Source organism: Dipodomys ordii, unplaced genomic scaffold, assembly GCF_000151885.1.
Source record: "Dipodomys ordii isolate 6190 unplaced genomic scaffold, Dord_2.0 Scaffold6, whole genome shotgun sequence".
NCBI classification, from domain to species: domain Eukaryota; kingdom Metazoa; phylum Chordata; class Mammalia; order Rodentia; family Heteromyidae; genus Dipodomys; species Dipodomys ordii.
In genome coordinates this window covers 1,616,280-1,682,343 of record NW_012267222.1, presented here as the reverse complement: position 1 = coordinate 1,682,343, position 66,064 = coordinate 1,616,280, and the positions used below count along the sequence as shown (strand labels likewise).

General features: G+C 58.8%; 1 protein-coding gene across 4 annotated transcripts; it reads right to left on the bottom strand.

Moving 5' to 3' along the window:
* Positions 1-9,208: 9,208 nt before the first annotated feature.
* Tp73 (tumor protein p73) lies at positions 9,209-51,367 on the bottom strand. Of its 4 annotated transcripts, none has more exons than XM_013033010.1 (13): positions 51,303-51,367; positions 50,794-50,914; positions 29,743-29,985; positions 17,702-17,888; positions 17,159-17,274; positions 14,927-15,036; positions 14,407-14,549; positions 13,945-14,033; positions 12,872-13,002; positions 12,245-12,393; positions 11,234-11,372; positions 10,839-10,932; positions 9,209-9,677 (listed from the first exon to the last, which is right to left on the bottom strand). In XM_013033010.1, the coding sequence occupies exons 1-13, from the start codon at positions 51,365-51,367 to the stop codon at positions 9,342-9,344; spliced, it is 1,923 nt and encodes a 640-aa protein (XP_012888464.1). In that variant the 3' UTR covers positions 9,209-9,341. The 4 variants fall into 4 exon arrangements, with proteins under 4 accessions (XP_012888464.1, XP_012888469.1, XP_012888475.1 ...); XM_013033015.1 differs by having other exon boundaries at positions 50,800-50,914; XM_013033021.1 differs by lacking the exons at positions 50,794-50,914; positions 51,303-51,367 and adding an exon at positions 45,574-45,724.
* Positions 51,368-66,064: the final 14,697 nt, after the last annotated feature.

The window sequence follows — 66,064 nt, the reverse complement described above, 5'->3', positions numbered from 1 at the left end:
ATTTCTTATCAAGCATTGCAGCCTCCTCCTTTGTTTACCCTTCACATCCCTTCCCAGCCTTCCCCCCTACCCCCCCACCCAATCCTCCCCGCCTCCCCCCCAAAAAGATGTTTTTCTAAAACAAAAAGAAAACCTGATTAGGTGGAGGCATAGCTCAGGTGGTAGAACTCCAGCCTTGAGTATAAAAGCCAAGTGAGAGCTGGAAGCCCTGAGTTCAAGTCCCAGTACTGAAACAAATAAACAACAACAACAAAAAGTAGATTGGCAAAATGATTCAAGGGTAGAATGCCTGCTTAGCACTTGTCAGGCCTTGAGTTCAAGCTCCACTATTACAAAAAAAAAAAAAACAAAAGCAAAGCAAAAGTCTGGGACTGAGAATGTGGCTTAGCAATAGAGTGCCGGCCTAGCATGCACGAAACCCTGGGTTCAATGCCTCAGCACCACATACACAGAAAAGGCCAGAAGTGGCGCTGTGGCTCAAGTGGTAGAACGCTAGCCTTGAGCATAGAGAGGCTCAGGGACAGAGCCCAGGCCCTGAGTTCAAGACCCAGGATTGATAGATTAAAAAAAACAAAAGTCTGAAAAAAATCTGTTTAAAACTTTTTAAAAGTGGGTAACAACTCAGTGAAGTTAGTTATTGGGCTCAAACTACTGTGCACTTAAATATCTATTACAGTTATACCCTCACCCTGGCAGGTGAAGGCTATCTCCACGGGGGAAATTCTGCTGGGCTCCCTCTGGGACCAGGCTCCTGAGGTCTGATGGCACTAGAATTCATGGGACACCTTCCCCCCGCCCCCCTGCCAGCCTCAGAGGGCTCTGACCTGGGTTCTTCCACTTGCTGGGCTGTGAGCTCCCCTGCCTCTCCCCCTCCTCCTCCCTTTCCCTCTCCCGGTGCAGCATCACTTCCTGCCTGGGGAAAGACTTCGCAGGACCATGCAGCTGTGTTCACAGACTCTATAGCCTGGCAAATCTGGGAACCCCTCTGGGACAGACCCTTACATAGATTTTCAGAATTCCATGGGTTGGCTCTGGGTTCTGATCGTTGCTTTCATTTGTGTGGTTGGGTTTTGCTATGTGGAGACTTTTTAATTGGATAGTCTTGTTTGTCAGTTCTTGTTCTTGTTTTCTGGGCAACTGGAGTCCTATTCAAACTATACTGACCAGTTCTTACGGCAGGTCCAACCCTGGAGCAGCAGCATTTCTACTGTGTTCTGAGGGTTGGGACTCTACCCAGTCTGGCCCCAGCCCTGATCAAGAACTGCAGGGGGGACAGAGGATGAGCTGTCTGAATGACCGGGTCCGCAGTGGGCCAGGCGAGCACAGGAAGAGCTGCTTGGACCGAGGGAGGCAGGAAGGGGACCTGGGAAGGCAGCCCCTGAGCAGTGTGATGGCGGGGGCCCTTACTCAGAGGAACAGGAAGGCTGGCCGGCTAAAGTCCTAGAACTAAGTTAAGTGAGCAGACTCTGCAGGCTGGGGTACAGGGCGGACATTTGGGACAAGGAGTGGACAGGCATGTGCAGCTCCTTGGCCTGGCTGGGCAGGAGGGACAGTGGTGGGAGGGGAACTTGCTGTAGGAGGGGAAAACTTCATGGAACTGGCTGCCAGTGCGGCTGGGAGTGTGGAGGGATTTGTATCAATGCCTCATGCTCTGGCCTCGGCTGCCCACACCGAAGCTGAGTTTTTCTTCCTCTGGGGCAGAACTGCTTGGACTATGGGTCTCTGGGTTTCTCTCCCCTCCAGTTCCTGCTCTGGCTTTCCCTTTCCTGTCCCTGGACCACCAGCAGGCATTGCTGGCTTCCTCTTCCCATGGGAGGAGGAAGGGACATTTGGTACAAGCCAGTCCTGGACTTTACAAAGAAAGGACTCCGAGGCCAGAACTGCTGCACATGTGAAGTGCCTGGGCAGCTGCTGCTATGGGAAGACTTCATTACCTGTCAGAGGAAGTGTCTCACTGAGGGCCTTGGATGCAGGTGCTGCTTCCCTGGGGGGGATGGGCCCCTGGTCCCAAGGCCTCACTGTTGCAAGTCTGCAAAAGTCTTTCCTGTATTTATCACTGTGTGATGTTCTTGCTGATTCTGGGGTGCAGATGTAGGAAACTGCCCAGAGCTCTGTAGTTCTTATGACTTAGAGACTTCTGTCTGGCTCCCTGGTTCTTACACTCCCTAGCAGTGACTGTGTTTTTCTCTGTTTTGCTGTTTGCTCTAAAGTCTATGTGAAAGGTTAGAGTATTCGAGGCAGTGACCATCTGTTGCTTGTTTCAGAGCAGAGCAACACTTGGTGCTAAACCACCTGGTTGATTGTGTGCCTTTGTAAGACCTACAAATCCTTAGCTCGGGGCTCTCCTCCTGGGCTCCTCTGTGTCAGAGTGCAGGACGAGGCCCAAGCTGCAGCCTGTTTAAATAAAACAGCTGTAGAGTCTGACTCTCGGTGGTCTTTTTGGTGGGGGTCCTGCAACCTTGGCATAACATATTAGTGGGGGCTCATCCGGGATCCCCCTAAAGACCTCCTAGACCTCAGACTCCAAAGGTAAAACAGCACTGTCTTTGTTAATTTGTCTTGTCCTGTCGTTTGTCTGTTTTACTTTCATTTTCCCTTGTGAGGACGGCCGCTCTGATTCATAAAAGGTTGTCAAAGCAGACACGCTTGCACGACATCCCTGGAGGAACTGGGAGATGTCCCAGATCCTCTTGTGGGGCAGGGGTAACCCTGCCGTGTGGAGCGGGGGTCCTTGGAATCCCACCGTGTGGGGCGGGAAGACCCCCGCTGTGTGAATTGTGGGGTGGGGGTCAGTTCGGTGTTGGGCCGGAACTGACCAAGAGGGCCTCCTAACCAAGGCCCAACTCGCCCACTGTGGGTCTGCTCCTTCTGCTGTGGGGCGTGGGTGTCCATGAACCAATATGGGAGATCTCCACTTCGTAAGCTTTTTTTTGGTAACTGTCAGGCCTGTGTGTGTCTTGTTTGTACTGGTTATTGTTTTTTGGACTGAATGACTGACGGGACTGGAAACCACGGGCACCACTCCATCTAGCCCCCAGACTTACAAAAAGAAGCTGAGAAAGAGGAAAAGAAAAGGTACCCCCGGGTTTTTCAGGGAGATAACTTGGAATAAGAAATGTTTCCTCCCCCATACTCCCCTTCCCAGGTTCCTTTTGCAGAACCTGAGAATGATCAAGAGGAGGAGGGAGCTATAGATCCCTCGGCACCTGCCCTTAACATTTCTGAGGGACCAGTCACTCGACGACGCCGTGGTATCAACCCCCCTTCTAATGCGGCTGTTTTTCCCTTATGCGCCATAGGTCCTGTGGATGCAGATGGTCAACAGCAACTCCAATATTGGCCATTTTCTACCAGTGATCTATACAATTGGGGCACCCAAAATGACCCTTTTCTGAGAAACCCCAGGATTATTTAACTTGTTTGCTTGAAACTATTCTCTTTACTCATCAGCCCACTTGGGATGATTGCAGTCAGCTTTTACAAGTCCTTTTTACCACCGAAGAGAGAGACCATATCCAAGAGGCGGCCCTGAAACATATCCCTGGCCCCACAGGAGCACCCATCACGGACCCTGCCCTTATCGCTGCCTATTTTCCTGAGATCTAACCAACATGAGACTACAATACGGTTGAAGGTAGGGAGCGACTCCTCGTCTACCACCAGGCTCTGTTGGCAGGTCTCAAGGCAGCAGCTTGCCGACCTACTAATATGGCCAAGGTTTATGATGTAAGACAGGGAGGAAGTGAAAGTCCGGCAGCAGATCTTGAGCAGCTCATGGAAGCTTTTAGTCAATATACCCCATATGATCTTGAGACTCAGAAGTCAGCTCAGATGATTATGTTTGCCTATATAAATCAAGCTGCACCAGACATAAAGTGAAAGTTGCAGGCTCTAGACAAACTTGGTGAAAAGTCTATTAGGGATCTAGTAGCCACGGCAGAAAAGGCTTATAATAAGAGAGAGAGACAGAGGAGCAAAAACAGGAAAGGAAGGACAGAGAACGTGAAATTGAGCGTGAAAAGAGAGACCGGGCCAAGGAAAAGAGGCCAGACTTGTTGGACTCGCCACTATCGCATGCTGAGCATACCTGGTTTACAGACCGCAGCAGTTTCATTCGAGATGGAAAAAGGTACAGTACACAGGCGCAGCAGTCACCACGGACACTGAGATAGTGTGGGCAGAAGCACTTCCCCAGGGAACATCTGCACAAAGAGCAGAGCTAGTGGCACTAACAAAAGCCCTACAGATGAGAAAAGGGAAGGGACTAAACATTTACACGGACAGTCGGTATGCATTTGCCACTGTGCATGTCCATGGAGCCATTTACCAAGAGAGGGGGCTGCTGACAGCTGAGGGAAACACTATTAAAAACAAATGAGAAATTTTAAGCCTCATCTGGGCCTTATGGGAACCAGCAAATATTGCCATTATGCACAGTCGTGGCCATTAAAAGGGAACTGATTCAATAACCAAAGGAAATAACTTGGCCGATCAGGCAGCTAAGGAGGCGGTCCTCCAGCCCAGAGCGGAAGTACTGACTCTAGTAGACCCAGGGCCACGAGCTTTGCCTCCTGAGCCTCAGTACTCCCAAGAAGACTTGGAGTGGATAAAGAAAATTCCCATGGCCTATAAACCCCCCAGACAGAGAAGAAAATAAAGACTGGTGGAAAATGGTGAGGGGAAACTTATCTTGCCACAAAGATTGGGCAAGGGGATTCTTAAGAGAATCCATTGGGTCTCTCACATGGGAACCCGAAGAATGCAGGACTTGCTCCGACACTCAGAAGTAAAAATTAGGTGAGGAAATCAACTCATTGAGGACATTGTTAAAAATTGTAAAGCCTGTCAGCTCACCAATGCCCCCAATCAACCAGTTACAAAAGGAGCTCGCCTCCGTGGAGATAGACTTCACAGAAATTAAAACTGGAAAATTTTGATATAAATATTTGCTAGTTTTTGTAGACACCTTTTCAGGATGGGTTGAAGCCTACCCAACAAAGCATGAGACTGCAAACATCGTGGCTAAGAAGATCCTGGAAGAAATCCTACCCAGGTATGGCTTCCCATCCACCATTGGGTCGGATAATGGACCGGCCTTCATCTCAAAAGTAAGTCAGGGAATAGCCGTGGCACTGGGAACGGATTGGAAATTGCACTGTGCTTATAGACCCCAGAGTTCAGGGCAGGTAGAAAGAATGAATCGGACTCTAAAAGAGACCTTAACTTTGGAGACTGGCGCACACTGGGTATCGCTTCTTCCTTTTGCCCTGTTTAGAGTAAGAAATTCACCCTATCAGCTTGGCTTTACTCCTTTTGAAATAATGTAAGGACATCCACCACCCATTATCCCTAGCCTTCAGACTGAATTGTTTGCTGATTTGGATGATACTGAATTTCTGTGTAAGCTTGACTATTTACAGCTGGTACATAAGAGTATGTGGCCCCAGTTTAGAGCATTATATGATTCAGCTTTTATTTCTACCCCCCATTTGTTTAAATCAGGGGACTGGGTGTTTGTTCAAAGGCACAACTTGATCTCTGGAACCACAGTAGAAGGGACCTTACATGGTGCTACTGGCTACACTTACTGCCCTTAAGGTGGACGGCATTGCTGCTTGGATCCACTGCTCCCACGCCAGACTGGCTGACCCCTTTGCCCTGGACAACCATGGGGAAACATGGGAAGCCTCCAAGCATCCTACCCAACCATTCCACATATGCCTCAAGAAAAGAAAAATGAATTGATTGTTACTGGTATTGTTGTTTAATAGTATGGCTAAGGTCAGAAAGGGACTAAGCTGTTGGAGTTTAGTTTTGGACCAGAGCCACAAGATTGAGTCTCAGGACCATAAGTCAAGGTGGGAAATGAAAGGTTAGAGTACTTGAGGCAGTGACCATCTGTTGCTTGTTTCAGAGCAGAGCAACACTTGGTGCTAAACCACCTGGTTGTGTGCCTTTATAAGACCTGCAAATCCTTAGCTCAGGGCTCTCCTCCTGGGCTCCGCTGTGTTGGAGTGTAGGACGAGGCCCAAGCTGCAGCCTGTTTAAATAAAACAGCTGTAGAGTCTGATTCTCGGTGGTCTTCTTGGTGGGGGTCCTTCGACCTTGGCATAACACTATGTACCATGGATTTTCTTTTCCTGCCCGTCTTGGCACTTGAACTCAGGGCCTAGGTTCTGTCCCCGAGCTCTTTTGCTCCAAGCTAGCACTCTACCACTTGAGCCATAGTTCTACTTCCAGCTTTTTTGGTGATTACCTGGGAACAAGTAGCTCATGGTCTTTTCCATCTGGACTGGCTTTGAATTATGATCTTCATATCTCAGCTTCCTGAATAGCTAGGATCAGATGTGCTCAAGTCTAGCATTCTACCATTTTTGCCATAGTTCTACATCTGGCTTTTTGGATAAGAGTCTTATAGACTTTCCGGCCGAAGCTGGCTTCAAACTGTGATCCTCAGATCTCAGCCTCCTGAGTAGCTAGGATTATAGACAAGAGCCACTGGTGCCCATTGCTTCTGCCTTTCTAACTGTACCCAAGCTCTGTTTGTCCCTTGTCCTTGCATCTGAGCAAGGGACAATCCTAGGGTCGGCTCAGTCATGAGATCCAGTCATCGGAAAGGGTGCTTTATTATATTACAAAAACAACATTTCCCACCAAAACACAGCTAAAAAAATAACACATTTTTTCTAGGATTACATTACCAAAAAGAATTAATAATATAGTTGGAATAAATCCATTAATACTGCTCAACAAAGCATGATATTGTATTGGAAACATGGACTTGTGTGTTGTTTTTTTGTTAAAGCATTCAAGTGCTTTTCCAGGCTGAAAGGCTCATGTGTTCTAAAGGATGCATTTTGCTCCGTTCCAGATTCCCGCACAATTGTGCTGGTGGTGCTGAGTGTGGTGGCCCCCTCAATGGCCCAGGACTGGAGGAAGCATCTAGACACAGCCACCACTTGTAGAAAGTAGCATGGGGGCCGCCGGTTGGACACAGGGTATGCAGTAGCTTTTGGGAGCCCCACAGGCCAAGGTGGAGCCACACATGGGCACACAGGGTCCTCTGGCCCCATCTTCTGTCAGCAGGTGGCTTCTTCTCCACCACTGACCGCTTCCGGCTACTGCCCTGGTGCTGCTGGACACCTGGTGCCTGAAAGGTTTGTTTTCTCTTGGGTTTTGAGTTTTGTAAATGAAGGGCTTAAACCAGTCAGCATGCTTGTTCTATCTGTGCATCCTCTCCACAGCAGTGGCTCCTTCTCTCCTGTGGTGCCCTCCAGCCATGGCACCAGCACTGGGGGCTCATCCCGGATCTGAAGAGACAGGGGGTCTGGCTGCCCCTTACTGCCCCTCTCCCCCAAATATGCTCTTCCTTCCTTGGAGGTCTGACTGGGGTTCTGGTGACAGCTGCAGATCCCAGCTCTCCCAGGAGCACTCTCTGGAAGCCCCATGACAGCCCCTCTGTGATGCGATCTGACAGGGAATGGGTCTAAGAGCACAACGTGTGTGACTCCACATGTGTCTCAGCCTGGCCCTAAAGGCCAGGGGAGGGACCTGCCTGGCCTTTGAGGTATCCCTGGAGAACTAGGCTGCAGCTGTATCTTCAAGAGCAAGTGAACACTTAAGGCCTGGATCCCAACCCATCTGGCCTTGGTTTCCCCATCTGTCAGGACAGATGTGTGACGTGAGTTGGGGCTGCCACATCCAAGCCCGGGAAGCACCAAGGCTGCTGTCCCACTGGGGCACAGGTGTGCATTTCCCCAGAGATCCCTGGAGGCCAAGCTGTGAACGCTGCCCTGTAGCTGGAAAGTCTACCAGGTAGTCAGCCCTAGCCTCCAACGTGGAGCCTCCTGGCCCCTTGAGCTAGTGTCCTCAGTCTCTGGACTGTGGGGCAGCACAGCCTGTGCAGATGGGGACAGCGTGCTAGCCAGCTCCCAGGAGGAAGCCCCAGAGTGAAGCCGTCTTGGTGGGCTGTGTCAGTACCACCCTCTGCCTGAGGGCTCCACCTCCTCTGTCAGGGGTCTCTGGTGAGAGGAGGGTGAGCGGAAGGAGAGAATGCCACCACATGTGCTCTGGCAAAGGGCAGAGGCCCACACCTGAGGCCCTGCTGTCCTACTGTGGATGGAGGCCCAGCTTCTCGCAGGCTCCCTGCCCTAAAGGTGGAGGTGCAAAGGCACCCATCACAGGGTGTGTGCAGTAGGTCTCCAACCCACTCATTGGGGTGATTCATAAAGGCCTGAACCCTCCCCCCGCACCCATCCTCTTGTCCCAGTGCTGTCCTGGGATAGGACAGCATAGCCCTGGCCTCTGAGCCCTGGCATTGGCTTTCTGACCCCTGCCTACATCATCCCCACCCCACCCCCCCACCAGAAAGGGCTTCAAGGAGAAGCGCAGGCCCCTTCCCCAGCCACACTCTTTCTGGGTTTCTTTACCATCCAACCATCCTTGGGTACAAGTGACTGCCTTGTCTGCCTGCCTCAGGGTTTGTTTTTGATTTTGTTTTTAGCTTTGTTTATGGTTACAACATGAATAATCCAGGAATGTGCTAAGTTGGTTTTTGAAGGAAATGTGGGAAAGTTTAAAAAAAAAACTGACCCACCATGTAGAAAGCATCGTTTTATCAAACATGGACAATTTCCAGCAGTCTGAGCAGCACGCCACCCCCACTGTGCTTGGAGAGAGAAGGCTGTGCTTTGGGGCCAGCGTGAGCGTGCTCTTAGGACAAGGGCAGGCGGTCTGGTACCAGAAGCTCCCTCACTTCCAGGGAGAGGCCTGGCCCACCACCGCCATCTTCTCCAGGTCAGATACACTGACTATTCCAAGCGGCAGCAATGGGCACGTGTTAGGGACAGAGCCGTCCTTGCGTCCCGCGGAGGAGGCCCAGCCCCACCGTGAGTGAAGACATGGTTTGGAATGAACTCACAAGTACATGTGTTTGGGGTAGCTCCCCCTGCTATTCCCGGCCATGCGGAAGCAGAAGACTTCAGAGAATACTTTTTGGCAGTCCATCAGCATCCGATAGAAGTATCTTGTTCACTCCCCAGTGGCATGGAGGCAACAGAGGCTGGCGTCCCGCCCACAGAGACAGCCCCTGCCTTGGCGACCAGCACACCTGGGCCTTGCCCTCCACCAGGTAGGAAAGCTCCAGAAGTCCCCTCCGAGCCATTCAGGTCCAGTTCAACTGGGCCTCTCTGGGGGCCAGCGAAGTCTTGCAATGTCCCCTTGGGAATGGCGCCTGGCGGTAGGTCCTGGCTTTTTCTGTGGACACAGCCCACAGGTCCAGGCTCAGGAGCGCCGGTGGAGGAGGACAGGGAGGCTGGACAGGCTCCCAGGAGGTGGGGCCCTCAGTGGCTCTCGCTCTCGGTGAACTCCTCTTTGATGGATTGCTTCCGGGACTTGCAGTCAGGCAGGTCAAAGCCGAAGTCTGCCCACTCCTCGGGGCCGGCCACGCCACCCGGGCCCCCACGGTTGGGGATGGTGATGGTGTGGCGCACACGGAAGTGCACGGCTTCCATGACGCGCTGGCGCTGCAGCTCACCCGAGCCCCCGATGGAGATGGTGGCCGCGTTGCTGCTGGAGCGCAGCAGCTGCTGGCCACAGTCATGGCCCTGTTTCAAGTCCTGCAGGCCTCTCCAGATGGTCATGCGGTACTGGTCGGGGATCTTCAGGGCCCCGAGGTCCTGCGAGAACAGCCATGGGCTTAGAGGGAAGAAGCAGGTGCAGCCCTGGGCCAGGCTCCCCTCCCCCAGCCAGAGCTAGGCTCCCCTCCCCCAGCCAGGGATGCCCCACCTGCATCGGTTGTCCATCCACCACCCACTACTTCTTGTGTGCTGAGAGGCAGTGTGCGTGTGGGGGTCTTAGAAGGGAGAATGCACAGGGCTGCTCCTGGTGCTGCGACCAAGTCAGAGCAGAGATGGAGGCAGGAAGGACCACCTGCCTTCTGGCCTTGGGGCTGGTCCTCCTGTTAGCTCATCCCAGGCCATCCCTGAGCTCCCGGCTTAGCCACAAGCACATGAATCACAGTAGTAAGGACAGGGTTAGTGCGTGGCCTCGGGGTTGCCAAGCAGGGACCACTGAGGCCTGGGACCCGGGGCAGGTGGGGGCAGTTAGCAACACACAGAAAGGTTGTTAGGCACTAACTCCAGTTGATTGACAAGTCACACCTGGCCACCTATAGCTCTGGCCTGGGCCCAGGGCTGGGGATGGACTCGGGTAGGCCTCCGGCCCAGGCTGATCCAACTGGCTGGAGAACAGAGGCTGTACAAGGCACAAAACGGAGGCCCAGGACACGAGGCCAGCTGTTGTGCCCATGGACTTCTCATGCCACCTTCAGGACATATCTCCTGGGTCTACCTGCCAGTCCCATTGAGCCCAAAGACAAGCCCTGGCTATCTGGTCAACCCCGAATGTTTGGTAGCCACAGGTGTCAGAGGAGATGTGTGACTTTGGACCAGCTAATTGCCTTCTCTGGGCCTCAGTTTCTCCATGGATACACAGCTCTGAACTACCACCAGCTTCCTCTGGCTCTTGCATTGTTCAACTTTTTATGTCTTGGAAATGGCCCATCCCTAGACATCAAAGGGAGATTGTCCGGGTCATGGGAGATTCAAACAAGAACACCCCCTGGAGCACAGCTCCCAGAAGCAGGGATCATGTCCACTGGGCTTCCTTCAGTGTCAGCCAACCTTGCCTATGGGTCCAGACTTTGGGGTTCACTGACTTTGGGGTACAGTCTGTGGAGAGTGCATCTCTTCTGCTTGACTGTGGGAAAAGTTTGCAAATTTCCCAGCCAAGAGAAAGAGCATCTCTGCCTACAGCTGTGCAGGTGGGCAGCCGTTTACCTCTATGGTTAGGTTCTGCAGGTGATAAATGTTCTGTAACCCTTGGGACGTGAAATACTCGATGCAGTTTGGACAGCCCAGTCCTGTTAAGAAGCTGCAGACAGAATTGGAGAAATAAAGCAGCGTTAACTCCAAGCACCCAGGCTGTGCTTCACTCTTCATGCGGGGAGCGGGGGAGGGAGTGGACAGCTGGAGTGAGGAGGACCTCCTGAAGGGCAGCTCCCGACTGCCCACTGCCCACAGGACGGGACGGGACAGGATGGGACGGGATGGGCCAGGCCAGGCCAGGACGGGACCGTGTGTGAGTATGACCGCTCCCTCCCTGCAGCAGGAGCCATGCGTGGTTAGTGGACAGGGAAACCGCAGGAGCCCGGAGCCAGTGGAAGCCCACTCACCTGACAAGGCTGGGGTCAGCATGGTAGGGGGGTGGTGGGGTGCAGTGGGACCCTGAGACCATGGACTGGGAGCTGTGACCACCGTTCATCTCCCCGTTGGCTGGCATGCTGTGGTTGTGGCTGTTGAGCATGCCAGGGCCTGGGAGAAGGCAGGGCAGGCTGTCAGAGGGACCTGGGCGTGGCTCCTGGGAACTAGCCCTGCCCGGGCTGTGGACCCTGGGCTGTGGACACCCAGACTGCTCCCAAGGCAATGACAGCATCTCCAGGAGAACCTGAGCAGGATGGAACTCACTGGGCCCAGTCTCCTGTCCCCGTGAGGTGGGGACAGAGGGCAGAGGGCAGCTGTGTGCAAGATGCTCTGTTTGTCAGTGAAGTGATGGACTAAGCACTTGTCACTGGGTCCCAAAGGCTTTACGCCAAGTGTCACAGCACCAGGAGCGCACCACGGTGCCCACATCAGGGCACCTGCTCTGACTTCCTGTAAGGTCCAGGCCCTGATGAGGCCTTGCATTAAATCCATGGAGCAAGGGAACGTAGTGCTTATGTTTTGTTCTTTGTTTTTTGCTTTTTTGTCAGTCGTGGGGCTTGAACTCTGGGCCTGGGCGCTGTCCCTCAGCTCTTCAGCTCAAGGTGAGCGCTCTACCACTTGAGCCACAGCACCACTTCCATGGGCTTTCCTGCCCAGGCTGGCTTTGAGCCGTGATCCTCAGATCTCAACCTCCTTAGTAGCTAGGATGCCAGGCGTGAGCCACCGGCACCCTGCTTCTGCTGTTTTGCTGATGGGGAAGTTGAGGCTCTGGGCTCAGCTGCCAGACTCATGGTTGTGCCTAGGTCCTATCACCTCTGCCTCCCACCAGACACAGCCCTCCCTTCCCCCGTCAGGAGCGAGCACAGCAAACCACCTGTGTGCCAGCAGGCCAGAGCCGCTGGGGGAAGACAGCCAGCAAGACGCTCCCGAGTCTCCAGCCGGCCCTGCCCCTGGGTCTCCCAACCCGCTGCCCGGGGACTCACCCATGGGCCCCAGGTTGGCCCCAGCTGTGGCGCTGTGTGGGGGAGGCTGGCCCACCAGCTGGTTGACGGAGGGCAGCTTGCTGACCCCGCCGTGGACCTTGTTCATGGGGGACAGGACTGGCCCGTAGGACGGAGGCTGCAGGTGGCTCCTGCTTGGGAAGCAACAGCGCACGTTCATGGGAGGCAAGGGCAGCTCTGCCCCCCCCGATCTGGCACCTACAAGATGTCCCTGGGGGGTGATGGAGACCCTGACCCTAGTGAACCCTCAGAACATCTTCATGCAGCTCCTCCAGCTGCCCCCACCCATCTGCATCTCCAGCACAGTGCTCAGCCCGTTGGGAGCGGATGTGTGCCGCCGCCACCGGTATCCGTCTCCCACTGTCCCACTGCCCTCCCTGCCTCTCCTCTCTCTTGAGCTTCGGAGGGGGACGTGGTTAGGGAAGGCTGTGACCCAGGACTCCAGGGCAGCCCACAATTCCAGCAGGCTCCCTGGAGGAGACAGTGCAGTAGAGGCCTGGCCCCACTGCCTGTCCGGTGGCCCCTACCATCAGGGCTCCTGAGAGTCCCACTTTCCCTACCCAGGTGGTGCGGCTGGGCCCAGGGCCAGGGTGAATGCGGCTCACTCACGGCCTCTGCAGGAGCTGCTGCTGCTGCTGCTGCTGCCGATAGGAGTCTACCAGGGGCTGCGGCACGAGCTCCATCAGCTCCAGACTCTCCTTGACCTTCATCAGGATCTCAAAGTTCTCCCGGCCTCGCACCTGAGCGCAGAGAGGCGGACCCTGTGCCCAAGTGCAGACAGGACTTCTCCAGCCCGACCCTGGTGGGAGGGGCCGGCTGCAGCCCTGGTGGGGGGCGGCTGGTGCAGCCCTGGTGGGGGGGCTGGTGGGATGAGCCAGCTGCAGCCCTGGTGGGGGGCTGGTGGGAGGAGCCAGCTGCAGCCCTGGTGGTGGCCTGGTGGGAGGGGCCAGCTGCAGCCCTGGTGTGGGGGGCTGGTGGGAGGGGCCAGCTGCAGCCCTGATGGGGGGGGCTGGTGGGAGGGGCCAGCTGCAGCCCTGGTGGGGGGGCTGGTGGGAGGGGCCAGCTGCAGCTTCAGGGGAAGCCTGGTGCAGGATGAAGCATTGCTCTTCTGGAGGCTCCCAGCACCCTAAAGACTGGCTCCTCTGGCCCTTTCTCTTTCCAGGAGCATGTCTGCCCTGAGCCCTGGACCGTGGCGAAGCCCTGTCCGGAGGAACTGTGTCCACTCCTCCCAGCCCCAGGCCCTGGTCCTCTTCTTCCCACCCTTGACTGCTCTTGACTGCTCAGGAGAAAACATTCCCCATCACTGGGGACAAGTCCTGTCAGAGGCCAGGGTGACTTAGTTCACCAGCCAAGTGGTCACAGACAGCCGTGAACACAGCTGTACCACGCCAAGTGCCAGGCTTTGGGAACACCAGGTTCCCACCTCAGTTTCCACACTAGTGGGCAGGGCAGCTTGACCAAGGAATTACAGGAGGCATCTGTTGTCCAGGCGCTCTTGGGGCTTTGAGTCCCACTGCTGTCCTGGTCATCCCTCCGGTCCTCGCTGTGGTCTCCCCGGGTTGAGTCTGACTTTTCAGCTCCACCTCCCTCAGGGCCGGGGTGTCGGCTCTCCCAGGCCCCCTCTGGGGCTCCCCAGACACAGCCCAGGAAGGCCCGCTCTCCCGGGCGCGGCCCCCACTCACGTGCATGCAGTACATGTCCTCATCCCCGGCCCGTCGCTTCTTCACATTGGCGCCCAGCGAAGGCACGGTGGGTGGGCTCTGCTTAAAGGCTGGAGGGGGGAGGAGCGGGGAGGCAGGAAAGAGCAGTGAGCCAGGCCCAACGCAGAAGGCAAAGCCTGGGACCCAGGTAACAGACACCCCCACCCCCGACGTGAGCTGACCCACCCCTGGGTACAGCGCCAGCACAGGGTAAACCTGGGTACTGCCCATGCCAGATGGAGCTGGACACAGGGGCCCGCATGGTCCCTGGCCCTCTGAAGTCCCCCGTTCCGGAGGCCCAGGGTCAGTGCTCGCCCAGGGAGGTCTCTGGGCTCTGGACGTGGGTGTTCATGATGGCCTGCCAGTGTACGGCCCCAGCCCGAGCATGCCCAGCTCCGCCCAGCCATGCCGCCCGCCCACAGCCCTGCCTGGAGCCCCACGCACTGCGCTTGCCGGCAGCCCCGCTCTTGGAGGCGCTCTCGTTCAGAGCCTGCTGCTCCCGGTAGTGGTCCTCGTCGGCCTTGCGGTCCCGGCCAGGGCAGGCACAGATCCGGCCTTCGAAGGACCGGCGGCCTAGCACCTGTCCACTGTGGGGGGGGGCGGGACACAGGAGAACGGTGAGTTTGGGGGACCCACCTAATCCTGCACACCTACTTCAGACCCCAAGGGCAGTGAGCTTTCTAGCTGGGAGGAGGGCAAATCAAGGCCAAAGCTTCAAGGGTGCTCTGAAACATTAACCTGAGACTCCCAACCTGTCTCTCCGCCCCCAAGGCCCAAGCAGCACTGCGGGTCAGGCTAGGGCCTTCCTTCTAGCAGCTGCTCCCCCCCGCCGGCTCCCGGCATCCCGCACCAGCCGTTGGCCTTGGCTTCCTTGTGTCCACAGCACGTCCTCTCTCCCCCCCCCCGCCCCAGTGCTGCCCAAGTCCCCAGCCTGCGTCCACCTCCCTGTCTCCAGCAGACTCACTCCCGGGTCTCCAGGGTGATGATGATGAGGATGGGCCTCCGGTTCATGCCCCCCACACAGCTGCTGTTACACATGAAGTTGTACAGGATGGTGGTGAATTCTGTTCCCACCTACGGTAGAGAAGGTAGGGAGGAGGCTTGGTGTCAGCAGGCAGGGACCACGCACTAGAGTAGGAGGGCTCGAGACTCCCCAGCCAGTGCAGATCTGTCATCCACTCACCCATCTACCCACCCATCCAGCTACCCACTCATCCATGCATCCGCCATCTAACTGTCCGCTCACTAATTCCTCCATCCATCTTTCCAACTGCCCATCCATCCGTCAGTGTGTCCATTCATTTGTCCTTTCTTCCTTTGTCTATCCTTCTATCTGTCCATCTGTCCCTTTATCTACCCACTCATCCATTTATCTATCCATACAGTCACATGCCTGTCCATCCATCCGTCTGTCTGTCCATCTGTCCAAGCATCTGTCTGTCCTTCCCCTTCCCATCATGCAGTACACTGAATACCAAGCTCCCACTGGGCTTTATGAGGCTTTAGATCTGGTCTCTGTTTTCAGGGAGGCAGAGCCTGCAGTCTGCCCGCCTCAAGAATCTCCTGCCGCTGGGGATGCTAGCTGGAGACAGGGGATGGGCTTGTGTGCGAGTAGCTGTGTATAAAGGGTGGTGGTGGTACATGTGTGAACCCCTGCCCCAGGACACCCCCTCCCCAATTTCTGGGTAAGTTTGGAGCAGAGTTGAGGCATGAACTTGGGTCTCTTGACCACTGCACACGCTGAGATCACAAAACGGGCAGTTTTCACAGTCTCCCTGGGTCAGGGGACGAAAGACAAGACCTGAGAAGGCAGCCACCTGTCACAGAACTGCTGGGATCTGGTAGCCACCAGGGGGCGAGAGAGCCTGCTTCCTGGGCAGGCTGGGCAGAGGAGGCCGGCATGGAAAGGCCGGTCACACCCTTCCAGCCCTGTCCCGCTGCTGGGCCGGGCCTGGGAAGCTGGCCTCACACCAGACACAGCATGGCACCTTGCTGTCACGCACTCTCTGGGGGCCTCGTCCTGACTCCCCATCCTTCCAACTTCCCTGGAGTGCCTCAACCCCCAGGCTCCCTCCAACATAGCCTTTCAACCCCAGAGCTTCCCGCTGCCCTGTCCAAGGTCAGACCCTCACCCCAGTCTGTCATCTGGTGACTCTAATGCCCCTATCTCTAGCCCAGGTCCCCACATCCAGCCTGCTCCTACTGTCTCCAGCCTGCTCCCCCTGTCTGTCTCCAGCCTGCTCCCCTCCAGCCTGCAGCCCCTGTCCTCAGTCTGCGCCCCTGTCTCCAGCTGCTCCCCCTGTCCCCAACCTGCTCCCCTCCAGCCTGTTCCCCCTGTCCCCAGCTGCTCCCCCTGTCTCCAGCCTGTGTCCCCTGTCCCCAGCCTGCGTCCCTTGTCCCCAGCTGCTCCCCCTCCAGAACCACGCCCACGCAGGTGCCTGCCATAGCTCCCCACCCAGCCACCCACGGCCTGGCAAGCAAGGGCAGAGCATGCGGGAGGGGGTCAGGCCAGAGACGGGGACCACCACCCGTCACCCTGTCCTCTGCCCATCCGCCTGCCCACTCATCTGGCCAACCATCTGGCATAGCATACAGAACACCAAGCTGGCTCTGGGGTGCTAAGAGGTTCTTCAATCAAAGCTCGGTTCCCTTCTCTTCCCTTTCTCTGCCTCATCCTGCCATCCTGTGCTAGTCTAGGAGTCGCCTTCTAGGTTACTGCCAAAGCCAGGATTCCCTTCTATAACTGCAGCCCTCACAGCACAGAATTTACTGTACCCCACCCCTAGCGCTCACTGGCCAGCCAGAGTCTAAGACGCCTGAAGCCTGCTCCTCTCTCCTCCAGAGCCTAGGAGCTCCAGGTGGGTTCCAGCCCTGAGAGGAGCTAGTAGGGAAAGCTTCCCGGAAGGCAGGGCTAAAGACTGAAGGTTGTTTGCCTGCCATTACTCTAGGGCTGGAGACACTGAGGCCAGAGAGAGGTGGAGTTGGAACCCAGGCCCCAAGCTGTGCACACAGTAGTGCCAGCAGGGGGTGAGGAAGAGCCCCCTGCGCTGGTCCTGTACACAGGTCAGAGCGGACCCAGGTGAGACCCAGGCCTCGCCCCACCCCCCACTCCCCGAGCAGTGGGCTCCGGAGGCCCCGCCCCCTTCCCCCTGCAGTGGGCTCCGGAGGCCCCGCCCCCAGCCTGGCCCCAGCCTACCTGTGGGGGTTCATAGGGCACCACCACGCTCTGTCTGCCAGTGACAGGGTCGTCTACGTACTGCGACAGGTTGTTGCCTTCCACGCGGATGAGGTGGCTGGCTGGGGCAGACTGTCCTGCCAGGAGGGGACCCTGCTTCAGAGAGCGCCCGGCCAGGCAGCCAGGACCCCCAGATGGCCCCATGGGTCGGCCTCCCAGCTGGGGCTCAGACCTGCTGCTGCCCTGCTTCCTGTCCGTGCCCTTGAGCCTGAACAAGTCCCCCACTCCTCCTGCTGATCTCTGGGCTGAGATTCCAGCACATGGGAAGGGAGCCCACCCTGACTTCCCAGGCCCCGAGAGACCTGTCCCAGCCACCTGCTCTGCCGCAGCATCACCGCCAGCCGATCTGGGGGGCTCTGAGGGGCACTTGCTGACCCTCCCTTCCCCTAAGGGAATGGCTAAGGTCCCCACTCACCCACCCCGCATGGCCAGCCCTCCCCTCCTGGCTGGGCTCCGGCCGCCCACCCTGGTGCTGAGGACGGCTGGGGACTGGTGGGGCCTCACCTTCGTTGAAGTCCCGGCCAAGTTCATGGTTGGGGCAGCGCTTCACGATGTCGGTCACGTGCTCTGCCTTCTTGTAGACGGGCATGGCCCTGATGGCGGTGCCCGGGGGCGGTGGCGTGGACACCTTGATCTGGATGGGGCACGTCTTGGCGATTTGGCAGTACAGTTTCTTTAGCAGCGGGGAGTACTGGGCAGGGAGAGATCACCGTCTGGCTCCACACTCTTGCCCAGGTTGTGCCCCCTTCTTAGAGTGCCAGGCTCCCCCAGCACCCCTTCCCAAAGCACTCTGCTGCACCCCTGTTGAAGTCCAAGCCTGGAGCTGGGCACTTCTACCCAGGCACCTGCTCAGCACTTGCTTGGTGATTCACCCCTGGGCCCCACTGCTGCGGTGGTTAGTTCCTGACACCATCATGTGTGAGCAAAGGCTGGGGAGGGGAGGTAGAGCCGGGGCAGGGCTGAGGGCTGGGAAAGAGGCAGCCTGGAGCAGGCCTTGCTTTCCAGGCCTGAGCCTCTGTCCCCAGTGCAGAGGTTTTCAAAGGTGGCTCGCGCCTGTCATCCTAGCTACTCAGAAGGCTGAGACTTGAGGATGGTTGTTTGAAGCCAGCCTGTCCAGGAGAGTTCATGAGATTATTTTTATTTTTTTGGTAGGTCATAGAGCCTGAACTCTGGGCCTGACTGCTGTGCCTGAGCTCTTCAGCTCAAGGCTAGCGCTCTACCACTTGAGCCACAGCATCACTTCCGGCTTTTTCTGTTTATGTAGTGTTGAGGAATCGAACCTATGCATGTGAAGCAAGCACTCTACCACTGAGCCACCTTCCCAGCCCTCATAGATTCTTAACTCCAATTAAACTCCAAAAAGCTGGAAGCAGAACTGTGGCTAAAGTGGTAGAGTGCCAGCCTTGAGCAAAGAAAGCTCAAAGAGAGAGCTTTTGTGCCAGGCCCTGAGTTCAAACTCCAGGACTGGAAAAAAATACCCAAACAACAACAACAACAACAAAGAAACATAACCATAGGCGAGGGGGCCCCTATGTACCCCGTTTTAACGGAGACCGTGAGTCTCTGCTTGCTGGCTGGAGACCCTGACACTTTCCTGTCAGAACCACCAAGTCTAGGCAGCATGTTCTGAAACCTGATCTGCACTCCTCCCTGCCCCTGAAACAACAAAGCCCAGGGCCTAACAGAGGCCCATCTGGGACCAGCAAGGGCCAGTGAGAGGCCGCCCTTCCTAATCAAGCCCCCTCCCCCATGGGACCTTAAGCCTCTGCCCTGTGGCCTAGGCTGCCCCGCTGAGACCCCGATTGCCCGGGCGGCCACTCATATCTACGCTGGTGGTTCCTCCACTGCTCATTCCTGGCACCAGAGACTCACAGGCCCTCCTTTCCCTAGGGACTGCAGGGGAGTTCCCCAGTCTCAGATCAGAGGGCACTTTGTGTGCCATGCCATCCCCTGAGTGCACTGTGAGGACTCAGATTCAGGAGTCACACCAGCCACACACGCCTTGGGGAACGCCCATCTCAGTCCACCATGGTGCAGTTTGGGAAACTGAGGTCAGAGATGGGGAACTGCTGGCTGGCCAAACCTGGAGGGCTCAGGGGGAGCTCACGCACATCCAGAGCTGTGGCATGTGATGGGAGCCCACCACCCCAACTCCTGCAGACAAAGAATTCCCCACCCCCAGCCACAACAGTGAGCGTAGAGGAATTCACGTGCCCCCAGCTGGTGCAAATGCTCACAAAGCACAAAAGGGAAAAGAGGGACAGACAGACAGACAAGGCCCACGGTGCCGGTACAGCACAGCAGGGGCAAGCGTCCACCTTGAGTCCTGTTAAGACCCAGGAAAGACTTAGTCTCCATGCACCGCTCTGCAAGAGGACTGGTCCTCCTCTCTGAGGCGTAACTCAGTGGCTGCAGGTGGGCCTTGCTTCCCGGGGGCTGACTGCCAAGGTGCAGGGTCCCCCATCACTGTGAATGCTGCCCCTGGGCTCCCCAGAGCAATACTTTGGGAAACGCGTTGTCCTGCCTTGTTCCTCAGACTTAGGCTGCAGGGGAGTGGGGGGAGGGCAGGAGGGACTGGTTGGGACTCATTTGCCTCTTGAGCATCTGTCTGGGCTCTGGTTTTCTGCACAACACTGGCGCATTGCAGTGTGGTCTCCATTTGGGGACAAAGGAGCAGGCCAGAGGGGTTGGGCGGTGGCAGCGTCTGCTTGGTGCCAGCACCCTGGGCAGGTAAGGAGGCTGGCATGTGAAGAGGAGGCCACTGGGCTTCTCTGAGACTCAGGGACACTGGTGTGGCGAGCCGGCCATGGCTGCGCATTGATGAAGCACCTTTTCATGCAGTGTGCATGCCCCCCTGGAAGGCAGGATCTGGAGGGGAGGTAGACCCCATTATCAGCAGCATAGAGCAGATCGGGAGAGGTACAGCTGGTGCTCAATAAACACATTGACACTGTGCCCTGGGAGAGGTCTTGGGTGAAGCAGTGCTTACGGGGCACTGAGTGTCCTCCAGCATTAAAGAAACCCACCCCCAACCCAGACCCAACACTTTGGGCCAGCGTGGTGCCCAGCCCTCCTGCCAGCTCCCAGGCGATGTTCAGAATGAGCCCACAGCTCATACAGGGCACCTCATGAGTATCAGACATGCTCCCAGAGGCTCTGCGGGAGAGAGGCCAGCAAGGGGGCTTCCTGGTGGGGGAGAACCCCTCCAGTAGCAACAGAGGGCTAGCTGACGGTTGGGAGACCCCTCCCCTTGGCAGGCATTGCAGAGTGCCTATTGTTTGCCAGGCCTAGGCTTGCCTAAGGAAAATGGGCATGTGCAGCTGCTGAAGGCGATGGAGGAGAAAGAGCCGGTGCCAAGGGGAGGTAAGGGGAGAGCGGGGCAGGGGCCATGCAGGGCTTGGATCCCTCCCTGCTGTGGCCTTACCCAGAGCCCTCATTCTGACTGATGTTCCGATCATGGCCAGAGATTTGGTTCTAGGCCCACCAGGGCTGGGGCTGGGATAGCCTGGGTGTGCAGGCCAGGTGGGCCAGGTGTGACTGAGCCCTGTGGCCACATTCCTGGGCAGCCCTGACATGCCTGGAGGGAGGGCGGGGCCTGGGCTCCCCAGCCAAGTGCTGACAGGGATGGAGCTGCGCTGCCAGCCTGGGGAGGAGGCAGAGGAGGCCCCCTGCAGCTCCCCAGCAGCCCCCCCCCTACTGCAGGGACCCGTGACCCCAGGGCCCCAGGGATCACAAGGATCGAGGCCCCCTCTTGCCCCTGTCCTCCAGGGAGCCTGGGTCTTACCCTCTGCCATGCACTCCTGTGGTTGCCCAAAGCTGAGGCCACCCCAGCTCTGTGCTGGGCAGAGATGGGTCCTGGTTGGGGTGCATGAGGTGGTCCCCCCTACCCCACCCCCCTGCCACACCGTGAGATCCCAGGAGGTCTCAGCTAATCTCCTCCAGACTCCCGCCCACAGGGCTGGCCCGGGACGCAGTGGATGCCCCGCCCCGGGGAGGGGCTCGAGCTCGGGGAGCTGTCCCTGGTACCGGTGCTGGGACCGGCCTCATGGCTATCTCCCAGAGCTAGGCACAGGGCTGGAGCACCCAGCCACGCCGGTACCGACAAACAGCGCCCAGGCAGACAGAAGCAGGACACTGCCCTAGGGTGAAGCTGGTTACCCTTTTCCCTTCTATGCTCTGGGCAAGGCCACTGGCCCCCCAGGGCTGTCCCTAACAGTGGCCTTTAGGACATCTCAGAGTTCCATGAAGGAACCGCAGGAAGGGAGGCCTGGGGTCCCCCATATCTAGAAGAATGAATCAGGGCCCATGAGGGGGCGGCTATGTGTTGCTTCCAGCCCCTGCCCTAGCACAGCTTGTGAGGTCAGCCCTCAGGGGCTAGGGTCTGAGGAAAGGGGTAAGACAGGGCCCCTGGTGGCATCTCTGTACAAGGTCACCCTGAGATGCTTCCTTTCGGCCTGCCCCCTCCCTTCTCCCCTAGAACCGCTAGATGGATGTGTTTCAACAGATTCTGAGCTGATAAAATCTTATTTATCTTCGGCTGTTGACACAGAGCGGTCCGGACTTGCCTGCTCGGATGCGTGTGTTCCTCGGTGCTTGCAGGAAACGGTTTGCCCAAACACTGGTGCAGCCCATCCTCTGCGTGGCGCATCTGCCCCGCCCGCCCTCCCTGCCTCTTCTCCCCACCCCCATCCAAGATGGGCCCCGGCCTGGCTGGGAGCCCCAGGCTGGGCAAGGCTGGGGGGGGGGATGAGAGGGCGGGCAGAGGGCGGGCACGGCACAGGGCTGTTAATTTCCTCGCACCCGCTCCGGCAGCTGGGTGCCCAGCACAGGCAGGTTTGGGCAGGAGGACAGTGGAGAGGTGATAATAACTTGTCTGTCATTTTCCCGGGACATGTTGAATCTTGTAAACCGCAAATACCGTTAACCAGCTTGGGTGAATCTGTTACAACAGATTCTAGAAGCCGGGCGGCCGTGGGGGCTTTTCGGTTTTTAAAATGATTTTTTTTTCGTAACTCACTTTCATCCATTTTCCATACATGCACGCATGTGTACACGTCTGTGCACATAGGTGTGCGTAAAGCCGCATTCCTCTTTCCTCTTACCCCCAGTGGGGTCTAGAGACCCTCCTTGAGGGTGGCCCCCTGGGGCCACAGGCCTTCTCTATCCCTACAACAGATCCCAGAATGAGCCATAGAACATGCACGAAATCTGCTGGGCACAGCGGGTCTCCTGATGCTTGCTCCTGGGTGAGGCCTGTCCAGGGACCGCTCTGTGATCGCCCCTTTGTGGCTGTATCTCAGTCCCCGCTGGCATGGGGTAGGTGCCTACCCGGCTCAGGAGCTCAGGGAGGATGGGAAGGCCAGCCCCTGCCCCAGGGGAGTCCTCTCTCTGGAGATGGAAGGAGTCCCACGTGACAGTGCCCCCCCATCCGTGCGCTTCAGCACACCTCGCGTCCAGTGATGGAGGGCAGCGAGGGTCCACGCACTGAGACCAGAGGGCCGGGGGCTCCAGAGAGCTTCGAGGCCACAGCAAAGCGATAGACGAGGTGAACGTAAGCCCTCGAGAGTGGGTATTGGGGTCCAGAAGACGGAATAAGAAACCACCCTGTGGGGAGGGGAGGGAAGAAGGCTGTCTGGGGCATCCCTCGGGAGCAGGGACTGTCCTATCGTGACTCCAGCCAGGTACCAAGCCAAACAACAGGAGCTCTGCGGGGACCTCACCAAACCCCTCCTCCAGCGAGGGTGTGAGAGGAACCCACGGCCCTCAGGTCACGGGGCTCGGTCCCGCCAGCCCACGTGCCTGTGCTGTCCCTTATCCCTCGGCTAGGATCTGAGCTGGAGGGCGAAGCGGATTGTCCTCCGGAGGGCCTGCTGGACACCTGCTCAGGAACGGAGGTGGGCTGCTAGCACTAGCAGCCTGAGCCATGGGAGAAGGGACCCTCCCCCACAGTCTGGGGGGACCTGGGGGGCCTGAGGTGAAGCCAAGGGTCTGCATGGACACTGGGGACACGGTGGCCCCTCTCAGGAGCCAAGAACAATTATGCTGCGTCCTCCAGCGTGCCTGAGTCCACCGCTACTGTCACTCTACCTCTGTCCTATTGCAGTAGGCAGAGCTTGGCTTCCCAACCTGCCAGTTCAGTCAGGACTCACTGGCACCCACACCCGGGCTGTGAGCCCTCCAACTGTGAGGTACACATCGGGTCTGCGCCCCTGGGTCCCGGCATGCAGCGCCTCGAATCCTGAGGATCTACAGAGTGATCGTGTCTAGCTGATGGCTGGCTGCAAAGGCTTCAGGATGGGGTCTGGCTGGGCAGGAAAAGACCAGGGTAGGACCGGAGGGCTGGGACTTACAGCCTTGGGGGTGGGCAGGAACAGAGGTCAGCGATTCATCAGTCGTGCCAACATAATGAGGCACCCACAAACCCCCCAAGCGTTCCCAGAGGGCTGGGCCCCGACAGGGTCAGGGAGTACACACTGCTGAGGCCTTGCAGGCTTGCTGGTGAAAGGGAGCCCCTCCTCCCACAGCTCTGGGGGCCACAGAGGTCTTAGCAGCTGAGCCTGAGTTCAGATCTTTCCTTCATAGTCAGACCTCCAAGCTCCGTCTCCTAGCCTCCGACAGGACCAGGCTGGACGGGTCCGGGGACCTGAGGCCGAGGACTGGGCAGTCTGGCCTTCCACACCTCTGGGTCCTGCTTGCATAGCCTGGACAGCCAGGTGGACAGTGAGGCCACCCATAGGTCAGCACGCAGGTCTCTGGGCTGGGCCCGCTGCCCCAACGGGGTAAGGAGCAGAGCATGGGGGCCTGATTAACCCTGCTCCTTCCTTGGCTCTTCCTGACATCAGAGTGTGAGGACGCGGCTGACCGTAATGGGGGCTCCCGGCGGCTGTGCGAGCCCCATGCCCACCCAGAGGAGATTCTCCGACACACCCTGTGAAGTGCCAGTGGTTGCTGCCACTCCTCCTCGCCTCCCAGCCCGGGCAGGGTGTGGACTCCCTCTGGCCTCGTTCTGGACCTCGGGGACAGAGGGGACCGGGGCAGTGTCCTGAGTGCACGAACCGCAGTGGGTCCAACACGAAGCCCCTCCTCCCCGAGCTGGCCCACATAAGTCTCTCTACCACCAGCATGGTTTCAGACATGGCCAGCTAGAGAGCCATGCTGGCCAGTCCTGACCACCTTGAGAAGACAGCCCACACTGGGCAGCCCCTGGGCAGCCTCCAGGCACTGGACTCGGAGCCCATGTCCGGCACCGGCTGGCACTGGGTCAGCAGAGAGGCTGGTGGTCACCTGCCCTGCCCGTGGCAGCCAGGCCTCTGATTGCCTCAGCCCCCAGCCTGACCTGTGACCTCCAATTGGTAGGACTCACTGCAGCCTTTTGAACTAGCCTGGACTTGTCATTGTGAGGAATGGAAGTGGGCTCTGGGTTCACAGGTCCGTCTGAGGTTTCTGGCTATGACTTTCCTGGACATTGACCTTGCCTAGAGAGGTGGGCATGGATGGTTTGGCTCCTTCCCCGGGGCCCTGCATCTCCCTGACAGCCAGGGGCCGGCAGTGGGCAGGATGGGGAGGGTGGAACCTCCTAGGCCTAGGAAGTTCACCTGACTCCTTACCAGAGAGGCTGGTTCCCATTTGTCATTAAAAACCACCAAAGGTGGCTAGGCACCAGTGGTTCATGCCTATAATCCAAGCTGATCAGGAGGCTGAGATCTGAGGACTGTGGTTTGAAGCCAGCCTGGTCAGGAAAGTCTGTGAGACTCTTATCTTCTATAAGCTACTTACAAAAGGCTGGAAAACGGAGCTGCGTCTCAAGTGGTAGAGTGCTAGCCTTGAGCAAAAGAAGCTCAGGGATGCCGGGCGCCAGTGGCTCATGCCTGTAATCCTAGCTACTCAGGAGGCTGAGATCTGAGGATCATGGTTCAAAACCAGCCCAGGCAAGAAAGTCCGAGAAACTCTTATCTCCAATAATCCACTCGAAAAACAGAAGTGACGCTGTGGCTCAAGTGGTAGCGCGCTAGCCTTGAGCTGAAGAGCTGAGGGACAGCGCCCAAGCCCAGAGTTCAAGCCCCACAACCCACACAAACAACAACAACTCATGGACACTGTCCAGGCTCTGAGTTCAAGCCCAGGAGCAACGCCCCACCCCCTCCCATCAAAGACACACAGCAGTCTCTCCTCCACCATAGACAGCAATGAAAGCTTGATGTGGGCCGAGGAACAGTGTGGGCTTCGGGAGTCCTTTGTCCCTGGGAGGTAAGCAGGTGGCCCTCCGAGGGGCCAGAGCCTCCTCACTGCTGGTCATAGAGGTCCCGGGGGCGTTAACGGGGGTCCCAATCCCTCCCCACAGAGCTATGAAGGGCAGGCCCAGGAAGGGCCAGGCCGTCATCTGTGTGGTAGGGGGCAGAGCACCTGCCTGCCCCAGGGCTTGGGGTGCTGCAAGGCCACAGCGACAGCAGTGGCATGCGTGGAACCTTCAAGTCCATGCCGGGGTCTTGCTCTGGGCCACCCTCTGTCATGTGCTTGCTGAACATTCCTGAGAGGGACATTTGCCAGCCGCTCTCACCATACTACCATCTGGGGCGCAGCCAAGGGGCATTGCACAGAATGAGCCAGGCACCAGGGCCAAGCAGCTATCTCTGTTTTGGAAGGAAGACCTTGAAAATGCAACATGTAAACGGGAACACACTCCTCCACGGCTGCTCGAACCCAGGATGGGACCGTGTCCTTCAAGGGTCCTGCCTTCTGCCCTCAGATGCAATCCTGGTGGCTTGAGGCCCAGCTACCTTGGCTGCAGGGATCAGCCAGCGACTGTCCATGCTGTAGCCAGAACCAGGGACTCTCTAGGAGCCTTCCAGGCTGCCAGGATGGTGGAGAGAGGAGAGAGGACCTATCTTGAGCCATGGGCACAGGGGCCCGGACCCCAGCCAGAGCTGGTGCTGGGGGCTCCTCTCCCCCTGGGAGCTGGTCTCCCCCCAGCGACTGCTGGTAATTTTTTCCCTAAGTGCCCTTGTTTCCCCCTAATAACCCACGTTTTTATCTCCACAATAAACATTGTTAGAACTCTTCCCTCGGCTCTAAATACACATAATTGCCCCTGGTGCCGGTAAAAGGTATTAATTCCACTTATGCATTCCATAAACTTTTAGGATAACGCAATTGATATCGCAGTCGTGTTGGGACACCTCCACTGCTCTGCCGCCTGCAAACCTCCGAGGGACTGGAGAGTGTACTCCAAATCCGTTAGCATGGAGTCAGCCTCAGCCTCCTCAGGAATCCCTCATGGAGCCTTGGGCTTCCTGCCTGCTTTGCCCCAGACGTATAACAGAGTCCAAGGGCGGCTGGGGGACCCTAGCGGGGCCACTGGTCTATCTGGAGCCCTCCAGGCACCAGTGGCATCCCCAGCATTGTCCTCCCTGCAGCGCCTGCCCCCAAGGTGCCCACGGATGCCACGCGAGCCTTTGTGCCTGGCTGTAGAGCCCCAAGACTGAGCTCAGCCATGTTCCCCTGGCCAATCAGAGCTGAGCAGACAGACACTGAACTGGAGCTGGGCAGCGTCCAGATGCCCATGACTCAATCAGGCTGTTCCAATGGGCAAAGGACATGGATCTGGTCATTCCTCTCCTGGGCCTACAACACTGCCAACCAAGGGGGTAGGGGACAGGATAAGAATGACCCCCAAGGGCCAAAGGCCAGAGAGCCCTGCCAACACCCTGACCCCCATCACTCAGAAATGGCCCAGGGAGACTGAGAAACAGACAAAGCAACCGGTGCCCACATCTCCCACCAGCCCCACTCGTCCACCATCCACAGAATCCCCACTGCCCCCGCTCTGACCAATCCTAGTGTCCAGCTCTTCCCCGCTCCCTAGTGGTTCATGCAATGGACCAAACACGGTCCATTTTATGATGGGGAGCAAGACAGGGCGGCTCATACACATGGGCTTTGTGTGTGCTTCCCAGGTCCTGCTCTGAGAAGTCCCACAGCGGCTCTGTTCCCTCCATTATAGCAGAGGACAGACAGACAGAGAGGAGGAGCAGCAGTTGGTTCACAAGCAGAGATGGTACCAGGCAGCATGCGGCCAGCAGGCCGCCATCTCCACCCATACGGCCTGCAGCGTCCCATCCCTGGCACTGGCCCTGGTTTATAACTTTCTCGGGCAGCCCTGCTCGCTTGGTGACTTCTGCAGGGTCAGGGGTTGCCAGAACGGCATGGGTGTTTACCTGTGTGTGCTGTGCACGTGCATGCGAGCATGCATGCCTATGTGCTCGCACACGTGTGTGTGTGCGTGCGTCCTGGACACGTGTGCCCCTGTGTGCTTGTGTGCCTGTGCTGTGCGCATGCGCATGTCTGCAGACGTGTTTGCTGAGGGCCCCAGAGCCTTTGGTACACGCAGCTCTCACAGCTGAGGGAGGACGGGCAGAGAGTGCCCCGGCCAGCTGTGGGGCACTCACAGCGGGACTCAGCCACGCAGAGGCCAAAGACCCCATTAACAGCTGTAGCCATGTGGGGGCTGGTGAGGGTGCATCCGCTGATCTCAGGGAGCAGCGGAGGCAGCAGTGAATATGGGAAGAATGGGAATTAGCTATCCGTTACCAGCCGGTGGTGTGGCGGAGGCCAAATGTGGCACAGAGCGGAGGTCTGGGCTGCAAGTCTGGGCAGCGAGCACACCTTGGGACCCCCAGGAACGGAGAGCAGCTGCTGCCCGCCCCTTCCTGGGCAAGGAGAAAAAGCCCTCGGGGGTCTGCTCCCAGAGCGCCGAGGTGCCAAAATCTCATTATCAATGTTGGTCCCACCTCCGCCCGGTCTGGCCTGGGAGGTTGGGGAGGGGGGTGGCGGGGGCAGACCACAGCATCCGCCTGCTCTCCTGTCAGGCTCGGCTTGGCTGCTCGCACTAGTAAAGGGATCGCCTGGAGGCCCTGCGTGCTCTGCCCCCTGGTGTGACTGGCCAGCAGCACAGCCTCAGTCCTGAGCAGATGACCCCAAGGGGTCACTTGGGGGGGGACTTGGGACAAACCATGGGTCTCCTCAGCCCTGATGCCACATGCTTGGCAGGGGGTGGCAGAGTCCCAGGCAGAGGCGGGCAGCTCCTGCTTCTCCCTGGGAACTGCTCAGATCATCTGAGGGTTCTGATCACCCCTCCTCCCCCCAAAAAAACCCACTGTCAGACACTGGGGGAAGGGGAGACAGCTCTTTCCAGCTGCCCACCAGGACTCCATGGTGGGCAGGCCCCTCCCTCGCCCTCTGGGGGGAGGGGAAGGAGCTCCGGTCAGCAGGTGCACAGGTGCCTCTTGCTGGACCTCTGGGGCGGAGGGCGGAGGGCGGGCCCCGGCCCCTCCCACCGCAGAGAAGGGAGAGGCTTTCGGCAGGTGCCCATCCGGCCGACCAGGCTGACGGCTGCCCATCACCCCACCCCGGCACAGCCTCTGTGCCCATAGGCCATAGCCCACAGAGCAGGAGCTAGAAAGAGCTGTAGGAGTGCTGGCCTGGAGCCCAGGCCCACGTCAGACTTCTGCCCGGTCCTCTGCCCCCCAGAGAACATAGGTAAGATGGGAGGGGCCACGCCCAGCTCCCATGGGCAGGGAGCGTATAAACCCCAGCACTGGGGAACAGCTCTGTCCCAGGGGTTCAGCAGCTGAGGAGGGGGTGGAGCCCCAAGGTGTGGGGACACTGCCCCAGGACCTCCTGCGGCCCCTGGGCTCAGGGTCCCTCTGTCCCTCATCCACTGTGCAGGGAGACCTGGAGGAACCCAGGATGTCCTTCCCTCCCGGTGCCCTCCCTCCCTGCATGCCCGGGGAGGGTCCCAAAGCCTCAGCCCGCCTCTCCCAGCTGTCCTCTCTTCTCTTGCCACTCTGCCCCAGTGCCTCAACTTACCTAGGGTCTACGTAGCTCTGAGCAAGCTACTTTCCCTCCCAGTGCCTCAGCCTCCCTGGATATAAAGCAGGAGCAATAACAGAGTCCAGCCTGCGGGCTCCTGGGTGGTTTTCGACGGGCACGGCAGGCCGTCCTCGGTGCCATGGTTGTACCCCTGTCCCGTGTCAAGGCTTAGAGACAACACCCCCAATTCAGCAAGGGCAAAGCCCACATCCTCTGGCAGGGCAGGCGGCCACTCAACCAGAGGACACGGCCTCTGTGGACCCGAGCCAGTCTCAGATGATTCTCAGCGGTCTCACACTTCTGCTCAGGACAGAGCTCCAGGCAGAATCCCTACGGACGCACGGGAAAGCCAGCCAGCCTCGGCGGGCACAGCCTGCTCCTGCCTCCTGGACCATGCTGGCAGCCACACAAACACATCCCACCCCTCCAGGGCCTGCAGGAGTCTGGCCAGCTGCTTCTGGTCTGTGGGCTGGGCACACCCAGACTACCAGCCCCGAGACCCGCCTCCTGCCCTTCCCTCCTCCTGCCTTGGGCCAGGGGGGATCCCCCTGTGGACAGTAAGAATGCTCCACAGCTCAGCCAGCACCGGCCACTCCACCCCCAGGGGGAGCCCTGCAGGTGCCTGTGGGGGGAAGGCGGGGGGGGGGGATGCGAGGGGCAGGGCAGGGTCAACTCACCGTCCAGGTGGCAGACTTAGCTGTGCTGGACTGCTGGAAGGTGACCTCGAAGTGGTGGGGACCAGGGTAGTCCGTGTTGGAGGGGATGACGGGCGCGGGCGACATGGTGTCGAAGGTGGAGCTGGGCTGGGCGTAGGGTGAGTGGGTGGGCACGCTGGCTGTGTGCTCCGGGGTGTAGGGGCTGGCTGGGGCCGGGCGGCTGCTCATCTGGTCCATGGTACTGCTGAGCAAATTGAACTGGGCCTGTCAGGGAAGGGGGCGGAGAGAGGGGAGAGACACACGGTGGGTCGGTCGGTGGGGCTGAGGGTGGAAGCCCCAGCCTTGAGCTCCTGTCCCATTGGGGAGGTGTCTTGTTACCAGAACCTTAAAGGGCCAGCCGGCTCCAAGTCATCCCAAATATTTCCTCAGGCCCCCACCCCACTCCAACAGGCCACTACTTGTGTTGGGATAAACTAACACATTCACCTCGCCCGCCCCTCTCCGTCCGACTCCCCGGGTGCCAGGGTTTCTGGGGATCCACCCAGCTGCCAGCGAGGTAGAATCTGAGCTTCCCACACCTGGAGCAGACGGAGCTGCTTCTCAGGGAGGCTCCTAGCTCCTGGCACCCCGTGGGCTCCACCACACTCCAGGACACACCATCCATCCTGAGCACGCCCGCCCCAGCCCCAGTTCAGAGTGGGCAGTCTGGGTTCCATGAGCTAGGTCGTGGGGGCTGGGCAGGGGGCAGAGGGCCCTGGTGGCTCTGGTGGATGGGCTGTGTGCAGTCCTGGGGACGGAGGACAGCGGGAATCAGATGTGACTCCTGGATGTAGCAAGTGATGGGACCCCACGGCAGAGGCTCCTTTTGGATTGGCTTCGCTGAAGGGGCCCCTGCTGGCCTTCGCCGGGCATCCCCAGCACCCCAAGAAAGATGAGCTGGCAGCAGGCGCCTAAGGGAGCCCCCAGCCCACACGTGGGTGTCCGAGTGGCATGGCAGGCTGGCGGTGCCCTGGAGTCTAATAAATCCTGCAGCTCTGAGAAGAGGAGGCCTGGAGAGCAGTACAGAGGGGCACAGCTGGCCAGGGATGGCCCCTAACTGCAGGTGCCTGCAGCTCTTTCCCTTCCCCTGTGCTGGGGGCCTCCCTGCCCTCAGGGCTCTTCCAGGCCGGAGGGGGTGTGGCCTCTGAGCCATAGCAGTGGGTCACCAGCAACCAGCAAGGCCGTGCAGCCGCCAGGCCAAGGCCCTGGGGAGGAGGGACCGCAGTGGGGTCTCCTCTACTCTGCACCCCTCTTCAGAGAGGACTCAGGACCCTGGCGTCTATCAGCGTATCTCCCTTCTGCCAGCCTGTTTCCCCTAAACTAAAAAAAAAACAAGCGTATTCCTGACAACAGGGCCTGGCCAGGATTCCATCCTGGAGCCCCATCTGGGCCCCAGAGCCATGAGGACCCTGTGCTCAGCCCTTCTATCAAGGGCAGCTGGGCCGAATGATCTAGTGCTAATGCCCTGGCTGTCCACCATGCACAGGACAAGGATCTAACCCCTCCTGGTCCTGGTGAGGAGAGCAGAGTCCAAGTCCCAAGGGCCCAGCTGTGCCTCCCATTGGCGCAGACTCGGGTCCCTATCGGTGGTTGCCTGGGGACAGGAAGATCAGCCCAAGGGACACCACGGGGGCAGAGGGAAGACCCTCATCAAGGGCCAGGGCTGTTCCTCCCAGAGAGAGGCTTCTCAGCGTGGGGGAGGGGGGGCTCATGCCCTGTCCTCATTCCTGGCAACCATACCAAGAATACCTGCTGCCGCCTGGTGCTGGTGCCTCACGCCTGCAATCCTAGCTACTCAGAAGGCAGAGATCTGAGGATCACGGTTCAAAGCCAGCTCAGGCAGGAAAGTCTGTGAGACTCTGATCTCCAATAAACCACCAGAAAACCAGAAGTGGTGCTGTGGCTCAAGTGGTAGAGCTGAAGAGCTGAGGGACAGCGCCCAGGCCCAGAGTTCAAGCCCCACGACCCACACAAAAAAATTAATTAATTAAATTAAAATCGTTTACAGAAGCCAAGAACCTGTGCTTACACATATAATCTTAGCTACATAGGAGGTTCAGATCTGAAGGTCACAATTCCAAGCTAGCACTCACAAGAAAGTCCCTGAGGCTCTTATTTCCAAATTATGCAGAAAAAAAAAAAAAACAAGTGGAGCTGTGGCTCAAGTGGTACAGCACTAGCCTTGAGCAAAAAAAAAAAAAAAAAAAAAAAGCTAAGGGACAGTGCCCAGGTATCCAGGCCCTGGGTTCAAACCCCAGTACCAGGACACAAAAAAACCTTTTACAGATCTGTGATTTGGTAGGAGGTGGTGGGCATTTAGGAGAACACTGGGAATTTTGAAAGGGAACCCAGGGAGATGACACAAACATGGACTGATGGGGAGGGAGGACCCCGCTACCGGATAAAGTCAAATGCATGATGATTCACAGTGTAATGGAGACCACAGGAATCACAGCCTCCACCAACCTCCTGGCCTTGTTTCCTTCACCAAAGTGAGACTAGCTTTCGAGGGAGCAGTCTGCCATGTTGGGCATGGTAGGGGGCTCATGCGGTAGTGCCAGGTGGAGCGAGGGCAGGGGCTGGCTCTGGCTCTAGCACTGTTACCATTGTACCCCAGGCCTCCATTGCTGGCACAGTGACGGTCACCACCCAGATTAGATCTCCAGCCTCTCTAGGCCTGAGCTAGCCGATGGCCTCCCTGGGGCCAGCCGCCGGCAGAGCCTTGGCAGGAAGACTGGCCAGAGCCAGCTCACGCGGAACCATCCAGCAAGCCCAGCAGGGGGGTCAGGTCCTGTCTACCGCTGGCACCTCGGAGGTCTCACTGACCGTTCTAGATGAGCTATGACCATCCTCCTAACTTCCTGTACCACAGGTTACCCCGGAGCCACCTGTGGCCACCCCCAGGCCAGTACCCAAGCTGGGAATTCCTCCGCTATGAGAAGAAGGAATCGCCGACACACACCACCGCATGGCTAAGACAAAACACAGTGTTGGGCAAGAGAATCGGACACAATGTGCCACCCAGCACATGGCTCCCTGTGTAGGGTGTCCGTGGTGAGCCAAGTCTGAGAGACAGAGGCAGCCGGGCGGCGGGGCGCTGGGGGGAGGACAATAGAGCAGGGACCGCCGAAGGGTGCGGGGCTTTTTGGAAGGATGGACGTTGGCGATGGTCGCGCAGATCCACCCACTCACAGACCAGGGAGAACCCGCTCAGGCCCTTAATATGTGTGCTTTTCGTGATGTGTGAACTGGGCTGCTTTAATAAAGCTGTTTAAAAATACAGGAAGGAGCGGGGCGGGGGTAGATCATGCTTGCAACCCCAGCATTTGGGAGGGTGAGGTAATTGGATCATGAGTTCAAGGCCAGCCTGGGCTCTATACAGTATGACTGTCAAAACAACAACCCACCAACACACAAGGAAGGACCCAATCCTTACTGCCCCCAGCTCTTGGGCTGTGTTAAGAGAGGCGCAGGCATGTGAGAGCTGCCCACCCCAGGAAGATACACCACAAGCCCTCTACCCCATGAGGGGCTCTGAATGGAGAGTCCGCACCCCTCACCCCGGGAGCTGCCAGCAGGAGCCCAGCAGGGAGGGCTTTGGGCGACCCAGGGGACGATCTGAGCAGGACTGGCCTTGCCTAGGGCTCAGAATCCTGGATTCTTCCCCACAGCCCAGGGTCTCTAAAGACTCCTGACTGGTGCCGGCCTCTGACAGCCTCCCTCACCCATCATGGCTCCAAGTCCCAGAGGTCCCTACTCCAGGGGGCCGTCCATGTCCATCCCCGGCTACACCAGACATCCTCCCACCATTCCCTAGAGGTGTCTCCTGGACTCCCAAGCTGAGCAGGGATCCATCTGTCCTACTGGAGCCCAGGATGAGTGGAAGTGTACAGTCAGAATCCAGGACTCACCCCTGCCTCTCATCACCCTGTGTTTACAACCTGATGATGTTGGCTAGGGCTGAGTGAAGTTTTCATCACGTCTATCCGTTCCTTTCCCTTTTCTTTGTCTGCTTGCTTTACAGTACTAGGAATCAAGCCTGGAACCTTGCACATGCTCACCAGGGGCTGAAGCCATATTTTCAGCCCTCCTGCCCCTGCTCACCTCATCTGGCTGTGTTTAACAAAGGTATAATTCCATTCTACAGTCAATCGTCCCTCTGCTTGCATGCGGGATAGGCCCAGATACCCATGAGTACTGAAAGTATAAAATGTATAAAAAAAAGTATAAACTGTATAAAATGGTATGGTTTTGCATAGACCTTCAAAATATACTCCCTTCAACCATAAACCATTTCTAGGTGAATATCTCTCTTCATGGACAGAGCAGAAACCACAGACATGGGTAGATTCCACCTACTGCATCTCTTCCGTACGACATTGAATAAGATCCTCTATATCCTCATGACAGAGAGGTTGATGATTGAGCAAACTAGAAAAGGGAGGGATGGAGAGACAGATGGATGGATGGATGGATGGGTAGATGGGCAAATGGATGGATGGATGGATAGCAGATGGATGGACGGATGGATGAATGGATGGATAGGTGGTTGGACAGATGGATGGAAGAATGGATGGATGGACAGATGGGTACTTGGACAGATGGATGGATGGATGGTTTGACAGATGGATGGATGAATGGATGGATAGACATATGGGTGGTTGAACAGATGGATGGATAGATGGATAAATGGATGGATTAACAGACAGATGTTGAAAGTAATAGATCTATTCTAAAAGATAATAAATACATGGACAGGTATTTATCACATCCTGTCTATAGGATAGCAGCAGGTATTATTTTTTTTTTTGTCAGTGGTGGGGCTTGAACTCTGGGCCTGGGTGCTGTCCCTCAGCTCTTCAGCTCAAGGTGAGCACTCTACCACATGAGCCACAGCACCACTTCTGGTTCTCTGGTGGTTTATTGGAGATAAGAGTCTCATGAACTTTCCTGCCTGAGCTGGCTTTGAACTGTGATCCTCAGATCTCAGCCTCCTGAGTAGTTAGGATTGCAAGCGTGAGCCACCAGTGCCTGGCAGCGGCAACAGATATTCTTTGTACAGTTGGCCAGGAATGAGGACAGGGCATGAGCCGGCCCCTCCCACGCTGAGAAGCCTCTCTCTGGGAGGAACAGCCCTGGCCCTCGGTGAGGGTCTTCCCTATGGGTGGGAGACACTCTCTCACACACCCATACAGGCTCCCTAAGCAAGAATGGCCTAGTGCCGGGCTCTCTGCCCAGAGGAGTCCCCTCAGGTCAGGAAAGCGGGCAAAGGTAAGCCCCAACAATCTCCATCTCTGCACCATCCAGGTAACAGGAAGTCCCGGGTCTGGGCAAAGAGCCTGGCCTCCCTCGCTCAGAAGCAGGGTCAGGCCCACGACAGCAGAGTTCGTATTTGAACTTGTCCACATTCTTTAATGGTCTGAGGGCAGCGCCAAGGACTTAGTCATGGAACTCACAGGGAAGCCGATAGCATCTGCATGGAGCGGTCTTGCAGAAGGAAACCCAGAGCCCTTCCACAGCCAGCCGCCAGCGCGGGCGCTCTGAGAGGTCCATGGAGCAGGCTTGCAGAAGGAAACCCAGAATGCTTCCGGCAGCCAGTCGGCCAGCGTGGGAGAGGCTGGTGGAGAGATGCTGGGGGTTCAGGGACTTGGGGCACCCTGCGGCCTGCCCCTCCCCTCCCTCCCAGCCTTGCCTTCTGTAACAGGGATCCTCTGAAGACCCTTCCTCCAAGAGGCATTGGGCTGGGCCAGCACCTCTGTCCAATGGGCCTTGACCCTTCCCTGTCTGCTCTGCTACTGCATGTCCCACACTCTCGTGTCTGGACATAGTGTCGTCTGTGCCACCGGAAGATGGCAGAGACCCCACGGATTAGGAAGTGAGGGTGACTTTTTGCTTTGCCCACTACCTGGCCTTCCTTCCCGCCCCAGGTCCCCTCCTGTAACCCTCTCTCCACCTGGGTCTCAAGACTCAGTCTGGGTCCCCGATCTACCTCTAGTAAAGCTGCTGGAATGTGAATACTATGTGGGGAGGCCTAGACAGGCCCATGCAACAGCCCAGGGGTCCCCCAGAACCAGAGGCCACCCCGAGGCTGAAGCGAGACCCTCTCTTGGCAACAGTGACAGACCTAGGCAAAACCAGGACTTTTTTGGTTTGTTTTGTTTTCAATGAGAACTCCCAAGATAGTGGGCTGATTGGGGCATGCCCGGCCCGCGGCGCCCCACAAGTGCCTACATGTATATACAGGGCTGCTGGGCGCAGCCCAACGAGACAGAAAGGAGCGGAGGGAGACACGGAGCCGGCGGTGGCCTTGCCTGCGGGGACCCCAGCGTCCAGAGTGGGGATGGGAGCTTTGCCCGGGGCTCTGGGCTGCAGGAGAGCCTGTCTCACACCAGACACTGCCCACCCAGGGCAAGACCATCTGGGCAGCCCCCCCCCAGACCCCTGCGATGCTTCCCAGACTTGGAGCCTCACACACACCCAGGCCTCTCTTCTCAGTGGGACACAGGGTGGGCCAAGGGAGATCAGACCGCTGGCAGGGTGCATCAATCTGGGGACCCTGTGATTGGGGACCCTCCTCCCCCAGGTCCCTTGGTTCTAGAGGCTCCTCTCTTCTCCCTGAAGATCTGCTAAAGTTTCCCAACTCACTGGGCTGGAAGCAGCCATCACAAAGGAGTCATTCTAGTTCCTTGGCCAGCCTCTAGATGCAGCTCTATTCCCAGACCGTGTCCTCCTTGACCTCTCTGTACTCTGTCTCGAGTGATAGCCAGGTAGTGACCAGGCCTCTCAGAGAACCAGGGAACAAACACACAGAACCAGGAGCAGGTGCCCAGTGCCCGCCCCTGCCCTGTCTGCTTGGGAGCAGAGGAAGGTCGGAGCTCAGCTCTACCTGCAGCCTGGGTCCCGCTAGCTGGAGCCCCATTCGAGCCAATGGTGCCCTCTGGCTTAGCTGGGATAGTGGGCAGGGTCCCCATGAGGTGGGCAGGAGGTGACCCGCTTAACACCTCCAGGCCCTGCTGTCCAGGTCCAGCGAGGGCGCTGCTCCCTCCAGCCACGTCCTGAGGCCGAGGCCGAGGGGTACAAGAGACCTCCCAGGACTGAGCAGAGCACCCCCCCAGCTTCATCTTCTCATCTGCCTGGCTGTGAGGTCCAGGGGTCCAGAAATGCTGGCCATGGGGACCGCCCAAGGGGAGGGATGACGGCTCACTGTGGCTCAGGGAACCAGCATCCAGAAGGACCCTCTCCCGAGGTGGAATCTCCTCTTACTGTCAGAAAAGCTCAGCGGGGACTCGGGGGGGGGGAGAATTGAGGCTGACAGACACAGGAGAAACTGACCTAGGCCCAGGACTCCACGGGAGGACACGGAGGAGGGAAGAGGACAGAACCACTGTCCCTGGGTAGGAATTGGAGCCTGGCATTGCGGGCATCTGGCATGGAATCCGGTGCTCAGAAACGCTGGAGTGACACAGGCCTTCCTTGACACTCAAGGGAATCAGAAAATGGGCAGACAGTTCCAGGGTCTGCCCTTCAGGGGCCTCCGGTGGCTGTGTCCATGTCTGTGCTTGCCCACTGTCCTGGCCAATCACAGCCCCAAGCCCAGGTGGTACTCAAGGACCAGGTTTCTCCTACAGAATACTAAGAACGAGGTTGGGGCCTTCCTTCCATCCTTACCTCGGTTCCCCAGACTCACCCGTCCTGACCTGAAGCAAGCATTGCCCTGGCCTTACCACCTGGGGCGTGGCCTCTCACAGGAACTTGTATTCTGGCTGGCACTGGTGGCTCACACCTGTAATGCTCAGGAGGCTGAGATCTGAGGATGAAGTTTCAAGGCCAACCCAGGCAGGAAAGTCTTATCTCCAATCAACCACCAAAAAGCCAGAAGTAGAACTGTGGCTCGTGGTAGAGCACCAGCCTTGAGTGGAAAAGTTAAGGGACATCACTCAGGCGCTGAGTTCAAGGCCCACAACAAATGTGTGCACACACACATGCACACGCACATGCACACACACAAATTTACATTTTATATGTTCACTGTTTCAAATATATAAACCCTCTCGAACTACTTGTGTTTAGATGTGGATGGAAAGTAAATTTCTTTTTCAAATTTGTGGTCCACCCTCCCCTCCCTTCCCCTCTTCCCCTCGCGCCGTGGCATCTGAAGCTGTCTTTTCCGGAGTCTGAGATGCTCAGATGGACCCCAGCTGCATCGTGAGCTCTGGTGACAAAGGGCAGCATCACACACCATCTTCTCCCCAGGATTGCTTTTCTAAAGAAAACAGCCACGGGAAAGCCTGCCAGTCCACCTTAAAATGTGCTGGTCATTCCTCCTACCAAGCCTCACTGCTGTTCAAGGATAACTCCTGCCAGCTCCGTATACTGGCTAGGCTTCCTCCTGGAAGCTTCTAGACCTCGCCAGCAATCCCAGTGTGCTGGGGCTTTCTCTCCCATGGCTCTAGGTACCATGTACCCAGACGGGGTCCTATCCTGTCCCCTCCGATGCAAAACAGGTCCTGGGTCTTCACTGGCCTCTGCCCGGGCCCACAGGGTCCTGCTCATCTGGGGGATCCCAGGCTCTGGGCAGACATGGTGTGTTTGTGAGAGGTGCTCCCTGTGGAAGCACAAGGTCACGCTAAGTGCTGCCCTCCCTCGGGTCAGAGCCTCCCGCCCCAGGCCCAGGCCATCCTTTCTGGAAGGTGGGCTCAGAATCCCAGTGGCACCAGAGCCCGTGTATGCCCTGACTCTTTTCTCTTGTGACCTGAGCCAGGCCTTACGGGGAACGGGGGGGGGGAGGCAGGGAAGAGCGGGGGGGGGAAACCTGGCTACCAGAGAAGAAAGCCGCCACCAGGGAACAGGAAGGAAGCTGCTGACAGCACGGAGGGACAATGCGTCTACAGCCTGGCTGACCACGACCCAACACCCCCAGATGCACCTGTGACTTCAGAACCTGCTTCCGAGCTTCCTTCCCTCTTTGCCTCTCCCTCACTTCCCTCCTCCTCCTCCTTCCTTTCCCTCACCTCTCCTTTCTTTCCCTCCTCCCTTCTCCCTCCCTCCTTTCCCTCATCCATCCATCCTTCCTTTCCTCCTTCTCTGCTCTTTCCTGTAAACCAGGCAGCCCAGGCTGGCCTGTCTCAGGACTCCACCCTGCCCTCTCCTCCTCACCCCTGTGGTTTTCCATCTGCAAGCCACCCTGGCCTCCATCCCCTTCTGTGCCACCCCTGCTGCTTCTCCAGTCTTCCAGCTCCATTCTGGCCTTCCCTCACGGGGAAGCCAAGGCTGCCGGGCCCTTCGGATAGGGAGCTAGACCAGTTCAGAAGACCCACAAACGCACTGAAACTCTCTGCAGAGGACCTAGAGACTTGGGTCTAACTCAGCACAGCTTGGCTGCGTCACTTTCTTCTTCAAGAGGAATGATCTATCTATTGGGGTTCACCCCAGTGTTCTCATAGGGGCACAGTTAGGACGGAAATCGGGGCTGGGGACGCGGCTTGAGCCATGGAGTCCCTGTTTAGTGAGCACAGAGCCCTCAATTCCAGTATCCCTCCCCCCCATAAAAGGATAGGAAGTGGGGCTGCCCGGTGGAGGAGGGGCTGACGGCGCTCTGGATCCTCTGTTGGTCCTTCCCATGCTCCGTTCCAGAGCCACCCCGGCACTGTGCTCCATCCCAGCTCTGCCCACTCCCCAGCGGGCTCTCTCCCCGCTCCCCTGATTGCTGGCTCCCCTACCCGGGTGGCAGCTCTGAGTGGGAGCCATGGCGCCTGACTGGGGCTCCCCTAGCCCTGTGCAGCCCCTCACCCATCCCCCGACCTCGCTGGCAGACACAGTCGGCTTGAGGGACAGGTCTGGGCTCGGGGTTCCACCGGACGCCTGCCCCTCACTGTTGGCCAGAGCCACAGCTACTCTGCTTTGACCCTGGCACCAGAGGACAGAGAGTCAGCCCCCCCTCCTCTCCCCTTCCCCCTCCCCCCTCCCCCCTCTCCTCGCTTCCAGAACCCCAGACTCAGACTGCCATGGATTCTTCTAAGAGTAAGAAAGTCTTCAGATCCCCGCTCTCCTCCGGTGGGCATGTCTGAGCCTGGGCCCAGCCTCACCCTGGGGTTAGTGACTGACACCAGCCTGGCCCCGCGGGAGACAAGCCACCCTGCTCACTTCCTCGCTCGCTCAGAGACCTCCATCCCTCCCGTGTTTCCCACAGTCTCCCGGGCCTGTGATTAAACAGATGGAAATGCCAGCAAGACGTGGCTTGTGCGTGGGGGGGGGGGGAGGGCTGCCACCCCGCAGGTATGCACACTGCACCCTCCTCTCCCGCCAAGGCCTAGCCCATGCCAGGGCCATGTGGAACTTTCCACACTGAGCCCGGGAAGCATGCCCCCAGAAGCCCCGCCACCAGGCGTGTGTGTGCAGGACCCACAGCCGCCCCCCCCAGCTGCCCCTGCCCCATCTCAGCCCACACAGAGCCCGAGGCAAGAGCATCACAGAGGGTCCCTGCGGGGCCTGCATGGCTGCGCCCTGCCGTAGCTCACAGGACCATCTGAACACAGGTCCCGAGGGCCTGGGGCAGGGGGAGGCGGGGGGGAGGGGTGTCCCCTGGATCAGTGCAGGGGTAACAATGCCACTTCTGCTTTCCTCTGGACCCACCACTGTGCATGGCCCATCCATCCATCCGTCCGTCCATCTGTCCTTTCCACAGCTGCTCACGGGGCTCTGTCTTCTCGGGGGACGTGGCGGGGGGGGGAGGCCCCAGCCCCGGCGCAGTTCAGGAGGGGATGGGTGGAGACCTGAGACACCGGGTCATGACACGTTCGCACCGTGCGGGCGAGGGGAGGGTAGCCCAATGATGGCGAAGGCAGACCGGGACAGACTGGGGGACGGCCACCGCGGCTGAAGTCAGAGGCCCCCAACCTCAGACACAGCCAGCCTATCTTCCTCACACCCTGCACACTCAGGGGGCCCTAGAGTAGCCGCTTCCCACCAGCCCCAGGATCCTAAGCCAGCTCCCCACAACCTCATTTCCTGGGCTCTCCTAGGGATGGGAAGCAGGATGGCCATCGCCCCCAGCCTCCCGGATGGACAGCCAGCAGCAGCCCACGGGGCCTGGTCCTCCCCAAGCAGTGTTGTGCGGCGGGTGCCCAGCATCTCTGCCTAGCCCATGGTGGCTCTTTTTCTGCCCTCCCTGCGTCCCGCAGCTCAGCCTGCCTGTCATCTCCGGGAGCTCTGGCCTCCTCCCTGCTCACTCTCACCCCAGTGTCCCCACACTCCCCGCCCCCACCCCAGGGCCTAAGTGTCACGGTACACACCCAGGGCTGTACCTCTGTGCCCTCCTGCCCACGCGCCCCCACACCTGAGCACACAGTGGCCCCGATACCCCCTCCAGTGTGACCTGTATAGCCTTCCAGACAGCACTGCCTATTCCAAAGGAAATCCCAGGCACTTTCCCCGAGCCTCCCTGCCCTTCTTTAAAGGAGCCTGCAAGCCCCCTGCCCAGCCCCCCCTCACTCTCTTCCTGTCTGCCCATCTGTGGCTCTCTCGCTGGATGAAGGCCTATGGCATCACAAACACAACGCCACCACAGGGCGACGCCCGGGTCTCACTGCAGAGCTCTGCTGTGCTTGACCGTCTCAGACCAAAACCTTCAGATCACCCTCACCCCCCACACACAGCCAGCCTGCCAAGGAGTCCTGCCAGTGCCCTGGCTCCGCACCCGGCCAGACTGTCGGCATCTCTCACCTGGACCAGTCCAGCCACTTCCCAGCTCCCGCTGTCCACCCCGCCCTCCTGTGGTCTGTTCCCAGCACTGCACCAGGTCCTTCTGTCCTTCCACTGCTCCTGGAAAGCCTCATGGACCAAATACATGTACACAGTAGAAAATAATGACGATGACTTCTTCATCCACAGGAGGCCAACAATGGCCCCTCTGTCTTGTACAGTGACTACCTGTGTGCACACAATAGGCACCCACTGTCTAGTCCTTTGCACATAGTAGGCCCTGTGTGAATCCTTACAGCCACCCAGGAACGCCTCCCCTGGGCCCATCCCCAGGCCTCTCCAGCCGGGGAGAGGGCTGCTGCTGTCCCAGACCCCCAGGGAGCCTGCTCCCACCACACGGCCAACTCCACGCTCTGTGCCCTCATGTCCTTCTAAGCTGAGTGGCACCAGGGGTCCTGGCATTCATCCACACCACACTGTCGACGGACACATGCTGTGCCAGAGGGGCGGGAGGCGGGCAGCCAGGTCCCCCTACAAAGATGCCAAACCCACCCCACGCAAGGCACTGAAGAGATCTAAGGCTCTGAACCGCAGCAGAGCCTTAGCGTCCTGGGGGAGGGGGAAGTTGCGGGGCAGTGTATGCTAGGGAAATTGGGGGAGAAGAACAGAGCATGCTGGCCGCCATCTTCACCTTGTCTGTACAGAAAGCCCCGCTGTGGGTGGCAGGGCTGTCACCCACCGGGGAGGGAAGGGCTGAGCCCCACCCAGGCCGCCCTTGGCTCACACACGGAGGGATCCACAGGCAGGGGCTGCAGATCAGGTCTCTGCATGGAAGACTCGGGGCACAGAAGCAAAGGCAGAGAGATGGCAGGGGAAGGAAAGGCACCTGGCTCCCAGGCCTGGCTTCTCTGAATCTCTACCAGTAGACGCCAGGGTTGGCACAGCCAGTGACCAGCACCTGCCACGGAGACCCTGGCCTGAACAGGCAACAAAGCAGAAGAAACCCAGGCTCCTCAGGTACAGCCAGCAGAGGCCAGAGCCAAAGTCCTGTTCAACCCTGAGCCACACGGAGGTGCATCTGCTCAGCAGGAGATCCAGCCAGGCATCAGACACATCTTTCTCAGGCTGGGCTTCCTCCGTGGGCTCCCCAGCGGCAGACAGAAAAAAACAAGATGGATTTCAGACCCAGCCATCCTCATCAAAAGTCTTCTTTGTTCCTTCAGGCCTCGCACACCTTGAGCTGTGTCATTCAGTGGAATGGGGACACTGAGTCACCTGCCCAGATTAGGACGAGCCCACTCAGTGGGCTCCCCTGAGTAGCATAGAAGTGGCCATGGGGCCCCAGAGAGCTATGGGCTCCACTACTCCCTGTCCTTGATGCTCAGCTCCAGACATAAGGGGTGCCCAAAGAACGCTTGTTGATGGAGCAAATGAACAAACGAATGAACGAATGAATGAATGAACAAGCCACAGCTAGTCTTGGCCTCCCAGAGGTAGAGAACATGGAATCCCTTGGTACATGGTGGGAGAAGCACGCTCCTGTCTGCCCTCTGTGGCTGCCTCAGTGATCTGCCATGCTGATCATTTTATATGGCCCTTAAAAGCATCCCAATGGCCCTCGGCCAGAAGGCGTTCTCGGCCCCAGAGGGAAGCAGAGCAGGGACATGGGGTCCATTGCTGGGCCTGGGGCCTGGGTAGAGGGGCGGGGTGGGCGCCTGTGGTCCCTGGGGGTGGCGGGGGTCCCTGTGGTCCCTGGGGGATGGAGAGGGTCCCCATGGCCCAGGTCAATGGCCTTCACCACTCTCCTGATGCGACGCCCACTCCAAGAAGGGAAAAAACAAAACAGTCACCCACACCGCTGCTCCCAGCTTCACAGCTGGCCGGCCAGGGGCTTCCAGGACCCAGCTCCAGCTCAGCCTCCAGCAGTCACAACCAGATCCCCTGAGGCGGGGGTGGTGCCACCTGTGGCTGGAGACCCACCTCTGAGAGTCCAGGCCACGGTGCATTTCCAACAATGACACGCTGGATAAACAGATGAACGAGTGAGGGGTGGGTGACAGATACCAAGGAGGGGAGGCCAGGGGGCTCCCAGCCCGAGTGCACAGACCCCCACATGCAAGCACAGCGGGAGACTAATGTTGCCCTTGTCTGTCTCCTGAGACCCTGAAACTCTGAACAACAGCAGCTGGGAGAAGGGAAGTGTGCCCAGGCCAGGCGGCGCACACAGGTGGGGGGAGTGTGCCCAGGCCAGGCAGCGCACCCAGGTGGGGGGAGTGTGCCCAGGCCAGGCGGCGCACCCAGGTGGGGGGAGTGTGCCCAGGCCAGGCGGCGCACCCAGGTGGGGGGAGTGTGCCCAGGCCAGGCGGTGCACCCAGGTGGGGGGAGTGTGCCCAGGCCAGGCGGCGCACCCAGGTGGGGGGAGTGTGCCCAGGCCAGGCGGCGCACCCAGGTGGGGGGAGTGTGCCCAGGCCAGGCGGTGCACCCAGGTGGGGGGAGTGTGCCCAGGCCAGGCGGTGCACACAGGTGGGGGGAGTGTGCCCAGGCCAGGCGGTGCACACAGGACACTCCCCTGCAGCCACACACACCGCCGTGCCTCCCAGTCCTGCTGTGACCTATACTGCAGACACGAGCAGACAGGTACCTGCACGTACACTACCATGACACGGGCACGGCTGCACATGACACACATGTACCCACATAGCCATGTCACACAAACATACCTGCTTAATACTCCCGCAGCAACCTGCACACATATGCACACAGATGTACATATGTACAACACAATGTACCCAAACACCTGTATCATACTTGCACAAGACACCCAGAGCAACCTGCACATGCACACACAAATATATGCACACTTAAAACATATATTCATACACAACCACAGCTGGTTACTAGACCCACAGCAGTTTGCACACATGTATATACCCTCATACTGCACACGTACACATACCTATGTCACACAAGCACAACACACCCACAGCAGCCTGCACACACATGCATTCAGCCACACACTTGTGACAACATACATTGCACACGTTCTCAACTGCATGTGTACCTACCTTCACACTCTGATGCATAAACACACAAGCACACTCAAGCATGCCAGCTCTCACACACACACATACACACACACACACGCACATCTGTTGCACACTCCTGCATGCTCTGGCCGTACCACTCTCCGAAGGTCTCTGGTCCCCAGCCTTTGGGACTCCACATTCACAACACCTGTCCGTGGTCAGCAAAGCTCAGGGACGCTGGGCTCTGTCCAGCTTCCCCCTGTTCATTGTCCATTGCTGGTCCCCTGCAGCCCTCACAGGGAAAATGGCCCCCTGGAGCAGTGAGAGCCACCCCTCAACCTGCTCAATTAGCAGCCTGGTGCCGGCCTGACCCCAGGGATCTGGCAAGTCTGAAATGAGCTCAGATCCCCAGGGCTCAGGCCAAGCCTCCGCTGCAGCCCCCTGTGCCAGGCCAGCTGCCCCTGTGTGGCAGGAGCAACAGGAGGCTTCGGGGCCAGCCTGCCACACGTCTTTGACCGGGAGCTCACACCCAAACCACACAGAGCCCACACACCGCAAGAGACCCCATCACCGCCGCCGTCAAGTGAACAAACTCCCAGGTGAGTGTGCCCTTGGCACACCCAAGCCCAGGGGCAAAGATGAGACCTCCAGGTACCCAGAGCCCTGGGCAGCTGGGGCTGGCTGCACAGGGTGGGGCAGCTCAAGAAGTCCTGAGACAGGGCGGAGCTGCCACCCCAAAGCTGAGATGCATGGGAAGCCCCTGACCCCAGGGCTGATCTCCGGGCTCAGGCCACCAGTTCCCGGTCCTCAGAGCTACGCCAGGAAAGACAAGCATCTCCGCATCTCCAGAATGTGCCTGGCCTCCAGCCCAGGAGGGAGCATCCTCCCGCCCCCCTTGGACACTTCCCGTCCTGACTCTGCCACACCAGCTGGCAGCAGATACTCAACAAGGAGAGAGAGAGAGATAGACAGAGAGAGAGAGATCGTCTTTTGAACCTCCACCACAACAAGCAGCCTCCCACCGAAGCCCCTGAGGAAGATGGCACCAGGTCCCCTAGTGGCCCTGTGCAGGGCGCGCCCCACCTACCGTGGCGAGGTGCCGCATGGGGTCACCGAGGTACAGCATGGTACGAGCTCGGGAGTCCGCGCACGCCGGGGAGCCGGTGTGCTGTGGGTGGAGGCATGGGTCTAGGTGGCCGGGGAGGGTGAAGGGTCTGGGCCGCCCGGAGGGGTGGGCGCAGGGGGCCGGGCTCTGTGGCTAGGGAGGCAGGAGCCAAGGCTGCCCAGGAACATGTGGGCTGTTTGTTGGCATTTTTGCCTTTTCCATCTCCCTTAGTTCTGTCAACTGGCTGCAGCTAACAACAAAACCCAGGCCCCGCCCCTTCCTCCCTCATGACCATTCAGGCACGTCGGGGCAGGCCTCAGCTTGCCCTGGGATGTGTTGGACCGCACCAAGGAGGCGGCGTGGGGGGAGCACCAGGTCCATGGCCGGCTCCACCGTCACCTCTCACCAAGCCATCACCCAGGAAGACCTGAGGGGCCTCCAGCACTCACAGCACCAGCAGCCGCCCCCCTGAGCATGAGGGCCGAGCCAGGGTCCCTGATACCCTGGTAAGCAATAATAGGCCACCCCAAAGAGCGAGGTGGTGCCGCCAACCTCGGAGACCCCGGCAACCCGGGCTGAGTGAATCTCTCTCCTCCCCAGGGAACGGGAGTCTGTGGGGAGCACCCCACATGCAGGAGAGGTCCATGGGGAAACCAACCCTTGGACTCTTAGGGGGAAAGGGAGGGCAGGAGTCAGCATCCTGGGTGTGGCCATCCTCCTCAAAGACCGAAAGTGGCACGTGGGGTCAGAACCCAGAGCCCTGCTTGACACATGTCATTTGCTCTTGCTCCTGTTGAGCGAGCCCCAGGAAGCAGCGCACGCACAACCACGGCCACCAAAGAGCAGGCCCAGGGACGAGCCCCACCCCCATCACAGACAGGGTGGCCCAGCCCTGTCCTCCGGGCATGTCCCCCCCAGCCCTGTCCTCAGGGCATGTCCCCCCCCCCCGGCCCTGTCCTCCCGGCATCTCCCCCCCGCCCCCGGCCAGCAGCTGGTCCCTCATGCCTCACAGGGGCCACTGCCACTCCCTTGCTCAGGAACATCCAGCTTTCTGCTCCATTTTAGCCATCTCTGGCACAATGTCCCCCCTTGGCAGAGGGGCCCGGCGTCCTCCCTGCCGGCAGGCCAGAAGTGGTCACTCGGGCCTGCAGAATTGATGGCAGGACTTGGGGTTTCTAGCAGAACAGTTGGAACCCAAAGCAAGAGCCTAAAACTCTGCAAGAAACGGTGAACATCAGGGGGACCCTTTTCTTCTGGACTTTTCCTACAGAGTCCCCACCCACCCACGGCCCTTCCTGGAGAGCTTCCTGGCATAGGCAGAGTGTGGGGGGCGTGGGGTCACCCACAGCCTCAATGGTGCACTAGGACTGGTGTTGGGGACCTCTGTGCACATGGGGCCGCTAGAGGCTCCGTGTGCACACAGCCCAGGGCCGGCTCTACCCCAGCACTCCACCTGGCCAGGTCTGTTCTGCACCCCATGAGCCCATGGAGAAGAATAAAGCTGGTGGCTCATGCCTGTCATCCCAGCTACTCAGGAGGCTGAGATCTGAGGATCACGGTTCAAAGCCAGCCCAGACAGGAAATCCCATGAGACGCTTACAGCCAATTAATTACCCAAAAGTGGGAAGTGCTGCTGTGACTCAAACAGTAGTGTGCCAGCCTTGAGCAAAGAAAGCTGAGAGACAGCAGCATCAGGACCATGACCTCAAACCCTTACCAGCACAAGGAGAGAGAGAAAGTGGGGAGAGGAGGAGAGAAAGGAAGGAAAAGAAAGAAAAGAAAGTGTTAAGCCATTGTTTGCTAGTCAGATTCTGGAGGAGGTCGTCGGGGAAATGTCTTCTCAAGGAGCCAGGGTGGTGCATTGGGAAGCTCTGAACAAGTGAGCAGCCTCCTTCCGTGGGGTCAGGGAGGGGGCCCATAAGCCCCCCATGGCACCCCAGGACTCCAGGGAGAGTACTCTCAGCTTCCAGACTGCCTGCAGGTGGCTCTCACCACCCCCACGTGGGAGGGCCAGACCCTTGTGGGTGACGTGTCCGTTCTGGTGGGTGGGTGGCTTTCTCCCCCCCTCCCCCGCCCCCACCACCAGGGAAGAGACCAGGGAGGCTCGGTGAGCTGACTGTGTAGGGCTTCCTGGGGGTAGTGTATAGGCTGTGATGTCCTGCTCCCCCCCCCATGTTCAATCTGCCCTACTCACGATGCAGCTCCTCCCCCAAAGGACAGAATGTCCTTTCTGCCCACCTGCCCCTTCCTGGCAGCATGGCACCCACGCCTCAGCCCCCTCCCCAAAGCTGAGCAGGTGCTCCATGATTCTCCGCAGCTCCTGCAGCGGAGGGGCGGATCCACACTGCACCTTCTGCCCTGGCCTGTTACAGCCCTTCCTCCTCCCCCTTCCCATGGCCCACCTGCTGCCCCCCCCCCCGACAGCTGTCACCAGAGAAAGGCGCCAGGAAAGGCGGGAAGGGACTCTGAGGGGGGAGGGGAAGCCTGGAGAAGGCTCAGGGGAGAGCACGGGGAAGGAGGAGACCCTCCTGGCATGGGCTGTGTGCCCACGGTCCCCGACACCTGCCCCTCGCCCTTGTCTCTGATGCTCTCTGGTCCTCCTCCGCTGTCCTGCATCCTAAGAGCTGCAGGGGCCTCGGCTCTCAGCCCTGGGACAGAGACTCGGAAGGGGACAGGTGCACCCAAAGCCCAGGCCAGCATGAGAGTTTGGGGCATCTGGAGGGCAGGGGCAGGGCCTCCGTCCCCAGCCACGGTGCTTTCCCTGCTTGCCTCTTGCAGACAGGGTCTGATCTTATTTTACTCATTTTTGCATCCATCTATCCATCCATCCATCCATGCATCCATCCACTTCTACTTGTTCGTTTTTCCTGTGCACTGCAGCCTTGCTCTGCAATGCATGGTGGCCTGGGACTCAGCTCTCCAGCCTCGGTCACGGGTCACACCTGGCCACAGGTCTGTGACTGTGCAGCCAGATGTCAACAAGCCACCTCGGGTCTGCCGGGACCGACGGCGTTGAGGTCAGGGAGCCCCGGCTGCAGAGGCCAGCATGAGGAGCACACACGGCCCCTCTCCCTGAACCACTCAGGGGCTCTGGGAAAGAGAGCCTGGTCCACACAGGGCTGTCCCCTGCCCTCACCCGCACACTTGCCAGTTGTCACAAGTCCCCAGCGGGCCAGACATCACCCAGTGTCCTCACACTGACGTCTGGAGGACCGGGGGAGTAGGGCAGGGGGAGGCATGCAGAGGGGAGGCCCAGCCGGGCCTGGGCTCAGGGAATCCCCACCTCTGAGATGTGAGCTGTGCACCAGGAATTCGTGCACGGTTTCACTGAGAGGCATGCCACTGCCTGATGGCGTGGGCCCCTTGTCTGCAGAGGTGTGGGCTCCCTGGAGCCGCATGTCCCAGCAGGCCGGGGCTCATGAGCACTGGCAGACTTGCTCAGCACTGGGCACCTGAGCCTTGACAGGATGCACATCCCAACCAGAGGGCCCTGGCCTGGATCTCCGGCCAGGCAGCAGCGGGGCTGGCGGGGAGGCAGACAGCTCTGCAAGGTCCTTCCTCCCAGGAGCCTGGCAGACTCCAGCGGATCTAGATGGGAGGGAGGGTCAGGGCCTGGTCTCTGGGGACAAGGGGGGGCAGAGGTGGGGACAGAGCCTCACCTCAAGCTACCTGCTTGAATCGGAGGGCCACCATTTCCGTGGGTACTCAGGTGCTGAGCCTAGCTTGAGGTTTGTACTGAGATGGCCTCGTGAGCAGGGGCAGGGGGAGCGGGGGGGGGAGGGGAGGTAGGGGACGCGGTGGAGGGGGGAGCAGCCGGGGGGGGGCAGTGGGGGGGGCGGGGCATTTGAGAAATGGCCGTCATGAGGCGCTGCCCCCGCCCTGGCCATGCCACTGTGACCTCCACAGAGAGGTGGTGAACAGGGGGCGCAGCCCCTCCCACCGCCCCCCTCCCTTGCCCTCTTCTGTCTCATGGATGGAGCCCAGAGCCCTGGATTTGCTGGGTGCTCCAGGCAGCCTGGCCACCCACCTGTGCAGGGGTGCCCTGGGGAAAATGACAGGCTCCAGCTTCTGAACGGGCAGCTTTGGGAAGAGGAGGCCAGGCCTCGTGCCCTCTGACCTCCAGAGTGGCAGGCTCTGCCCCTCCTGCACACAGGCTCCTAGTGGGTGAGGTGGAGCCTCGCTCACCACTGGGGAGGCCTCTGCTTCCGACCTGTGGCTCCTCCCCTTGACCTGTGGCTCCTCCCCTTGACCTGTGCCTCTTCCCCTGACCTGTGCCTCTTCCCCTTGACCTGTGCCTCCTCCCCTTGACCTGTGCCTCCTCCCCCTGACCTGTGGCTCCTCCCCTGACCTGCGGCTCCTCCCCTGGCCTGTGCCCCCTCACACTCTCAGCAGAGCTGACCCATCAAGTCCCCCCAGAGCTGTCCTGGGCCCTGGGCCTTGTGGGGCTCCAGCACCCCAGTGGCCCACCAGGGTAGGGACAGCTGGCTTCACAGGCCTCCCAAGGGTCAAAGGTCTTTGTACCCCCTTTCTGGCACATACCAACCATCAGCTGTCCACAACCTGACCCCACCAGAGCCTGGAACAGTGGCCAGAGAGGCACGCAAGACAGACCCTGCCGGCCACCGCGCCGGCCTGCTTGCCAGGAAGAGCCAGGGTGGATTCTCTCCTCTCTTCCAGCCCTGGGGTGGGGGGGGGGTGGAAAGCCCATAGGATGGGAAGTGGCGCCGCTGTCCTGCCTGCCATATCTGCTCCCTTCTTAGGGAAATGAGAACATTTGCAGGCCCCTCCCCTTCCTCTCTTTCCTGACCTGGTCCAGGGGACAGGATGGAGTCAGAGAGAGAGAGAGGGAGGGTCCTGAGAGGCAATGACCGGGCTCCAAAAAAAGAGGGGTTCCCGATCCAGGGGGATGGAGAATACTGGAAGAGCCTGGCGCCCGTCACCAGGAGACGAGGGTCTGCCCAAGGACCTCGCTGACCAGGAATAAGAAAATCCACAGAGCATCTGGACCCAGCCACACCTGCAGCCTCCCTCCTACACCCAGACCCACCCAGGCTTAAGTCCTTTGTAGCTCTGAACTGACCGATGCAGGAGGAAACGTATTTCCTACGTCGTGATAAACAGAACATCCGGACAAACCCCAGGTGGTGCCAACCCAGACCCCGCTTCCCAGTCCCGCTGCACCATGCTGACCGCCCCACTCACCATGACAGACGTGCTCATGCCCTGCAGGTGGAAGACATCCGTGCTGGTCTCGGCACTGCCCACCGCCTCTGCGTTCCCCTGGCTGGACTGGGGAAGGTCGAAGTAGGTGCTGTCCGGCTCCCTAACGGGCGCGGGGGAGGGGAGGCGCGGAGGGGGGGAGAAGATGGGCCATCAGTGTCCAGCCTGGGCATCACCCCCAGATCTCCTGGACCAGGGGTGCAAGGATGACAACCAGTGACACCTATGTTTCAGCCCCAGGAGTCCTAGAACCCCTGTGCTGCCAGAATCTTCCTAGGGGCCTCCTCCCCTGTCCCCCTCATCTTCCCACCCTCCTTCTGCCCCTTAGGACTCTCCTGGCCACTCTTCAAGAGACGCAGCTGTGGAGGCGAGCTCAGGTACTGGGTGCTGTGTCCCCAGGAGAACGGCAGCCCCGCCTGACCCCTCACTTAGCCCTGCCCCAGTCAGGAGGCCAGCCCGGGAGCAGCGGGGCTGGCAGGGGCTGTACTCACAGGGAGCTCCAGAGGTGCTCGAACGTGGCTCCCTCGTGGGGGGCGGTGGAGCTGGGCTGGGCCATGTCCCTACCCTGGCCGCCCAAGGGCCGCTCACTCTGGAGGGAGGAAAAGCGACCGTTGAGCACAGAGAGTCTCGTCCGTGGCCCTCCTCTGTCCCGTCTCCGCCACACGTCAAAGTGGGTGGACAGGCACCGGCCATCCCTGAGCACTGGCCAGGGACCCCCCATCCGAGCTCAGCCCCCACCTGCCACCCCTCCCCTCCACTCCTCCCTCGTTGCCTGCCCTCTGCCCGCCCTGGAAGCGGAGGCTGAGGCTGAGGTGAGAAGCAGGAGCTCAGGCTTCGGGCTCCTCCGAGACAGGAAGTGGGGTGGCAGCAGCGTGCCCATGGGCAGACCCCAGTTACCATACACTACATCTCCCAGTGTGACTGGTGTGGGAGCAAGCCAGAACTGGGGGCTCCCTGATGCCCAGGACGGAGGGCAGCATGCCCCCTGCCCAGCCGGTGCGCACGGCCGTGTCCGGGCTGCTCCGGGACTGGGGTGGTCTCACACTCGGGAGCTCGAAGGACGTCCAACACTGAGGTTGCAGCCCTGGAGCTGGACCAGAGAATGCAGGGGCCCGGGCCCCGCCCCTGGCCCAGAGCCCCAGCTTCCTCTCCACTGTGGGCTCTCAGGCAGCCTCACCCCAGCTCCTCGGCCCCTGGCTCCTCAGAACCTTCCTCCACACCCCACACCACCCCAACCAGGAGGAGGCAGGGGACCAGGCCAGGCACAGTAGGACCAGGTGTGGTCCACACAGAAAGGAGGGGCAGGGACCTCCAAGCCACTGTGGGGTGGGCACGTCCCGTGGGGCGCTCTTCCGGGCTCTCAGAAATCAGCCTGGCCGTGCCCTGCAGGGCCAAGCTGACAGGCCCAGACCTGCCCACTGGCACAGACGAGGGCACAGCCTACAATCTGTTACAGAGCTTCCCAGCACGCTTCTAGAGCTGACACGTGCCAGGCTGTGGGTCCGCAGAGGAGTGGCACCCGCCGCAGGGCCACCTCTGCGACCCGGCGGGGCACAGGAGAGGGGAAGTCTGAGGGGGGCCGCCTGGCCAGGCAGTGAGGATGGCAAGCAGCACCGGACAAGAGCCATGGGCCGCAGGCCAACTCTCACGCAGCCTCCGCGGCGCTGCCTGGCACAGACACGCTCCCTGCTAGTCAGGAGACCGAGGTCACACAGCCGCAAGTGCAGAAGCGGATGACCACGTGGTCTTTTGTGGCATCAGAAACAGACTCACCCCACCCCCACCCCCGTCCACAGGGTTCTGGGTTTGTAACAAGTGGCCGATCATGCAGCGCAGAAGGCCGACAGAAACCCACCTGGCCCACCCTAACAGGCTTCGCTGGTGCCGGCGGGCTGGGCACGGCTCAATGGACGGTAGGACCGGGTTGAGCGCTTCCTTAGGTCCAAGATGGCGAACCTGGGCGTCCTGCCACCAGGCTTCTCAGGGTCCTGCGACCTCCCCCACTTTGCCCCTGGCCATCCCAGGAGGGGACAGAAAGGACGTGGCTGGTGCCTCAGGGTGAGCAGGGCGAAGCCAGGAGCCCTCAGGGCCGCACGCTCACTGCAGCCCATGGGAGAGAGCGCCCACCAACACAAGGAGACACACGCTTCCCTCTCTCCACACGGGAGAGAGCACACAGCCCTGAAAAGGAACACGGCCCTGATTTCAACCCCAGTGCGAATGGATCTTGAATGCGGGACAGTCTCCAGAGGAAACGAGGCCAGCCCCCGAGGGTCACATCGCAAGCACGCCACCCTGCGACATGTGCAAACCCAGAGCGATGAGGCGGACGGGGAGGCGAGGGGGCTTCATCTGGGGTGGCTGTGTGCTAGAATGGACAGAGGTGGAGGCTGCCCGACACAGAGGCCAGGATGGGCAGGCGCCTCCTGTGCAGCTGTGCAGCCCTGGGCACAGCTTCCCCCGTCCCGCCCCGCTGTCCCATCCCCGCTCTCGGGCCTGCCGGTGCCTGCCCTGACCTCAGGCTGGTAGCCAGGCCTTTGGGGGATCAAGGGGGAGGGGGGCCCCATCCTCCCCCCTTGAGTTCACAGGACCTGAAGGGGCACCAGGAGATAGATCAGCGCCCCACTGGAAGATGGTAGGTGCCCAGAGCTGGGACACGGACCAAGCCCCAGACCAGGGACATGGTGAGGAGGCTCAGGAGGGAGCGGTAGTGAAGGGCGCAGAGGCTCTGTGCGGATCCTGCCATTGGCTCCTTCCCCCCTCCCCCCATCTGTCCCCCCCCTCCGCCCCCCCCTCCCCCATCTCTCCCCCCCTCCGGCCCCCCCTCCCCCCATCTCTACCCCCCCTCCGACCCCCTCCTCCCCCCATCTCTACCCCCCTCCGACCCCCTCCTCCCCCCAGCCAGGCTCTGCATCTACCCTGATGCATGGGAGGAGCAGGAGAGCAGCTGCCCTCGGTGCCCTCAGGCTCAGGACCAACCTTGAGCCCATTTTGGTGGCCACAGTCCCCCCATCTGCCCCACCCACCTCAGCCCTTCCTCCCTGGTGGGAGCCAGCACCACCCCCTGCCCAGCCCCCAGCGCTGTACCACTGCCCCCTCCCCCAGCTGGGGCATGTCCACATGCTAACCCAAGGGTGGGGTGAAAAGCCACCACTCCCTCACAGAGGCCATCTTTAGTGTCCACCCTGGTTACCCTGTCCTGTTTTCTCCCCAACTCCTCTCATTACCTCAGTTCCTTATGTGTCTGCCTAGGGACCGTCTCCTCCCAACACTAAGAGAGATGGGGAGACAGGCAGAGACAGAGAGAGGCATAAACAGAGAGAGAGAGAAAGAGAGAGGGAGGGAGGGAGGGAGGGAGGGGAAAAGGAAGAGGGAGAGAGAGAGAAAAACAGGGAGCGACACATACAGAGAGAAAGACAGTGAAAAAGGACAGTGAGAAAGAAAGAGAGAGAGAGAGAGACAGAGAGACTGAGACAGAGACAGACAATGAGAAACAGAGAGACAGACAAACAGTAAGACAGACAGAGACAAAGAGAAAGACATAGCCAGGCACTGGTGGCTCACGACTGTAATCCTAGCTACTCAGGAGGCTGAGATCTGAGGATCAAGGTTCAAAGCCAGCTAGAGCAGGAAAGTCTGTGAGATGCTTATCTACAATAAACCACCAGAAAACTGGAAGTAGTGCTGTGGCCCAAGTGTTAGAGCACCAGCCTTGAACTGAAGAGCTCAGTGACAGCAGCCAGGCCCAGAGTTCAAGCCCCATGACCAACAAAGAAGAGACAGAGAGAGAGAGAGAGAGAGAGAGAGAGGGAGGCTGGGAAGGTGGCTTAGTGGTAGAATTCTTGCTTAACATGCATGAAGTCTTAGGTTCCATTTCTCAGTACCATATACACAGAAAAAGCCAGAAGTGGTGTTGTGGCTCAAGTGGTAGAGTGCTAGCCTTGAGCAAAAGAAGCTCAGTGACAGTGCCCAGACCCTGAGTTTAAGCCCCAGGACTGGCAAAGAGAGACAGACAGACAGACAGTCAGAGACAGTGAGAGACAGAGACATGACAGAGAGAAAGAGAGAAGAGAAAGATGGGTTAAGATAGAGGCGGGAAGGGAGAGAGGAAGATCCAGAGAGTTAGAGCATATGCCCTGTCCTGTCCACCCCTCTGTGTACTGCCTTGGGCCCAGGTCCAGTGAAGGGACACAGACTGTTCCCCATACAGGGCTCACACAAGGAGCCAGTCAGCAAATGCTCTGACCCTGAATGTGGGCATTGGTCATTAGTTGTGTATTCCATGGTGTCATTTGATTGCACCCTCCCTTCCAGCCTCCCTGCCCTGGGCTGGGCCACTGTGTTCCCCCACCTGCAGCCAGCCAAGGGCCTCACTCGCTGCTTTGCTCAGCTGCCTGCCTTCCCTGCCCTGACGGCTCCCAGATCCTCGGCATCTCCAGCCTGCAGCACGGGCCTCTGCTGCCACCTCCAGGAGCTGTGGCGAGAGCCAGGCGCGGAAGGGGCTGGAGGGGCTTCTAACAGGACCCTGCCTTGTGGGAAGGAGCCCAGGAGCTGCACCTCGGCCTTCCCAAGGCTGCCCCCACCCCGCAGACCCTCTCTCTGCAGCTAGCCGCCAGCCTCCGCTGGGGAACGCACTCAGCTTCTTCCATGACACAGGGGACCTGGAGATCTCCCACATGCGAGGAGCTGAACCTCGATTGCAACAACACCTACCCTGACCACGGGGGAAGGAGGGGCCAGCATTGTGCCCGGGACCTCGCCAGGACTCTCCCCTGACCTCAGTCCTGCCCAAGCTGCATCCAGGTGGGGGCTCAGGGACCTCAGGCTGGACAGGACAAGGACGCAGGACACACTCTCTTGTAGCCACTCTGTGTGCATCGCCCTGCCTTCGGCAAGAGCAGCTCACCCATCCCACAGCGGGATCCAACCGCTCCTCCAGCAACATCCCCACGAGAACACCCACGTCCCCAGGGACGCGGCCTCCCTTCCATTCAGAGCTGCGGTCTCCGGAGGAACCAAGTGCGGGACGGCGGGGAAACTGAGTTCCCAAATGTCTCGGAGCATTTTAAAAGCCATGCGGATGGGGCGGGCGTGAGGAATGCGGAGAGGTTTAGAAGGAGTTCCGGGGAGGCTGTAAGATGCAAATCGGAGACTGGCAGGACTCTCCACAAAGACTGAGCTGTACAGGGAGAACGAACCCCACCATACCAAGAGGGAGGTGGAGGCCGACCCCATCTGCCCAGGGCCTGCTGAGGAGGACTTCCAGGTCTAAGGAAGGCGGTAAGGGCCAGGCCATCTGGAAAGCTCACGATGCCCCCCCCCCCCGCCCCGTGCCCTGGCTCCCTGGCCCTCCAGGTCAGGGGAAGAACAGAGGACACTGGATGGGGACTTGCAGAGTCAGCCCCTTGTGGCCAGAAGTGGATGGCCTCTGACATCCACAGCCCTCCCGGGTCCCTCCCCGCCTTGTGGATCTGGACAGGTAACCTGCTCCAAGTCCAGCACTGCCGTGACCCACAGAGCCGCGAGAAGCCGTAGGAGCCCCTCCCTGACAACAGCAGGCCTCCGCCGGCCACCGCCTCCATCCTAGCGCCACGAAGCCTGTTGAGCCAAGCAAGCACCTGTGACTCGGGTACCGCAGGGAGGGGCCCCACCCCCACTGGGCCTCGCAGTGCCCCAGAACACAGCCGGAGGGGAGCAGCCCAGGGTGCTGCCACCGTCCTCCGCCCAACCCCCATGCCCACTGCCTTCTCAGTTTGACTCACGGTTAGCCCAGTGATCTCCGTTCCCCTAGCTTAGCACACTGCTTCCCCTTCACACAGCTGAGCATGCTCCTTTCCTAGGCCCATGTAGCAAAGGCAGTGAATAATCAGCCTCTAACACCCTCTACGTTGGGATAGCACTCCTCTGGGGGCAGCTACCACCATCTAAGGCAGCAAGAACCCCTTAGAGTGACCTTCAGGTCTGGGCAGCTGCAGGGCTCCTTATCTACTACTTGGACAGCAGCCATCCATCCTAGTCCGCCATGATGAAGCCCCTGGCCCGCACATCCACCCCAGGGTCTCGGCCTCCTAGCCCCTTCCAGCCCCTCCTAGACCTCCTAGGCTATATAGGTCACCCCAGACAATAGCCCGGGCTTCCTCTCACTTCTTCTCCCTTGTGAGAAGGGGTCTTGCTCTTCCCTTTACTGGCAATAAACTATCTCTTTGTTCTTTGTTCCTGGATGTCTGCATGGTTTTCTGATAAGCTCTAACACCCACTGAGCCCATGGGGCAGAAGGGGCTCAGCTTCCAGTGGAGAGAGACTGAGAGTGTTGCTCGCAGGCTCCACACACCCCTGCTCACCAGTGAGTTCTCTTCAGGGTGCCCAGGCTGTCCACTAGCCCTCAGGGGCCCCTGAGCAAGCCGTGGCTGGGAACTTGGAGCCCCAGCTGCCCAAGTCTGGGACTCGCTCACCACGTGGCGCCCTGCGACCCAGCTCCCCAAGGGGGTCTCTGGCTCTCATCTCCTTCCCTGCCCATCCCATCCGGCCCTCCATAGCGCCCACCCTCCACCCCCCCACCCCTGTCCTATCCCTGAGCAAGTCCTCTCGGTACCGTCCCGTGTGGCCCAGCCAGGCGGCAGCTCTGTGTTCAGCCTTGGTCTACCCTTCCTCTCCTTCTTGTCCTTGCAGGCCAGGCCAGGCTCAGCCCTCTGGGAACCCTGGATCTCAAGTCTCCTCAAGCCCCCTTCCTGTGCCCACAGATCCCCAGGAGGTGGGGTCCCATGAGCCACCAAAGGCTCCCAAAGGCAGGACCAGGAATCCCATCCTGCTCCCTCCTCCTGCCCGGGCCAAGGACAGACTCCATAACTCCCTCCTGTAGACGAAGACCCTCACAGCCACACCCCGCCCCTGGGCACGGCCCCCTCCCCGGTGCCAGCAAACCTGGTGCCCACCCTCTTAGTAGAACTCAAAGCAGAGCTGTCCATAATTAACCCAAGGAGAAACAGGACGGTGTGCCCCGTACCAGCCTCAGTGATCCACAGCTCCAGCTTTTCCGGGATGGAGTGGGCGTCAGGCTCTCCTCTGTTCAGGTCGGTGGGAGCTGGGAAGCCTGCCTGGGCCGTGTCTAAACTAGCACATCTCCAGAGCTCTGATGGCTGCCTTCCTACCACCGTCTTCAGCTTTCGTTTTCAGTGACTGAAACCAACATATCAAACAAACCTGAGGTCACCCCAGGAGGAGGCCGGTTCAACCATGCAGTAGCCCTCCCTCCAGGGAAGGCGTGGGGGCCAGAAGAGCCCTGCCAGGCAGAGCACCTGCTCCTCCCGCAGCAGCCTCCCCCCACACCGGCCCCACGCACGGAGGGCCTGCATCCTGAGCTTCCAGACCTGCGTCCTAGACAGACAGGGCTCTGCCCAGTCCCCTGGCCCAGGGGAGCTGAGCACTGGCCATGAAGGACACATTTAGCCCTCCCACCCTGGGGTGGGGTGTACTATGCGAAATATGGGACGTGGAACAGCTGGAGGCCCGATTAAGCCTCCATCTCCGAGGCTCCGTTAAGCTGCCCGCTGCCTCGGCCCCCGTCATGGGGAAAGGGATGGGGGCAGAGGCCGGAGGAGCCGTGACCCTCATCTTTATCCTTTGGCCTTTATCTGTGGCCTGGAGAGGTTTGAGGTCTGCTCTCTCACCCCTGACTAAGAACAGCAGGAGGCAGGTAGATGGGGGAAGACGGGGCACCAGACAACCTTCAAACCACAGGGCCTGCCCTGTCCCCTGGAACCTTCTCTTCTCACACAGGCACTTCTCTTCCCCTAACAGGGACCCAAGGGATTGTTGTCACACTCAGACACAGCCTCTGGTCACCTCCACATTCCCACTGCAAAGTGCCCCCTGTGTGGACCCAAACTCCTCGTCCGTGGGACTCAGCATGTCCTGCCTGTGAGGACCCCTGCCCTGCAGTCCGAGCGTCCACGCCCTTCCAGCCACCTGCTAGGAATTCCCACAAACCACACTCATGCACACGCGCGCACACGAGCACACGCTCACACACACACACACATGCACATGCACAATCACCAATCACGTTTCCGGCTTTCCAGCCTCAAAGCTCCCTTCCTGCAGTGGGCTGCAGGGCTGACGTGACCCTGGTCCCCTCTCACCTCTCCCTCCAAGAAACATGCCCAAGCGGCCCTGCACCGGCTCAGCCCTCACCTGACAAAACCCGCCTGGCCTTCTGGGCACTCAGCAGCGCCGGCCTGGCCCTGGGCATCCCGGAGCCCACGCTCTACCCTTCAGTCACCCGCGGGTGAGTTTCCAGGAGTGCGCACCCACCACATCCCACCCAGGGCTCTGGAGTGCCAGTGCCAGGCTGAGCCCAATGCCAGGGAGCCTTCCTAACCCCTCCCCACAGACACCTGCCCTGCCTTCCTGGTGGCCCCCCAGTAGGGGGACAGAGAGGCGCCCCAGATTTTGCCTGCCCCCAAGTGTAAAGAGTAAAGTCAAGGCCAGTCCAGCCCCAGAATATGCTAGAGCCAAATCCAGATTGTGACTCCGCGGGTCTTTTTTGGGGGGAGAGAGTTTGATCATGGAGCTTGAACTCTAGGCCAAGTGCTGTTGCTGAGCTCTTCAGCTCGAGGCTAGTGCTCTACCACATGAGCCACAGTGCCACTTCTGGTTTTCTGGTGGTTCACTGAAGATAAGTGTCTCATGGACTTTCCTGCCTGAGCTGGCTTGGAACTGCGACCCTCAGATCTCAGCCTTCTGAGTAGCTAGGATGACAGGAGTAAACCATCAGAGCCCAGCCTGACTTTGAGGGTCTTAAAAGCTCTAGGGAGGGAGAGAATTATGGATGTGGTGATGTTGATCAAGACACATCGCACTCATAACCTGACTTAGGGAACTTCTTTGTATATACTTCACAATAAAAAAAAATTTGGGGGGGTCTGGTTATGGGGCCTGAACTCTGGGCCTGGGCGCTGTCCCTCAGCTCTTCAGCTCAAGGCTAGTGCTCTACCACTTGAGCCACAGCGCCACTGCCGGCTTTTTTCTTTTTGCTTATGTGGTGCTGAGGAATCGAACCCAGGGCCTCAGGCATGCAAGGCAAGTGCTCTGCCACTGAGCCACCTTCCCAGCTAAAAAATTTTTTTAATTGAAGAAAAGAAAAATAAAGCTGGTAGAGGTATTCCCCCCACCATCATCATTATCATTACCACCATCATCATCCCACCACCACCACCATCACCATCAATATCACCATCACCACCATCATTACCATCATCATTACTATCGCCATCATTACCACCACCATCACCATCATTACCACCATCACCATCATCCTCCTCGTCCTCCTCCTCACCATCCCCATCCCACCGTTTCCCACCCTCTGTTCTATAGTCCAGACAGGAAAGGTGTCTCTTGCTGGGTAGTCCTGTCTCTAAGAGACTCTCCCATTCTTGGCTTCTCTAGAGGAAATTTCGGTTCTCCTTTAGCCTGATAAAACCCGGGCAGGTGCCCCCCTGAACGCCTGGCAGCCCTGAGGCCCCCTCCCCCGTGCAGATGGGGTATGTGCTTCCGGGACTCACAGGACTGGGGACGGCTGCTGAGTTTGCTCTCTGTGTCCCTGCCCTGGCCCTGGGCCCCTGGGCTCATGTGTGCTCACGTGTAATGCAGATCACCATGGCCGGTGCTCTTCTCTGCATTGCTTAGCACTGCTACCCCAGCATCAGCTGGTGGCACCGATGGGGAAGCAGGAGGAACAGAACAAATGAGCTATGAGCTGTCCGTCCCAGCGGCCGGGGAAGGACACGTTTGTCTTACACCTCTCGCCTCTCACCAGTGTGTTAAAGGACTCTTTGCCCCTGCTTCGGTGAGCTGTGGAGGGGCCCTGTCAGAGCCCCTCCCAGTGTCCTCTCCCTGCCCCATTAGCATCTGCTTTAGGGACTGTCTTCTCAGGGCAGGTGGTAAGTGTACCCAAGGTGGCAAATAAGGGAGCAAGCCAGGAACACCCCAAGACTCCAAGACCTCACCCTTGTAGGCTGCGTCCCAGCAGGCAGGCCGGCGAGGCCCGGGCTGGGAGCCGACGAGAGGAGAGGAGGGGATTCCGGGGCCTGGCCCCACTGGGCTCTGCGGACACCCAGGGGGGACTGCCACGCCAGTCCCCCACTATCCACCCCTGGCAGTGCATGTGCACAGACTCACACATGCTCACATGGAACCACACGGTGCATGTGTGTGCACACACTTACATACGTATGTGCAGACAGAACCAACACCCTCAGCACAGAGCATCTCCCCCTGCGGGCTCGGTGGAACCCTAACAACTTCTTGAGCTGGGGTGCCCTGTCCAATGCAGGCCAGCAGTGCAGGGAGACCCAGCCAAAGACAGAGGAGCTTCCTGGGCCCTCTACTGGGTGGAGGCCAGACCAGATAGGACCAGGAGGACAGGCCAGCTGGAGCAGGCTCTGGGCCCAGGTGACAGAGTCCTGGGGAGAGACGGCGAGTTCTAGGCTGGCCCAGTACAACTGAACATGGATGGGGTTCCCAGCTGGGCAAAACCCTGGCTGTGCCCTGCCTGGGCAGGGCCTGGCCAGCCGCTTAATGCCCCCTGGCAGGGAGTAGAGAGAGGAAGTGGAGGCAGCAGCAACAGAACAACTTCCGTCCCCAGCTCCGTCCACCCCACGTCACGGAGTGGGCTTTCCAAAGCGCCATGCCGGGGTGGCTTGTCCCACCAGGGAAACAATAGCCGGCTCCTCCTCAGATTGGCCTGGCCACCAGCGGGCCTGCTGGCCACCAGCGGGCGGTGGCTCTGTGCCCTTGAGTGGCTCCTGCCCCGCGGGCTGTCAACCCCTGCTTTGGGGCCTGAGAAGAGGCCAGCAGAGCCCGTGCCTACCTTGGTGGAGCCTGGGCCCAGGGAGGGTCGGTGGGGCCTGGCAACAGCGGCTGGAGGCCCTGGGCTCTCCCGGGCAGTGGCAGCAGCGTCCTGGTTGCCTAGGTGATGACATTGGAGTTGCGGAAGGCGGGAGGCAGAGACCAGCCAAAGGGCGGCCAGGGGGCGGGGCGGGGCAGGTTGCCCTGGGGCTGGGGACCTGCATGCGCTGGCCTGGGTCCCACCCTGCCCCCCCTCACAGGGGCTCTGCAAGGCTCTCTGTGTGTGTGAGGAAGCCCAGGTCAGGAGAGAGGACCCAGGGGTCAGCGCCTGACTCCCCGAGCAGAAATGTCTGAGCACACAGAGCCAGAAGACAGCGCCGCGGCTGAACGTGCCCTTCTTGGGCATCTGGCTTCCTTTCCTGGGGCCCTTCAGAGCCCATTCTCCACCCCCCATCCTCCGTCTCCACAGGCACGTGCCATCCGTGTGTCCCACGCAAGGAGCCAGCTTTGTAATCGTTAGGTTAAACCATGGAATTGTGCTGACGCTCCGCTGACTGTCCTCCATGCACACACAGCAAGCTCGGGTCATTCGATGTAAGATGCAGGCGCAAGCCTAACTCTGAATTCCCCAGCCCACATTCCTCTCTGCTGGTCACCGGCCTGCAAGGAGCCCCCCACCCTAGTCGGGGGACCTTCCCATGCCATCGGCCCCCACTGCCTACCATCAGGGCAGTGCAGATGATACAAAGCTCGAATTCCCAGAAGAATCCATTCCGGAGAGCCAGGAGGGCCCCATGGAACCACAGGGTCCATCCAGGGAGGGGAGAGGGTGGTGAGAGGCTAAAGCAGAGGTGGCCAGCCCGCTGGAGAAGGGCTGGGAACGGGCTCTTCCTTGACACAGCCCAGTCTCCAGAGCCAACCAGCTCTTCACAGCTGGACGCCCAGCAAGAGGGCTTCACATATTCCCCACCTGACCTCCAGAGGGAAGAAAGCTCGGGGATGTTGTTGTAAGCCACCAAATTGTGTGGCCATGTTACAGCAGCTGTGGGAATCAAGTCTGAGAAACATCACTTGCAACCGGGGTCCTGATGCCCTGGCCCAGCACAGGCCGTGCTGGAAGCACTGAAGGTCCCAGAGGACAGACATGGAGAAGAAGAAAGGGGCCAAGCATGGTTCAGACCAAGACAAGGTCAGCCCTCCCCGTACATGCTCTGCACACACCTCATCCCCAAGGGCCCCAAAGCCCCATGACTGCTGTGTGTCACACAGTCTCTCTGTGTCTGTCTGTCTGTCTCTCTATCTCTCTGCTGGTAGGATGGATGTCTGGTGCATTTCTGAGCTTTATTGAGGGCAGGCAAGGGAAGCTGGGTTCCAGGCCATGTCAAAGCAGAAATGCATATGGCCCCAACCACCCAGGAATGTAGCTGTCAGCTCCAGACATGACTCAAGTGGTAGAGCACTAGCCCTGACCCGAAGAGCTGAGGGACAGTGCCCAGGCCCAGAGTTCAGGCCCCACGACCAAAAAAAAAAATTTTTTTTTAATTAAAAAGCTGTTCCTAGGCTGGATGCCAGTGGCTCATGCCTGTCATCCTAGCTACTCAGGAGGCTGAGATCTGAGGATGGAAGTTCAAAGCCAGACACGTCCATGAGACTCATCTCCAATCAAGCAGCAAGAGGCCCTAAGTGGAAGTGTGGCTCAAGGGGTAGAAAGCCAACCTTGTGAAAAAGCCAAGCAAGATCTCAATCCCCGAGTTCCAGCCTCAGTGCTAGTGTGTGAGCGTAAGCATGCACGCACGCACACACACACACACACACACACACATACACACATACACACAGCTGTGACTGTCACACAGGCCCAAAGCCAGGATCCTACTTAAGCTGAGTAGGGCAGGTGAACTCCAAGGAAATGGAGTCCTTGTTTCTCTCCTTCAGAGCCAGAGCTAGAGGGGACAGTGCTCAGGTGAGCCTGGCCCCAGTGCCCTGTGATCTCAATAACAAGGTTAGTCCAAAAGGAGTCTCTTAGAACTAAGATGTGGTAGGGCCTTCATCCTGTGCAGGACTGGGGAAAACAGCCTCGTGTCCCCTCACCCTGCCACTCAGACACACCCAGGACACACCTGCCTTGGGCTACGCTAATGCGTTTTTTTCTTTCTGGCCAGCTGGCTCGGGTCTCATGAAGCACTGCTTTGGCCAAATACATGTGCTCCTTTCACACCCGATGGAGCTTCCTTCAACCCGCCCTGGCCTAGGCTTCCTGAAAGCACGCGAGGGTGGCCCCAGAGAGCAGAGGCTGGGAGCACACAGGAGACCCCTGGCCATATCCCAAGTTCAAGCACAGCCAGCCCTGCTCCTTTGGTCAAGACCCTTCCTTACCTGGCCCTGAATAATCTGAGCAGCAAGGGGTGTGTTATAAAATACAATTGAATACTGTGTTATTTTCTTATGTTTTATTTTTGTTTTTTTTTTTTGGGGGGGGGTCCGGTTGTGGGGCCTGAACTCTGGGCCTGGGCACTGTCCCTCAGCTCTTCAGCTCAAGGCTAGCGCTCTACCACTTAAGCCAGAGCGCCACTTCCAGCTTTTTTCTTTTTTGCTTATGTGGTGCTAAGGAATCGAGCCCAGGGCCTTGAGCATGCAAGGCAAGCGCTCTACCACTGAGCCACCTTCCCAGCCCATGTTTTATTTTTCAAATGGTAACCCCTCAGCTAGGCACGTGGCTTATACCTGTAATCCTAGCTACTCAAGAGGCTGAGATCTGAGGATCGCAGTTTGAAGCCAGCCTGGACAGGAAAGTGCATGAGACTCATCTCCAGTTAACCATCAGAAAACCAGAAATGGAGCTGTGGCTCAAAGTGGTAGAGTACTAGCTTTGAGCAAAAGAGCTCAGGGACAAGATCCAGATCCTAAGTTCAAGCTTGATGGCCCCCCAAAAGGTAACCCTTCTGTACAACAACATCTTAATAATAGTTATAAAATTATATTTTTAAAAAGAACCTGAGGGGGCTGGGAAGGTGGCTTGGTGGTAGAGTGCTTGCCTTGCATGCATGAGGCCCTGGGTTCAATTCCTCAGCACCACATAAGCAGAAAAAAAAGCTGGAAGTGGCGCTGTGGCTCAAGTGGTAGAGCGCTAGCCTTGAGCTGAAGAGCTGAGGGACAGCGCCCAGGCCCAGAGTTCAGGCCCCACGATCGGACCAAAAATAAAATAAATAAAAATAAAAAGAACCTGAGGATCAGTGCCTCACATCTATAAACCTAGCTACTCAGGAGGCCGAGATCTGAGGATCACAGTTCAAAGCTAGCCTGGGCCGGAAAGTCCATGAGAATCTTATCTCCAATGAACCACCAAAAAGCAGGAAGTAGAGCTGTGGTTCAAAGTGGTAGAGCACTAGAGCCTTGAGCAAAAATCTCAGGGACAGCACCCAAGCCCTGAGTTCAAGACCTACGACCAGCACATGTACACACACACACAAGGTTGGGTCTTGAGGACTGGAGTTAATCTGGACTCTCAGGTAAGGTAGGACCAGGCAGGACACAATGTCTGTGAAGCCTCCTCCAATTCCCTCTGAGCCTTTGAGCCCCACAGAGACGCCAGGCAGAGAGGCAGTGGTGCAGTCCCCAGGACAGACCCGTAACCTGGGTCTGTCTCAGGGAGCAGCAGACCTGGGGTGGGCTGGAGCCCACTTCTGCCGACTCTAAAGTCAGCCACTCACCCCAACTTTTCTCACATTCTGACACTGTGAGTTCCTGGGCACAAGCTTGGTACAAAAGCAGCCAAGTGCTCACACCTGCAATCCCAGTTACTACCCAGGAAGCTAAGATGTGGAGAATCATGGTTGGAGGCCAGCCAGGAAAGAAAAGTTCATCAGACTCCATCTCCAAAAGGCAGGGCTGGAGGCACAGCTCATGAGGGAGAGCACTGCTGGGCGCCGGTGGCTCATGCCTGTAATCCGCAACTCAGAAGGCTGAGATCTGAGGATCGCAGTTCAAAGCCAGCCGGGACAGGAAAGAACGTGAGACTCTTATCTCCAATTAACCACCAGAAAACCAGAAGTGGTGCTGTGGCTCAAGTGGTAGAGTGCTCACCTTGAGCTGAAGAGCTGAGGGACAGCGCCCACCCAGGCCCAGAGTTCAAGCCCCACGACCAACAAAAAATAAAATAAAAATAAAAATAAGAGGGAGAGCACTGTCCTAGTTGAGTGTGTGACACTGTGTTCAAACTCCAGTATGCAAAAACAAACAAACAATAAAAGCGAAGTCATCTGGACAGCGTGAAGCAAGTCTCCCACCACAGAGAATGTAGAACAGGGAATGAGTTCTCATTATGATTTAGGAAAGGAAGACAAGGTTGGCTCAGGTGAGACTTCTGGCATCTCTCAAAAGGACTCAAGGTTAGTGAAGAAACTTAAAG

Excerpts from the sequence above, each read along its gene's own strand:
- Tp73 (XM_013033010.1), bottom strand. The coding sequence starts at position 51,367 with ATGGCCCAGCCCAGCTCCACCGCCCCCCACGAGGGAGCCACGTTCGAG. Across the intron at positions 13,003-13,944 it reads AGGACATGTACTGCATGCAC|GTGCGAGGCCGGGAGAACTT; the intron begins GTGAGTGGGGGC and ends CTCTGCGCTCAG. Across the intron at positions 10,933-11,233 it reads GCTGACCCCAGCCTTGTCAG|CTTCTTAACAGGACTGGGCT; the intron begins GTGAGTGGGCTT and ends TTCTGTCTGCAG.